The sequence below is a fragment of the Pseudopodoces humilis genome, chromosome 7 (genome assembly GCF_049639895.1).
Source record: "Pseudopodoces humilis isolate 2021_Gansu_Grassland_sample_001 chromosome 7, ASM4963989v1, whole genome shotgun sequence".
NCBI classification, from domain to species: domain Eukaryota; kingdom Metazoa; phylum Chordata; class Aves; order Passeriformes; family Paridae; genus Pseudopodoces; species Pseudopodoces humilis.
The window spans coordinates 50,426,269-50,498,357 of record NC_142206.1 but is presented as its reverse complement, the minus strand read 5'-3'; positions in this window follow the sequence as shown (position 1 = coordinate 50,498,357).

Below are 72,089 nucleotides of genomic sequence, written 5' to 3'. Positions count from 1 at the left end.
TTAAGCACATGCTGTGACTCTTGTGGATGGTCCTGTGCAGAGCCAGGAGCTGGAATCAACGATCCTTGTGAGTCCCTTCCAACTCAGCTGTTTCTGTGATTCTGTAAACCATAATTTGCTATGGGGAGAGGGAAAACCCTGAGCACTCCTGGGTGCTGACACCCTGGGTATCAGCAATGGCCTGGATTTTGCTACACAACGAGTGTGTGATCCTACACAGCAGATCACTGAAATACCTAAGCATGTAGCACCCATCAGACCCCAGGCAACTACTGAATACTGAAATACTGAAATTCGGGATTAGTCATATATTGTGAATGCAACACAACTCTTCTAGATGTACCATGACAACATCTAAGCCAAGAATTCACATAATGAGCTTTAATTTTTTATCCTTGAGTTTTTCACTCATTTAGTTACAAAATTCTTTCCATAAGGTAATCAATGTCAATCAGAATAAATATAATTTTATTTTTGCCTGGGTATGTTTGTCTGGAAGACTAGTTTGTCTGAAGACTGTTAAGCATTTGGAGATTTAGAAATTTACCCATTTTTTGTCCAATTTTTTTTTTTTATGATTGATTTTGATCTTTTGGTCTCCTAGTGATATTTTACCTTAGATAATTCCCTGCCACCAAATGGACTCACACAAGCTCATGATCTCCTACCATATTGCTGCTCCTACCTGTCCAATGCTTTTAGCAATCACTGCCACATTTAAAAGGCAGCTGTGGCAGGTCAGTGCTTTATGAATGTGACTGGTGAGTTTGATGCTAGACCTGAGGTTTCACAAGTGGTTCCCTGGGAAGAGGGGCATAAGGGTGACCCAGGCTGGCTGGAGGTTTGTCTGATTATTTCTTCTGGCACTGTGCTATGAGGACAAGCAGAGACAGACATGTCAAGGCAGAAGTAGGACTTGTTTACCATGGTCTTCATTCCACCTTCTGTGTTGTGTTTACTTGAGTAAAAAGAAGATGATGGGAGGAGATTGGGGCATAGATAGCTGTTGCTGCTGGGGGTGTGGCAAGCACCATAGCAGCCATGCAGAATTGTAGCTGCCATAGGGAGAGATCACTGGATATTCAGAGTGGAATACACAGAATGTGTTTTACATTGTAAAAAAAATAAATTTTTCAGAATCACTTTGTTTTGGAGCTAATTTTTGTTTGGGGTTAAGGCTAGATGGAGCCGTGGTGGTGAAGAGAAGATAAAATCTATTTGTGTTGTGGAAAAATCCAGGGGCTTCGCTGATTTTTATTATGAGAATAGATTTACTTCAGAAGTGCTTTAACTTGATTCTAAGAAAAAGATACTAACAACCATAACCTGTCCTCTAGGAAGGCTTACATTTAACTCCAAATGTCCTGCCAGTGACAGTTCTTGTACCACTTTTGCCTTGTGGAGATTCCCTGTAAACAGGCTATTATCAGATACTCTCTGGCAATTTCTTTCTGTTGCCAGAATGACTCAAAGACTTTCAATACAAACAAAAATCAAGTGACAGTCAAGGCTTAGAGTCACCTCTATATGGGTCACCAGGTTCTTCTCACTTCTCCCCCATGGAGAAACAGAAAGTCTGAGAATCAGGTCTTCCACTCCTTGTACGCACTCTTAATAGTATTTAAATAGCACATATACCTCACGTGCTTTATTTAGTACAATGGATTTTTATCAAAAGCTGTGAAGGAAAAGGCACCATTTTGAATGCATTTTAAGAAGAGAATGTCTCTCTCTGAGCTACTGCATGCCTGTCCCTTTTTGTTCCCAGAGCCATGCCCCTGGAGTGTGAATGCGAGTCTCACATGAGGTGAAGAAGTTATGGTGTGGAGTTGTGAGAATATGGCCTTTATCTGCATTCTGGGAATGGTTTTGTTCTCCACTCTCTGCTACGTGACGAGGAAGGACTAAAAAGCCTGGACACCCAGACAAAAAGAGGGCCATTTAGCCTTTTCTCTGAAGCCTAGGATCCTTGCTGAGGGATTATTTTAGGCGGGGCTGTGTTTGGGCTGAGGGGTCTGGTTTGTACTCAAAGCTAGGCAGCAGATGTCAGGCCTCAGAATTGCTCACAAAATGATGACCTTGCTGGGTCAAGGCCCATACAACCTGCTTCGCCTCAAGCTGCGCCAAACACAAGCAGCAGAAAGACTTTCCCCAGGCACGCCTGTCTGGGCGACCAGCTATTCCCAAGTCTCCCTGTAGACTGAATTCCTTGTGAAATTCTACAGCTCTGAGAAAAAAAACTCCTGACAGTTAACTTGCCTTTCTCTTTTTAAGTAATGAATAAGGCAGCGAAGGTTTTTCAGGGGGTAGAGGTCTAATGCATTATTATGCTTTTTTTGTTGTAACAATTTATATTGTCGGGAAAGTTTGTTTGGGGTTTCCATGTGTGACTAAAATGTGTTAGTACAGATAGTGTCAAATACAGAGATGATATGCTTGGAGAAACGAATGTGAAAAAGAGGGCTGTGTATGAAATGCAATTCATGGCAAATTCACATTGTGCATTGGATGTAAATATCTCTAGTGTGATGCTCTTTAGAGGGGGAAGAACATCTACTGTGATTAAGAACATCAAATTATATTTGCTATAGTTATTGTCTTATTGGGAAATATTCACAGTCAAGGGTTTAAAAATGTAATAAAAAGTGGATCAATATGTGTTTGAGGATTTCATCAATTGCATATTAACAGTACTAGTCCTTCTGACCTCTTTTCTTTGAGCTATTCCCTTGATCAGAGCAAAAACGATCTAATAAATTAAGGGTTTACTCATCCATGTGCTGATTTTTGTTTCATATTTCTATTTTCTTGCATACAAAATTGAAAAAAAAAAAGTATGATTCCTGAACATGGTTTGATTCTTACAACAATGGATGAATGTTGCATTTCTTACAAGCAAAAATTTCAACCAAATTTCTGCAGAAAGAAAATCAAAGAATTTTGAGTAATATCATAAGACATTTAACTCTTCAGTTTATACCAGTATAGATTGTCAAATCAACAATGACTGTCAGTTTTCCCGTTGAATTTATCCTTTCTGCACATGCTGAATTTCTGCAACTTTTGGATAAATTTTGTGTGTTTTTGGGTTTTTTTCTCTTTTGCCCATTTGTGCATAAAGGTCACTTGAACAGTAATTCCCTGGACATTGCAAAGTTGATCTGCCTTCTGTATTTGTGGTGACCTGCAAGTGTCCCTTGCTCTGGGCTCTGTATCCCAAGTGAGTCATCAGAATGATGTTCCTGAAAATAAGACATTTTGAAGCATAAGAAAGCACCAAACTGACTTTTAAAGACTTAATTAAAGTGAGGAAGAACAGATACGAAAGATATTTCTGTTGCTTTTTCAATTCCCCCCTGAAAAATCAGTCAGAATTCACTTTATGTGAATAAAATACTTGCTATAGAGTCATCTACAGTGATCTGATTTTTTATAGACAGAAGCACAGAGGCAGTCAGAGACAGATAGCATCTTTTGTGTTCCAACAGCTCATGTTCTGTAAAGAGAATAATTAGCCTGATGTAAAACTATACACATATAACCATGATAGTAGTGATTCAGTGGTGAATTGTACCTTAATTTTTTTGCTCATATTTGGACAGGTGAGTTAAATATTAATGAACTTATGAGTGTTCTGAGTTGCATAAGTACAAGGAGTGCTGCCCATTAATAATGACAACAAGAATTTTTCCTTTGATTTACATGGACCCAAGATTTCAGGACATTTTATTACACGTGTCTTTTCAGGATGGAATAAAACATTTCTAGATAGGGATACTGAACATTACATCTGTCAGAATAGCACACATAATTTTTCTTAATTTACTTGGGTGTGTATGTATGCGCAAATGTATATAAAAATGCATTTATTTATAACTCCTAACTAAAGGGTTTTTGAAATACGTCATCTTTGCCGTGTGTCTATGCTTTAAGATATAGTGTTTCTCAGGAAACGTGATGCTGAATTAATTCTCTGCAGTGTTTGCAAATGCTTAGCTGTCCTAAGCCACACTCACCTGTTCTTCACTTGATTGTGGACACTGTGTTACAAACCTGAAGGGACTTGCTGATTTCTCCTCATACTAAATCTATTATAGAGCAAATAAAATTATGAAGGGAAGCATTTGCTTAGGAAAACATTTTCTTGAAGAAGGTTTCTATACCGCATGAAATTTTGGAATATCTGCATTCTCTGTGTAATAACATTTTCTGCTTTTGTTGTTTAAGAGCACCTATCATAATACTCCAAGGGTTTTGTGTCAGTTCCTGCTCAGGGCTATTGATATGCAACTGCCCTTACCATGAAACTTTTTACCATGAAAAAAAGAGCTTGTGCAGATAATCAGGGGAAACTATTATATCTGTTAATTCAAAATTACAAAAGTCACAGGAAGTTCAATATAAAATTCTGATTTTTTGGTAATAAGAACTAGATTTGTATGGCTCTTCTCCTGGAAAAAAATGCAGTCTCTTTAAAGATTTTTTTATCCCTCTTTCTCTCTGAAGATGGATACCATAAAAAGAAATGAAAATTTTAAAAAGAGAAAAAAGAGTATATCTGTAGTAAAGCAAAATGGTTATTCCTCTTAATATTATCCAGTCTGAAGCATGAAAAGAGATATTCAAAAGGTCTAGAGCTAAATGATTTTCTAGGTCAATGCTGGAAACTAGTGGTTTTTAGAACTAGATGTACCCATTTTTTTGTTCGTATTTCACTCTCAGGTTGCTTTTCAGTGCTACTGTCAAATTGTCCTGAGAAAGACTTATCAAATTTAATTCATTCCACGTGTCATTATATACCTATTGAAGGTATACTGTATGGAAATTAAGGAAATATTCCCAGACTCTCTAGTCACATGTTTTGTGGATAGATTTATTCTAAAGAAGGTGTCAGTGAAATAAGAATGTTAAAGCAAATACAAACCAATTTACTTCAGGATATGAAAGACACTTTACTTTTCTTTTTTTTTTTTTTTCCCAGAGTTTATTGAGTAGACAGGAAAATAATGCATACCTTTATTTATCCTGACATTTCCTGACAGTTTTCAGTGCAAATCCTAATCTATATTAGAAATAATCATCCCTCTAACTATCTTGAAAGCTTGTAGCTGAAGGTCAGACTCATATGTGTTTATTCTGTTTTAATATCATCTGCTTCAACAAACAACCATATTGATTTCATGAAAATGCTCCATTAGATAAAGCAGAACTTCCCTACTATAAGAAGAAAGAAGGTAAAAAGCTATTCTTTTAAAAGTCCCAACAGACAGTCAAGATGAAAACCAGTGTGGAGTCCTGTAGCTGTGAGAATAGCACTATGCTGTTTGCCTTGAGTTAAATGAGTGCTAGACTTGTCCATTCTTGGGGAATATTACAAATACATTTTGGTACCAAGGTAATAGGAGGTGCTCAGCTTGAAAATAGATATTCTTTGTTCATGGGAACTGAAGAGCTAATCTTAGGGTTTTGTCATGTGAGTAGGAGCATTGTCATTTGAAATTAAATTAAGCTTTTGAACACTGAAGTTTTAATGCTTCTTTGATGCACGGATACAAGTGAAACTGTATTACACAAGTAAAAACTATCACCAAGTTATTTTAGTTGCATCTTCCTTCGGTCTGAATTCAGTATCTCAGAGCAGATCCAACATTAAGACTGCTATATAATATCTCAAGAGATGTATTAGAAGCAACTTGCCCTTTTTTGGTAGCATTTGGGAGATCAGCATTGCGTCAACCCTGAACATATTTAGTTTTGTATGTCATACTTTAAAAAAACTTTGAAAATGGTAGCTCCTAGATCTAGACTGATTACACGTATTCTGGGCGCTTAATGATATGCAACACATGGAGAGATACAGCATACAATTATAAAGATGTCATTCATGTAGGCACATGCCTGATTATACAATAGAAGTTGTGGTTTTGCATCTACTAACCTCAGAAACTGTGATATTCAGCAGATTGATTTTGTGCAACTCCTGATTATCTCTTCTTTAAATAAGTCTCTCTTTGCTCAGCAAGGCTTTAAGCTGATTGGCAGATTCTTCCATACCTGACAAACCTGAACTGTCCTTGCATCAAAGTCCCAGCTTTCTCCATGTGCATTCATGTTGGTCTCCTAATTTCCCATTGAACACCACATCAGATGCTTGCATGAAGACAAATGTCCACTTTAAGGAAAGGGATGACAATTTCCCAATTTTCTTTTCTGCTTTGTTTGTTTTGGTCATAGTGACTATGTCATGCATGAACAGTGCTCCCTGCCAGCTGGGGTCTTATGTTGAAACAGAATACAGATGTCCTAAGCTCCAGTCCCATTGAAAAAGGCAATTTTCTCTTGTGGTAGGTCTAACTGTACCTCAGTTATATCTGTTCAAGCCTTCAGAGCTGATTTTGGCCCTGTGTCTGTAACTGTACTTTCCTTCAGAAGACAGAACCACTGTGAGAAAGTTAGTCATCTAAGGGTGCCAAAATTTGCTGCTCCAGGAACGAATGCTGTCACAGAGGAACAGATAAAAATGAAAACAACTTGAAAAAATTCAATTAGATTAACAGAGACAAGTGAGTGCTTGCCCAGCCATCCCCGAGCAACAATTTATTCCTAGGGTGGTGTGAGAGACTCAAGCCAGCGGTCAGCAAGCTGACAAATCTGTCAGCTTTGCTGGGTGGCTGTCACTCAAACCAGGTGCCTGCTGTGTGTTGTGGCGCTCCTTGTATTAACACCCTGCTGAGATAATTCTTTTTTATCCTTTTTTTTTGCCACCAAGAGGGTCTGCCACCACACTGCTGTTTTTCATCTTGTTAATTGAGTCATTTATTTTGTTAAAAGGTGAAACTTTATCAGGGTTTATGTGCCAAATGTGAGAAGGCATATTTAATGATACATCAAATGTTAGAAGCATGCAGGTGCCTCTGTGTATGCTCTTTAAAATGCTGAGAAGCGAGGTAGTTCTTGCAAATTAAAATCACCTGATATTAACTAAAAATAGGCATTTTGTTCCCAGGCAACAATGCAAATACACTGTACATATGTGTATATGTGTTTGTTACTAAATATATAAAGCACATAGATATTTATATTTAATTTTCAATCAGCAGATTCATCCATATTTGAAAGCAGATAACTGCAGGGATAAACAATACAAGAGCAGAATTCAAAATTATGTAAAAAAAGTCAGGAATTTCTAGGGTGGCTGCTAAAAATAATATTTGAAAAAAACTTTCAAGCTTCTCCAAAGATTTTCCTATAACTGATTACCACCACTCTTCCTGGGGTAATTTGTTCATTTCCATTTTCTAGGTATTTCTGAAGCAGTTAGTTAGGGTTTTTTTGTAGCCTTGTTAGGAAGGCCATTTAGTTGTTTAATTAGAGTCTGGGCAAGCCTCCAACAAAATTGATGAGAATCTCTCCACTGCCCTCAATGGCTGTTGACTCATCCCTCCAGGTCTGCTTTTATGAGGAAATGAGTGGAGTCAAAGAAACCTCAGCTCTGCTGAAAGCAAAGAGGATCTGGCCCTCTATCCTCCTCAGACATCCAAAAAATCACCATGGGTTCCTCACCAGGTACTTGGATTTTACAAGATCAAAGCCATCCTCCCAAAATCAAAAGGACAGAATGTGTCCAGGAAAGGGCACTATTGAAATATCAGGAATGTTGGTGGTGCAACTACCAATTTCTATGGAGCAGCCAAATTGGTGGTAGATGCTACTGCAAACTGAGTTCTGGCTTCTTTATGACTTTTACCTCTTAGCAGAACTAGAGGAGCAATTCTAGCAGACTGTGACTTTCCCTTTAAAAGAGCTGTATCATTTGAAAAAAAGAAGTGTTGATTCAGTAATTTTTTTAAACGATCCAAATTACTTAATCCCACAAACAAGCAAAATTGCAGAAAATCTGTCTTCAGTAACTGGGTTTCTTTCCCCTGGAATCCACTGCTGAGTGCTGCCTGTCTGTTTGGGGTTAGCTATGACTCCCCCAGTTCCTGTCCCCCTCGTGATTGCCAATCTCTCATTAGTTTAGGAGGACTAATACCATCTGTGTCTCAATGACATACTCCCACATGGTTTACTTAGTCAGCAGCTACCAAGCTTGCCCTGCCTTCCAAGGCTGGGAGTAGGTGAGTGGATCTGAGATCAGACCCCTGAGATCAGGCTGGTGTTTCTGAACCCAACAAAATGTGTAGGTGGGGTGTGCAAGTAAGAGATGCCTCACTTTGATTAAGGCATCAGTCACTGTGCTCATTTATTGCTTGAAAATGTTCTAGTACAGGTGAGTAGTTTCATTCATGACACAGAATTAGTTTGAAAAAGATTATCGCCTCTTATGAATGTTTTCACCTGTCTCGCCTGATATCCTTGTTCTTTCCTCACTTCATCCCCCAGATACCAGAACGTGTATGATCATTTAGATAAATCATCAGTTTTGTTGCAATAGCCATCAACCATATTCACTATGAAGAAAAGCACTGTGTCATCTGCTTGTGTTTCTCCAAAATAGTTGAACCACAGTTCAACTTTTGAATGGCAACTTCTTTCTCAATAAACCCACTCTTGTGTGAGTTCACAGTCCTAGCTCCTCTGTGAGTGACAAAAATAAATGTTCACTGGTTTTATACCCAAACAAGCTCCAGGAGAATTAAACCAAAGTCAAGGAACGGATGTTACAGAACCAGGGCTTCTAACAGGTGCTAATTTTAAGGACGGCAAATCAATCAGTGACTTTGTTGATCTCTGCTACTTCTAGTAGGAAAGTTTCAAATACCAGACAAAAATTTTCCCAACTTCAGCACTCCACATTTGATTCCCTGAAGCTGATGTGCCAACAGCCCTCTGGCAATCTGGGATCACCAATCCACTTGCTGGAGAAGGCACATTTACAGACCTGCCTGTATTCCTACTTGTGAATATGATGGCATTAGGTGTCACTGTGGCTGGAAAAGTTGGGTTACTCTTGCTTCCCCAGTGTCCATTGCCTGTTCTTTCCAACAATTGGTTTGGTGGAATCTTTTATGGTGGGTCTGGGCAATTGAAGACATCTCTTTTTTGAGAGTTTTGAACAATATATGGCACCCAAATGTGGACAAAGTTCACATGAACTATACTATCTGCACTATTATATACTATTGGGGATTGTCAAGTCAGAATTTTTTAACTGTCATTGCAAACATTTTTAAATAAAAATAGTACAATCTCACACAAAAGGGACACAATGACACATCTTTTGCCTCGTGATGATCAGGATTATTTTTCTACTTGTCTGGATATGCTAATGAAATGGTTTTGTCTTCTCTTTACCAACGTTGCTCTTTATCTGGAGGAAAACTATAGATCAGGTTATTATTGTTCTGTAGAAACAGAGAACAAAATTAATATCCTGGTCCCCCAAAATCTACAATTTAGTAATAAGAAAGAAGCCATTGAAACAGTGGGAATGAGAAAAAGCAAGCCCAAAGAAGTGAGTAAAGAAAATAGCTTGTTGAGATTGGGAAATATAAGGAGACTAGTATTTGGTTTGATCATCACTGCACAGCTCAGCCTAGGTATGTAAGGAGAAAATTCCTGTTGAATATCTACCTTTTGGCGTATTTTGTAATTTGTACTTGTGTTGTCTTATAGTCCTGGGTGACATGACACTTCACAAATGTTAATTCTTACAGTTCTGAGATATTAGGTAGATAGAGTTGAATCTTATTTAGAGTTGAAGAAACCAAATTACAGAAAAAAACATGTGCATGAGATCAGTGACAAGGATTGCATCTCATTCCCACAAGCCCACACTTTTCGTCCTCTCTCTCTACTTACCAGTAACCCTGGCCTGTATTTTTCTAGTAGAAAAGCATACAACATCACCAGCCCCTTTCTTGAACTATCACTGTTTAGATACCATTTCCCATGAGGTCCCATCACTCTTTCCCTTGTTTATGATCCTCTTACATGCATCATCTGGGAGTCCATTTCCTCCCCAACATCACTCTTCCCAGTAGTCAGTCTGTCCCTCCACCCAAACCCGGGAACATTCAAAGAGAAGTGTTAGTAAAACTGAGATTTTTTTGAGCTTAGCAGAAACATGAACAGCTAAAAGGGAAGTTGCAATATGGGAACTAATGTTATTTGGAAACAAGTTATGAACACCTCCAAAACGCTATGTTTTTCTTTTCTATGAAGGGCAGAAACAGTTATCTAAAGGCTCATGTTCTGTCATGTTAATTTTTTAAAATTAGAGATGGTTGGGAAATCAGTTTCTCTCCTGCAATACCTTATAAAATACAAAAAAATACTGATTTTGCTTTAATTGAAATTTTTCAGCATTGAAATTTTTCCACTGTCTCAACTAAGAAATTATTTCTTGGTTTCTTGTAATTGAAAAGCAACTGGCAAATGAAAGCAAGGTGTCATTTTTTCTCCTTAGAAGTTTGCTCATTATGCAGTCATAAGCTGAAAATTTAAAAATCATCCCAGAAGTAATGACTAGAACTATTTTTATTTAGAGGAGTTCATTTTCTCTGTAAACTTCCTAAAAGCATGCTGTGAATAAAGTATATAAACTAGTGTTCAGCTTGGAAACATATTTTCAAAATAGAAATCTTTTGCCTTTTTTACTGTGTTTGACAATTTCCAAGTGAATATGATAAGGCAAAATTGGATTCAAATCTGTAGTTCATCGAGTAGTGACCAGCAGGAATGGCACTGATTTATATCCAAGATCCCTTCTCACAACCTTTTGCTTGTGATTAATACCCTGCTAAGGTTGGGTTGATTTCTTTTCTTCCATCCTGTCTGTATCAAGCTTACCATAGCTTACACACTGTAATAAGATAAAACCAGCTTAGGTAAGTAAAGCCATAATCTGACAAAAAGCTGGGCCTCGAGGCCTTTTTCTTAGATTTGGGTCATGATCATGGTCCCACTTACAACTGGCCCATCAAGCAAAAACTAATGATTGTAAAATTGCCATTAGTTACCAGGGTGGCCTCAGGCCATAAGATCTCAGCTAATTTTGAACTCTGCCGATAAATTCCTGAGCTTTGTGTCTAAAGATCAGCAGTTAGCTTTCTGTTAAAGGCAAACTTCACAGCACGGCCACTGACAGAGTAGTATTAATTTATCCTTGTCATCCAATATGTAAAGCTTGGATAACAATGAAGTATAAAGTAAAAAGGCAAACATTTGCACTAAAATAGTGACAAAGACCATTGTACCTACTCAAATTGCCATATTGACTAGTTATGAAGAAATGAACTTAATTTCCACTCTGGAGTCCTTTAAGCATATTTTCTACATTTGACCCTAGAGATGGAGGGACATACAACAGAACAAAGTCTTTCCCTGGATCTAGCTGCTTTAGTCAGGGAAGGAAAAAAAATTATATATATATATATAAATGCCAGTACCTTCACACAGCCAGAAAACACATCTTGCTACTGTTTTAAAATGGAAGAGCATTCAGAGCACATTAAAATCTAGTATATAGACATTTACTTAATAGACCTGGGATCATATAATAAGATGATATAACAAATCCTGTTTTCTAGTTGCAAGGAAGTGGTGTTGTTATCACTGCACATGTTACTTTTCTTTTATCTCAGCTAGGCATTTGATCTCCCCAGCTCTCTTTTCCCTCATCATTATAAAATCCAGTGGTCTCTTTCAGAAGGTCCACATTTGTACATGTTTTCACATGCAGAAGTGCTCCTCCAGGCTAGTGTTCATTGCTCAGTGCCATGCTATGCAGAAAGACTCAGCTAATTTGAAATGAGTTAACTGGGTTAACCTCTGTGACCACAGCACCACTATGACTAAATTACAACCAGTAGCATAGACTTGCTGCAAGAGCATCACACATCTGTAACAGCTGTCATCTCCTTCTGTAGGCCTTGGAAGGAAATTTGGTGTCTCAGACACTACATTAATATAATGGTGGGTAAATTATGATCACTTTTCTTGAGTAACATGTTTCATTTTCTTTCCTCCACTAATTGCTCCTTCTCCTCTTGATTCTTTCTCCCTTTTTCTGTATTACAATAATTCTTTGACATCACAATGAGGATCCAAGGACCCAAAAGCTGTATAAATAGACAATAAATAATCAAACAAGTCTTTTCCCAACGGACAGGAGAGAGGAAAAGTGCTCTCAGACAGGAAAAGTGCTCTCAGACAAAACTCTTACTTTGCATTGTACTGTAGTTCCTTATCTATAAAGAGTAAGCCCACAGTGTGTCTGGTTCAGGACTGGAGTTTGTCTCCTTGATGGTTACTAGCAAAATCCATTTATCAATAAAGTCTTTGTAGTGGACTTAGGCATTTGGTAAGGAATAAATTATGGTTCCTCTAGCATGGCTGACTAGCACCTTAACCAAAATCTCTGTTAGGCAAGGCAATGTTAAAACAACATTTTTTCAATGAGATGTCATGATGGTTTCTGCAGGTGCATTCTACAACAATAAAGCAGAAACATAAAGGTGCTAAGTATGCATTATAAGAGTTTTTTTATTTATTTACTCCTTTATATTTTTGGTGCAGTATTCTCAGGTATTGTATTTTTCCTGGGAAAAAACATGACAGATTTAAAAACCTTTTTTCATAGCAATAGTTTCTTCCTCCTTGTGATACTTTTTCCTTTATTTCTTTCCATACTCTTTACCTGAAGATAGAGAAACAAAAAATGGAAAGGGAAACAAAATGGAAGGGAAAGACAAAGAGAAATCCTCAATCCCCCAAAATAGTAATACTAATCTTAGGAAAATATTTCATTTTTCATTTTATATTCCTTCAATTTTTGAAAACATGATGGAAAAAAGAAATATAAAGCCTTTCCTTAAATTTGTTCTTTTTTTTAAGGCCCTTTTAATTTCTATAAACTTGTAACAAAACATTTATAACACTGTGTTTGCATATAGAATATTAAACAGATATGTTTTGTTCTGATCATAATTCCAGTGTTTGATTTAAAAGCACATTTTTAATTTGGGAATAAGTAGTGAGCTGTATAACTTCTCTGTTTCCAATAAAGCTACATCTAAAATGTTTGGGCAGAAACTTCAGGAAGTTCCAAGTACCATTTCCTGTTCCACTAACGATGAGGCTCTTCAGAATAATTTTGGAAATGCATAAAACATATCACAGCTTCTTCATCTGCTTTACTGTAACAGAGTTTCCAATATTTTGTATGAATTTCTTCCAAGGAATTTTGTGAAGTTCTAAGGTAGAGATACTACACAAACTCCTACACTGCTCCCTGCTTTGTGTAGGCAGTGGGTGCATTAAGTGAAAGCGGTATGGGGCACACTGTGATGAGTTTGTATTGACAGCCTAACGCCTCTTGGGGTTCATCTAAAATGGAAGGAGGAGGTGAGACCCTGAACTGTTTGGTGCCCACCCTTCCCTCTGCCTACACCCAGCGCACCGCTTGCATTGTGCTCCCGGCACCGAGGAGCACAGGTGACACAAACACAACTTCATATCCCTCTGCAAGCACAGCTGCAGCAGCCATCCTGTGAATCTGCTCACGTGTACAACTAACATTTTTTGATTAAATGTGTTCTTCTTTTAATAGAATTTGAACAGTTTCTGAAAGCTTCACAGATACCTCATGAACACCATGTCAGACACTGCCTTGGTCAATTTATTGTTCTTTTATGTGTCACCTTTGATCCTGTTTTCAAAACCATACATTTACATCAATGTATCTTCACAGTTAGGAAATGATAGATTAGATAAAACACAATGATGTTAATATATCACGTTTGCAAGGGTGACAGTTGCTGCCATTTATTCCTTATGGTAACTTTTACACAAAAATGCATTCTTTCCAAAAGACTTCAACTTTCCAGCAGCTTTTTCAATTAATTTTACATCCTGGTATTTTTTTCTGTATTAAGACTGGTCATGTTGAAATCTATGAGAATTGTGAATGGAGCCATGTGAGGCTATCAAAGAGAGAAATAAACAGAAATGCAGTTAGGGTATTATACAATTTAGTTTAAAAGTTTTTTTTTGCATTTAACAATTTTACTTAGCTACATATCTGCATTATATGCACACATACACACAAAAAGTGTATGTATTAAGGACAGACAGGGAAAAGGAAATATATATCATATAAATATTGTATATCTTTGTTTAGAAGCTACCCTCATTTAGTAGCTGCACCTTAACCATGCACCTTTACTATGCAAGCCGCAGGGGAAAGTAATTAAATTTAATAGCTGCTGCCCTCGTTTTGAAGTCGCCCTCAATATAAAGCTGCACAGGGAAGTAATTAAATTTAATAGAAGCTGTGGATTCTAAACAAAGATATACGGTATAAAGTCCACATAGTTCTTGGAAAGTTAATTTCCAGCAGTAGCAGGCCAGTCGCTTGAAATATTCATGGTTTTGTAATTGTTTGAATCAAACCTCCAGCTCCAAAGGAAGTTTCTCTGTATGTGAAATGATGGAACCATGAAGGATCTGAGCATGTACTTGGATACCACCATAACAAGAATAACAACAACAACAATAATAAAAGAATGATGAACAAAATAAGATTATAAAAGAAGCCCCCCAAAAGTCACCCGTTAATATTCAACTCTCATTTTCATCACTCACTGAAGCAATACCCCCTAGATCAGTGCATTAACTTGTTTATCTTTTACAATGAGGGAAAACTTCATAGCTTCATCATTCATTCCAGAGTGAGGGGAGAAAAAACAAAAGGCAGCCACCGAAATTTGCATGGTGCTCAATTATACATTAGTGAACATCACTTGGCAATCTGTTCATATCAATTTAATTGGATTTTAATACTGCCTCTGATCTTGTTTTCTAATTAACAGCAGTGCCTGGCAATAAAGCAGAACCATGCACCCAGCAACACCTTTGATCTCAACCATATGGAGCTCCTCCGTGCTCTTGAAAATTCTTTTTTTCCTTGCCTCCAATGCAGGCCAAGAGAAACTGGGGCCCCCAGATGGCCAAATTCCACTCATGAGTGCGACTTCATTGATTATTTTCCTTCCTGATTGATCCTGATTGAAAATAAATAAAACATGCACATGGAACTGGATGCAAATTGGTGTCACAAGCTTTTGGTTATGTTGATGGTTTCCTCTGCTCCTGCTTTAGATGACAAGTACTTAAGTAAACATTAATTGACTCAATGGTCTGTTCTTAGGAGCATAACTTTATCACAAGGACTTTTTGTTTCGTGTGTAGTTACTGTCCTACCACAGACACTTTTAAAACTGGGATTAAAGGAAGTTAACTATTCATTCTTTATCTTTCTGATAATATCATCATAGACAAACTATTTAGGCATGAGTTCAGCACACCAGTTTGATTTATATCCACTTTTTGTTCATTTGTTCTTGACAGCTGATTTTTTTTTCCTTTCTTTTTTCAGGACCACTAGGTAAAAGGCTCTGGGTATTCTTCCTTCACAGGTCTGGTTTCATGTACAGTATGCTCAAACAGAACAAATGTTGGCATGTCACTTTTCATATGCCCTCCACACGGATATTGTAACAGTTCTCTGAGATACAAGGAATTGACTTGGTGGATTTCTTCCTTGGGTTCAAAGTAGGAATAAAAAATGTTCTAGAATGTTAGTTTATGAAGTGGACTTCTATAAAAACATTTTAAAATGATGTAAAATTAAATAAATAAATAGATGCAAAGACGTGAGTAGCTAGAGGGAAAAACTACTGTATTCTTGTAACTTAAGTACTACATAATGATAGCACAAAGAACAACTTTGATTTCCAGCTTTGGGATAAATGCAGAGAGAAGAAAATAAGGCTTTTCTTCCTTCTCCTTTCCTTCTCCTTTCCCTTTCTGTTCTGAACATACCATCTTAGCCTGTGCTTTGATTTGGATATGACCCATAAGCAAGGTCAGGTCACTCTTCTCTTGAAGAAAAGATTTCCAGCAAACACCCTGATGAGCTTCTGCAGAAGCAGGTGTTGCTGACTTTGGAGGTGACACCTTTCCCTTTGTGTTAACAGGGAGCCACCATAATGTTAAGGACATTGGCTCCAGGGCAGTGGCTTTTCATCCGTAGTGCAAAACCCTGACCATTTGTGGTCATTACAGAACTAGCAGAGCTCTTCAGCCTCGCTTGTAAACCATGTGCTATTCATACAGTGTGTGAGCATTACACAGTGCCATCTCCTCTGGTTTCAGCTGGATGCTTTCCTTTGCCTGGCTCAGAGCTATCATGCAGCACTGTTTCTGTGGTGAAACCACTGCTGCACACCGACGTGTACCGGAGGAACTGCACTGAGCGATTCGTCTCCTCAGGTGCAGAAAGCACATCAGTGCTCCTGGTTTTGTGGAAGTAGTTTATCTTTTCTGTCTCAACTTCAACGTCCATCTGATTAAATGCCTTTACTTTCCAACTTTTACAATTTCATCAAATAAACTTGATGAGATGGTGTATGGTTTCCACTTCTGTGGAGGTATGGGAATATGTACTAGCCCAAGGTCAGAGCCAGCCAGTAAGTAAAACAGCCTGATGGTTGGGATAGAGACAATGAATCCACTTCACCTACATTCCATATGATCTATTTCCCACATGTACTGCATTTCACTTCTGCAAGTGAGAACTTCTGAGGGGAGAAATCACCCTGTCTGCTCTGAAAACAACTTCCTTTTACTGCATGAATAAAAGGTAATATGGAGACTGGGTTCCAGGGAGATGCTGGAAAGGTCCCCTGGTCTGATTGTGGTGAGCAGATCTTCAGGCAGATGAGAGGACTTTAAAGGTCAGAGAGTCTGTCCTACTGCACTGATTGTTTAAGCAGGGCTTATACTTCTACCAAACATGAATTCAGTCTGGATTTATCTTTTTCTTCATTTGCTTTCCAGAATTTCAAGCTACAAATATTTTTATTTTATCATGGAGATTAAAAAAATAACGAAATGAAGGAAATAAATTACTCAAAAGAAGATGGAGGTTGAATTTTTATTCTGTTTCTGATTTCCTGATAAATTAACACAGTTCTAGCTTCTGTGGAGTGCTGTGAAATACACTGATGAGGGAGCAGAGCTGATAAATGTGAGGGTTTCCTGTTGCACCCTGCTAGTAAACTGCTGCTGATTGGATGTGTTTCACCAAGATTACTGCTGTGGTCTTTTTGAGCACTGGGACTTAGCAACATTGTCAACATTAGTATGCTGGGACAGCATTTTGATCTTTGTTGCTGATTTCTTTGCTCTGATAACATGCTTGCTGCTGTCTTGTTTGCTTCCTGGATGGCCTGCTCCCAGTTTGGATGAAAATTGGGGTTATTTTTGTTGCTGTTGTTTTTTTTCTTTCTTTCTTTTTAATCTTTAGGTTGTATATTAAACTTATTTTTTTGACTAACCACTCTACTGCTTGTACTTCACCTTCAGAAGTTAGAAAAGGATTCAGGTGTGCCCCACTACATCCTTTATTTAAAATAAAGGGTGCTTTGCTAGATTAAGGGTTGAGGAACTAGGCCTTATTAAGAGAGCAGTTTGAGGCATTTATGTTTAACAAGCACCCCACACCCCTAGGATGAAGGTCTTTATAAATGATGTATATATTAATTTGTGATCACATTTGTAAATGTGTAAAAGGTTTGAAATATGTGGATGCAGTTATACATTATAGCTTGTATCTCTAGCATGAAGAGTAACTCTGACCATATTCTCAGATCCTACAATACAGAAAGGACTGCTCATTGAGAAGAGGTGGATAGAAATGTCTTGTAGAAACCTCTTCTCCGCTCTTATTTTTTTTCCTAAAGACAAATAGAAATAGGGGTTTACATGCATGTGATTCTTAAAGATGAGCTGTGGGAAATGTGGATTCCTGAATGTAACAGGATTTGGCTAGGGATGGTTGGGGCCTGCAGCTGCCCAGCACAGCATCACAGTGCTGGAGGACTCTTGCTGTCCAGAAATGGGCAGGAGATCATCCAAACCAGCACTGAGATTTCTCCACATGCATTGGACATAATCAGGAGATGAGTGTGAGTTGGATACTGGCTACTTTAACGCTCATGGCTTTAGGAAGACATAATCTTCAGACTGCTGTGACCATTTCCCTGTGGCTCATTACTCAGGTTTGCAAAGCTGACTCTTCTCCCCAAATAAATGTACATGTACTTTCCACCCTGCACTTATTTGAAAATGTTGCCTGTTGCTGAATGCACATAATAAGTAATTTAGTTTATTCATATCTCTGTGTATGTGTTCTTGTGAGTATAAGATATATTTTTAATATGATTTCTAAAAAATGAACTTAAGCTTTTTTTTTCTGTTATAAAACAATAATTGGTAGGATGACCAGAATTGCACTAGATAACAGGAGGAAGAGGTTATTCAGCTGCTTTAGTGACTTCAAACTTTTACTGATGTTGCTGCTTCTTATATTTACTGTTAGACATACCTCAGAGGTGTCTAGGATGGCAAGAGTGAGCCACATAGCTGAGTCTCACAGCACCAGAAATAGTCTAATTTGTCTTTTCCCATTCTCAAAATATGAACATACTAGCTATTTGTGCTCAGACCAAAATGATGAATTTGTACAACAACCAGTTGTGTACTGCTGACCAGTAATATTTGATATATTTGTTCTTGGTTATTTTAATTTTTAAATACAGTTTCCTGCATTTATTCTGAAATGATTCTTAAATCATATAGTATTTTGTGATGTTTTGTCTGGGCCAAATGTAATGATTTGCTTGTTATTATTTCACATATTCATTTAATTTGCTCTATTCATGTTAAAAATTAATGATTGATGGGTGGTTTCTTCCCCAAAGTCTCTTTCCCCTCTTGAATTTAAGCATGAAAGGCTTCCCTGGCAGTGAAACTTAAACATACATGCAGATGATGACATGGTAACATGGAATCCTGTGAATGTACCATTGTGAAATGGGCTATATTCTCCTTCAAGGCCCTGTCATCACACTAATGCCACTGTTGCAAAGAACAGCAGCTCTGGCAGCTGGCATTAAGCATGTGGGTTACTCTCTGCATTTGTGTCTTATTTTGCTGATCTAGGCTATGGCTCATGGGTAATACTGAGTTTTCAGTCTTCTTGCCTATTGATAATTGAGAAGACTCATGCATTATTGACAAAATTAAGAGAACCAACACCTTCAGAAGTGTACTGCCCTATTTCCTCACCTCTATACTTACTGGATAAGGTGACTCTGGAGGCTACGCAAAAGATGGAATTGTTAAATGTTGATCCTGCTCTGTTATGAAGGTTATCTCTATGGTGAGTTACAGCCTTACCTGATAAAAGATAAACTTAAGGGATCTGTAACTGCGACAAACATACCAAATTAGTGCAATGGCTTTAAGACTCTGTCCTCAGCTTCTGAAAGTCCTGGAATATAATTACCTTCAATCTGCTTGCCTTGTCTCAGACTTTCAGGTTGGTACTTTAAATCTACCATTCATGGCAGAGAATTCCTCTCCCACCTTCCTGCTGTTGTCCTCAGTTTTGCAGGATTTCTGGGCCTGACAGATTCACATGTGTCTTTGCAATTCTCACTCCTCCCCTCTTTTTTTTAATTTAAACTTGTATGAATTCATCAGAATAATACCTTCACTAGTCAGTAAATGTGAAGTTGTGAGTTTTCTCTCTCTTCCAGACACTGTATGCTGGTTTTAATATTTCAGAGATGTTTCTGTTCTCATTTCTCTGTGAAGGAGACTACAACGCGGGTAAGACTCAGTGTCTCTAAGAAACTTCCACCCCAAGACTGGAACTGAGCTTGTTTACCTCCAAGCAGTATGGGTGGTTTGGGCAGCTTCTGCAACGATGGCTGAGAAGGCTCTTTGTCTGGAAAATGGAATGAACCACTTCCACCTCACGTTGTCGTCTTCTTTCCAGGGCATGATGCAACTAGCCAGGCTTTGTAATACAGGTGTGTAGAATGACACACATACCCTGGAGACAGGATTTGTGTTCTTCTAAAACTAGAAGCATTTTTTTTTGTGTTTCTTTGGTTTTGTCCTATGATTTATTTCATTTCTTCTGTTCATCAATTGAGCCATTTGCCAAGGGAGAGGAATCATCATTCTGCAACATTTCCTCCTTCCAGCCAGGAAACACAGGGCTTCTTCAAAATGGTGCTTTGTTATCCTGTTCTGCTTCTTTTACTTTCTTTTCATCCTCAAAAGAGATGCAGTAGTCCATATGTGTCAGCAAATCCCCTGGACTTTCAGGTATTTCCTCAGGGGAATTGTTTTCCAGCTTAATGCATTAAAACCCTGGACATTCTCTTGCCTATCCCTCATGCACTTTTTCCCAAAATTAGACATGCCTTTCTGCAGGTGGAAATGGTTGCTTCTCAGCTGCTGCATGTGCAAAAAGACTCAGATAGGGAGCACTGATATTTCCATTTCCCATTTTCTGCTCTGCTCAGATTTGGACATCTTGTCTCAGTTTGTGCTATTTCTTCCTTCCTAATTTTTTTTTTCTTTTCTAACTGTCAGAGCAAGCCAGCCATGACCCTCTTAGGCTGGCCAGGAAAACCAAAGTTTTTGTGACTGTAATGCCAGTGTGAGTCCAGAAGGTGAATATCTAGAATGTATCTATTGCATATGTATTTTATGTTCAATGCATCTATTGTTACTTAACTGCCAAGCCTTATAGCAGCTCACAGAATCACAGAGCAGTCTGAGTTGAATGGGCCCCAGAATGATCATCAAGTCCAGCTCTTAAGTGAATTGCCCATATGGGTATCAAACCTGCAGCCTTGGTGTTAGCACCAGGATCTTACCAACTGAGCTAATCTTAGGGACAGTTCTTCATGTTTGCAGCACACACAGCTACTGGAGTGACATTCCGAGTTGATGGGTTAAGATTTCAGTGCTGTGTATAGAGTGAAATGGAAGATAATCTGCCTGTATAATTCCTCTGCATCATCCCTGGTTTGTAAAGAATAAAGGTAATGTGAATATCTTTTAACTTAAAATATGATAATGTACCATTTAGCTTCCTCTGCTGTCCAATGAAAGATGGGTCAAAATTTTGTCTGAGTGCTCAGACATGCGGTGTTGATAGGTAGGATACAAAAAAGTACAAATAAAAGCATGTACTAAAATGATATGTCTATAAGAAACAAAAGTTCTTTTAAAAATTGGATTACTTCTATAATACAGTGGCTGTGGTTATGCTATAATTAGAACATAATTACATTGTCTTTATAATTCTGGTTACTTGTAATTAACATTAATGCATATGAGGAAGTAAACTACATATCTGAATTGCTTATTAGTACCCTGTTAGGACTGGAGCCTACAAATATATGTGGAAGTTTACTCACCAAATATTTTTGTTGGCTGTCACTGAATGACTCATGTGACTAACGCTTTGAATGGGTGTTTGTAGGCAGCAACCCTTAGATTCTAACTAAAATTAACATGAAGTTAGCTGCACTAACCACTTCGGATTTACCTGCTGCAATTACCCTGAAGTTATACTTTGATTTTAAGAAAAAAATTATTTATGGTAGGCAGGAAAGAATGGGTTCTGCTAAAGTGTTAGTGCTCCAACTATGTGGAAAATAGTAACCACAATGCAAGTAAAGTGGAATTCCAACCAGTTCAAACTGTGCCATAGAATAGATTGAGTATTTTTTTGGTAGATACATTTGTTTGTAACCGAAATTTGGCCCAGAACTTCCCAGTTCCAGAAGCTAACTATTTTTAAAATAGCTACTAGCAATAGCAAGAGCTGTGCATCCTCCATACAAGGCAAGATGCAGCATTTTCAACCTTTCTGTAGGAAGTGGTAGGTAGCAGGGCCCCTTTCTATCCTGACATTCCTAAAGGGAATGTAAGTAGATGAGCGTATTTGTAATAAGATGTCTCGCACAGATAGCTGGAGCTCAGGAGGGAAAAAAAAATACTGGTCTTTAAAAACAACTCTACTTTTTTCTTTCTCCTTAAAATCTTAAATGTTACTGTACAGAGAAAGAAGAGGGCTTAATCTTGCATGACACATGGAGAAGGAGGAAGTTTGTGTAGAAGTATGTATCATCTGAGTTAAAAAAATTCACATCCAAATGCCATCCATTTCCAGCCTTTCTGTTCATCCCCAGTATATATATAATAACCTCATGATGAATGAATATCAGAAATAGGTTTTTATAGATTAGATGCATGATAGACTGCAGTGCTTCTGAGAGTCTATTGTGCCAATGACCATTGAACTAAAGAGAATTTACATGACCAACCATTAGAATCGATCCAGTCTGTATTATAGATAGTCCCTAAATACATATCAATGTGACAAATGGAAATAGCTGTACTGTACAGGCCAGTAAGTTGTGATTCAAGGAGAATATACTTATTGACACATAGACTGCTCAAAATGAACCTTGATTTAATGAACTAGGGGATTTTTGATGCTATTTGAAACACTATATTCTGCTAATTAGAGATCCCATTTAGTAAATTGCAAAGTTATTTTGTAGGCAGAAAAAGCTTCTAATGAGTAAAGTCCTGTCACAAATATGGCCAGTATTCTGGTTATATACACTGAATGGTCAGGCAGAAGTGAAGCTAAAGGAACCTTTTACAGCCATTTCCTCCTTACAGCATGAGAATTTATCAGCTGTGACATTAATTGTGTCTTTGTTCCCCCATGGAAAGACATTGAGAGTAGATGGTGTCAGTAGCGCAGAGCTACCGTGTGAAATTTCTGGTGCAAGTAGGACATAATCAGCATCCCAGGAGACTCCTGAGTTTTGTCTCCCAGTTTTCTCAGGGGAATTCCCTTTTTATTTTAAGGGTGGAGAATGAGGAGGGCAGGGGAATATTACAAACTTATTTACAGCAGCCCTATTTAGTGGACAGAGCAGAGGAATGGAGATTTTGGCACTGGTTATACACACTAAAGCAGGGTGCACTAGATGTCAAGAGTCCTCTTCTCTCTTAGGTTATTTTTATCTCAAGGCATTTATCACACAGATGTTATGCTACCAGAAGGTACTGATTATTGATATTGATTACAATTACTGTTATCTGTTATCAGTGACACAGAAATTTACACTAGATATAGTGGTAACTTCTTGGGTCCAGTGGGAGATATTTAGTCACTTAAATCTTAGAACATTTTAATGTTTCAGATGCCTTGGGTATCCAAGACACCTTCCTGGGACTAGCATGACCCTCATGAGACCTTTTCCTTCTTGAGTTGTAGCTGCAAGTCAGCAGGGAAACTGAGACATTTTAGCTGCTTTTTAGGCACCAGTCTTCGGCAAATCCCATCTTACATTTCAGGTTCCCCTACTGCTGTGCACATCCCTGAGGGGATGGCAAGAATTGCCAAAGCTACTTCCAAAGAACTTTTACTGTGAAGGAACAGCTGACCACCCTTCTTTCCCAGCAGTTCTTCAGTAATTACAGTCAGTGATCTTCATTCCTTTGTACTGAAAGAATCAAGGAGTTTCCTGCAATGCAAAACAGCATCCTGCTCAGTGACTATCCCAAGTGTTTGTCTCTGCATGAGAAGGAGAAGGTTGCAGTCAGGAGTTAAACCAAGATAGGTGAACCTTCAGGAAGGGAGAAATTTGAGGATCTCATTCTCCATTGTGTCATCATAATTTTTACAACTACAAAGGAAATATCAAATGGTGAATTCGCAATGAGTCTGGTATCATTTTGTCTCCAATATGCACAGGTGTAAAGCAAGACAGAAATGGTCCCAAAGTCTGAATTTTTAGCTTGCTTGATTTGTCACAGTTTTAATTGCCTTACACAAGCCACGTTTTGTTTGCTGAAAAGAGTTCTCAAGTTTAAAAGTACATTTAAAATTAAAAAAGTTTATATTTTTTTTAAGACAGAAAACAAAGATTATTTGTAAGTAGTGCTTTTTGTTTGTCCAAGTTTTCCACCATAACTGAATAGACAGGGTACTTCCTCTTGTTTCCTAAAACCAATAGGCTTTAGCATGCATTTCTTCCTGCAAAGAGTTAATTGAAGCAAATAAAGTTCTTACATTGTTAATAATCCTCCCAATTCGATCTTGTTCTTTTTCCCCCTCAAGCACTAAGAGGATAAGTGCGAGTGATAGCCAGATTTATAAATTATTTCTTGCGAGCTGAATGCTTTAAAAGGGAATATAAAAATCTGCTATGTGTCAGGCGATCCATGGAGGCATTAGCAAGCGTGGCTGATTCTCAGTCCCCTGAAAGCAGGAGTGATAATTTGTAAATCTAGGAACTGTACGTGGAGAATGGTAATTTGTCATTAGTAAGATTAACATGATCAAGGGAGTAGAATAGATTATTTACATATAAAATACAGAAGATCATTGATGCAGTAGTGATGAATAAATACATTTTGATAAAATTAAGTCAATATTTTTGGAAATCAATACAAAAGTTTTGGCTGTCATGTAACATTGCAGCTTATGTTTTATGCTGTATAAAATGTACTGTCTATTTGAGAACGGTTACACAGATGAAGTTTTTTGCCTGGGCTTTGTTTAATCTACCTGTAGAGCAATCCTTTTGAAACACTGGGCATTTAAACACAAATTAGCTTTCTTAGTTCCTTTAGAATGAAATACCACTTAAAATGTAGAATAGCTATGCACTCAAACACTATTTAAAGGGACATGACATTTTTAATATTGCAGTTTCATATTCCAGTTAATTTTTTTTTGTTCAAATAGATTTTCCTTCTTGCAGAGCAAAACTATCACAAATAATTTAATACATTTTGATCATGTTTTCAATGCAGAGTGAAATACAGTTGCTGATTCGGTTCATTTACTTACACAAACTGTTCTTGTGCTCACACAGTTGCTCAAAAATTCAACACTATCAGGTAAAAAAAATTGAATGAAGATAGGAAGCCATTATCCTGACCACTAAGTAATAGGGAATGAGATATCAATTGGCAAGTTGTTAACTCTGATTTTCAAATACACCATTTGCAATGACTTGTAACTACCTACAATAAGTGGATATAACCTCTTATATTTATTTTTTTTTTTAATTTTCTGAAAGCTTCAGCAAACTATGCTATCACAGTGTTTAAAGAATTGAAAGCAAATTACTTAAGGAATATTGCTCAGAGCAAACGCAATGGGAGGCAGTAAGTGACTTTTGTGGGTGACTGAGCACTGTGCAAAGCTATGAGGTTTGCTAATGTAGACACTGTTTATTTGCAGGAAGATTCCTTTGCCACAGATGTTCCAACAAAACCAGTTCTTGATCTTGCCGATGTGAATATGTGCAATGCTACACGTGTGTAGACCCAGGGAGTTCAGTGGGATTGCTCATGTGCATAAAATTACTTCTGTGACTGCATGTACAAGGCTCAGGGCATTGGAGAGATTTAATCATTAAAAGGTGAAACAGAGGCATTTTTGTTATACTTTGTTATACTGTGAAAAATCACAAGTCAGTCTTAGTTACAGAATTGCTTCTCTTACAGAACAGGATATCCAAAAAAATAAAACAAACCAGAAGACAACATTGTTTCATGGCAATATAAGCTTTGAACATTCTCTGCCGTAGGTTGCTCAGACTTCCATTGACATCATGAGGGGGCTGTGTTTAGATGAATAATTTTTTTGGCAAGGGCAAACAAATGAATAAATGCTCAAGGGAGAGAGCTAAGCTAAAAGAGGAGGAGGCCAGAAATTCAGGATTCATACACATAAAGTTACTATGACTTTACATATAACCACAGTACTTCACTCAGTTACATGGTTTTGGTTTTAATTAGAACAACCAATTTGCAAATGCAAGCCTGCAATAAGCACCCATTTGCTAACCCAAGTGTTGGCCACAGAGGGTTCAAAATGGCTACTTTTGAATGAATACAGAGAAATAAATTGAAAGGAAATGGATGGATGGATGGATGGATGGATGGATGGATGGATGGACATGAAAACATAAATAATACCAAGTATCTGAACAAACACCCATAGAACACAGTTTAGCTGAGAAGTATGAAAGAAAAAGAGGTAATTTTGTATTATAAACTTTCAGTTGGGGATGCTTGACCATATGGAAATTTCTTCAGTGCTTGCCCAAAATGAACCTTAAAGTCCTTAGTGATCAGATTGATAAGTAACTCAGTAAAGACTGCAGATATATCTGAGCTTCAGTTTTATGATTTTAAATAATATTGGATTGTAAAGGCTGCATATTTCCTTAGCAGGAAAAATTAATGCTCCTGTTATTTCCTTCCTAGAGAAAACCTTGATGAAGGCTGGAATTTTCAGAGAAAACAATATTTTTGAGAAAGATATTTGACATCTGAGGTCTGTATTTGTTGCCCCTAAGCTTAGACATTTATCCAGGAACAGAATTTAGAAGCGCTATTAACCCAATTTGACCATATAATCAACATAGTCAATGAGATCTCTCCATTAATTGTTTATACAATTAATCATAGGGCAACTGTTTGTACCAATTACATACCTAGTAGAGGGACCTAATATTGCTTGGATTAAAGTTGAGTTTTAAGTGCCTTTGAAATACACAAGCACAGTTTTCACCCTGAAATTAATGTTCTATAAAAATTCTAACAAGATCTATCGCTATCTAGTTTACAGAGGTAAGGATCTGTAGATACCCTTCAAGCTAAATATCTCAAATGAATAATTACCTTCCTAAACTAAAGAGTTAGTTTATTAAGATATTTATTGTGTGCTAAGATTATTAAAACAACATTTTGTAGGAGCTTAATAACTGTATAAGAATGATGAGTCACAAAAGGTATGGATCCTATGTCTTCTTGCTAAACCAGTAAATATTAATAATAATTTAATACATCCTTTAAAGCTTTACTTTATATTATTTGAATTTTTTCACTGGAGAAGCAAAGGAGTTAAAATAGTGCAATTTTCACTTTCAGACAATTTTTCAGCCAATCTCATTATTTAAAATTATGCCATCATACATGACAACTGGCCATGCCCTCCTAAGAGGAGTAAGAATTTCCAAACAAAAATTAGAGACAAAATAAAAGAGAAAAATGATAATTTCAAATATGAGTTTTGGGCATTAAAACTCTATACAAAGCAAGTGATAGCAACTGTTTCTTGACTAGCTCCATGGACTGTTATAAGCAACTTTATTCATTAATCACTTAAAAAAAGTTTTAAATTATGTCTTTAATATATCAATAAAGCAACCTATAAAATATTTCTCAATCAGATTTGAAATGGTTTTGTATCTGATGGTTAAAAAGCACAGTGTTTACTTTGGTAATATTGTACTAGTGGGTCCTAGGAGGCTTAATCTGAACTTTTTGGAATTGTTACTTCAGGAAGAGTTTCACGTGTTCAACTTTTACCTGAACAAGGAATGCAGAATTGTTCAAATTCTAGAAAATTATTTGAAAAGGATTCCATTTCCTCTGCCTCTTTTAACTGCAATGGAAAGAAAGAGGGAGCCCCTCAGCACCATGGAGGACACACTCCAAATGTACTTGGTGCAAAGCTACACTGGTCTACCGTGTCTTTTAGAAAACTGAGCCTGAGGCTCTGGGAAATCTCATGGTGAGGACTAGCCATGATGCTCTGCATTCTTGGGAGAGGTAAATGCTCTCTCTGCAGCAAGGCACATCTGTACCCTTCCCTTTGCTGTGCTTCCAGGATTCCTGGCTTTCCCTGTAGGCCCTGTGCTAGGACCCCATAGAGCCCTCACTGCGCAGTTATGCAAACATGGACTTTGTGAGTCTCAAGAACTCTGCAGGAAGTGAATTTGGCACACAGCAGACCATATGAAACCTTCCTCTGGCTTCAGAGGAAGACGGAATTTTGCTTTCTGTTTCGTGTTTAAACAGACTCAAAATCTCAAATCAAAACACTGTTGGACCTACTGAGTTCCACCTGGCTCATGTCAAATCCATGTAATACCCCAAGTTTTATATGGTTTAGGGAAAAAACTCATAAATCGAATCAGAATGACTTGAAAGGCTGAACTTCAGTGAACTTTAGGACAAACTGAAGCTGAGCTACAAGCTTCTATGAAATATGAAACCAAGCAGATTTTGCCTGGCTTCTTTTGAGGTTCATGAATTTTGAAAAGACCTATAGCATTGCCAGTATTTATCATGAAACTTGCCCTAACTGGTGTTTTCATTAAGGCCTCTTCTTGAAAGGAAGCAACCATGTGAAAATCTCATCTTTCATTTAAAAGAGAGCAGAAGTTTTCTATCCCTGTGGTTGTGGCAAGAATCTTGAATGTGTGCCCAAGGGCACCAACAGTTCAAAACCGAAGGTGACTCCAGAGACTCCAGCATTCACAGTATTTTTTTAAACTCACAGTTTTAGGATCTTAACTAATAGTTTTTGAGAATGAAATCTAACCCACACTCTGTGTCTCTACATTCTATCCAGAGGACATTAAGGGTTTTTATTCCTTCTCTTATTGTTATGGTGCTTTAGAAGACAACTTCAAAGCATTTAGGTATTGGCAAGTCTGGCTCCAGATCTGACAGCTGTGGCAATGTCTCTTTGCTGAAATCCTCCAACCCTGTGTACCTGAGTTTTGTGTAACCAGTGAGACAAAATCCAGAGAGATGCTTAAGTTCTAACTCAGTCCCATGTTTAGTAACCTAATTCCTTCCAACCCCCAAGTTTATTTTAACAGCATCATTTTCCTTTGAAGGCTGTAGGTAATTCACTCCTCTTTAACAATGTACAGATGGTTTCTGGAAAAGCCCCTTTGTTCCTTCAAATAAATAACACAAAAAGGCTTACTGATTATGCCCACGTAGGGTACTGTGTTGTGCTTTCCACTTATTGGTTGGTTCTGCCATTTATTTTGGCTTGTGCTTCTTTTGGATGCATTAAAAACTTTTCTTCCTCATGCTCAGAGAAAGAGTTTGTTTGATGTCAAAGCTGGGGAATTTCCTTGGTATCAGAGAGCCTTAAAATTTTATATTAAATACATTTCATGGACCAGAAGTCCATCTGAATAGACCACATATCTTTCCTGAATTTAGCTCAAAGACATTATAAGTGCTTCTGAAAATTCAATCTCATAGTAAATGTTTAAGACAACAAAAATGACAGTCACCAATACAGAATATTTTTGTATGCCATTAGCATAAAATATTTTGGTTGGGAATTTTAGTCATGCTTTCATGTTATTTATTTTGAGAGAAAAGATAATGCTTTAGCTGGGAATTAGCTTCCTTTTCTGAATTAAACTAGTCATCAGAAAGGCTAACAGAGCTAAAGGCCCAGTAACCTGATGTTCTGTTGTAAAATAGCAGTCCAATTTATTTAGGAACTGTGAAGCTCTGATAGGATTATGGAACAAGATCTCCTTGTGCTAACAAAGGTGGAAAAGTTGTAGTTTCAGATGTGGTATTTGCTAAAGGTAATAGCCGCTCTTTTTAATTTCATTTTGTATAAAATTTTATCTTTTCTGGAGGCTTATTTTAAGACCTTATTAGGACTGTCTGCAGTTCAGATGTAAAAATATCACGTGTTTGTCATGTAGCAATGACACTTCAGGTGCCCAGCAAAGGTATGCTTTGGTTCATGTGAAACTGATACTTCAACAGGCAACTAGTTTGTGAAGAAACCCCTCAAAGCCTAGAATGCAAATAGAATCTTGTAAATATATAAATACATTAATTGAGGCGTCTCCAGGCAAAATATAATTTCTCCTTCCATTTTTTCCTACTATATGACTATAGCTGGAAGTAGTTGGGCAGTCAAGCTGGAAATATGGACTTCAAATTACTAGGGTTTATAAAGAGTGACTTAGAGGGCAGTGATACACATTAATTTTCAGAGAAGTATTTCAAGTTCCATTAGTTTCAGTGAGAAAAGGAGATAATCTGCACTTTGGAAAATCAGGTCAATATAGTATCGTAAAAACTACTTCGCACATAACACCTCTTTATGTATTCAGAAGCTTCATAATACCACAAGTTCTTCATCAGAAATGGCAAGAGTGATCTTTTCTCTAAGTATTTACTTTCTTTCTATTTAATGTCTCTGAAAAAGCCTCAGGATGTTAAAACATACAAAGAAATAAATGTCTGTGTGGTATACACAGTTAAAATTGATCTCTTTATCTCTGTAAATCAGATATGGGGAGAAATATGAGAAAGATTGGGAAAATTATTAAATTACAAACCTTTTCATAGTCGAATATTTAATCATAAAGTGTGATATAGACTTAAATGAAAACAAAATTTGCTAGGGTGATTGGGTATATGCTTTAGGTAATATGCCTATAGTCTTTTTCCTTCAGAATACAACGTATGAGGTTGAAATACTGTATCGTGTGCAGATTAAAGACAAATTACATATAGATGAGGTTACATTTAATTACCTGAAATAGCTTTGTATGCTGAGTGGAAACCACAGTTTTCATCAACACCATATTAATTATTGCTGCCGAAAGCTGTAATTGACTACTGTGTTTTTCGGCTCATGAGTCAATGGTGACTAAATGTTTACTTTACTGCTCCTAATTACCTAAAATGCAGCACTTGTTTTTCCTTGGAAAATCTGTGGTCTAAGTTCTGCTCCTGTTTTCATGCATATAACCCCACAATCATTTACATGTATAGCTGAAAGCACAGTTGGCTTCAAAAATTTTGGCAAAAATGGTGAAGTGAGTGGCTGTAATTCTCTTAGCATTCAATATGGAAAAAAAGGAAATGCTGTGTCAATATTGTCCCACTTCTGGCTTCATTCTTCCATATGGCCTGTAGAAGACCTGAACTTGCATTTGGAATAGGGTGTCTACAGACCTCATTTGACCTCGTGCCATCTGAATTCAAGATCCCTGTGGTGAAAGCACAAGCACATCTTCTCAGTTGTACAAAGCAGGTAAGGGAATATGGTATACATGAAGGTGATTTGGATTACCATCAGGGTTCTCTGCAGCAGGAATTGCTTTGGAGACACAGAAACAGTAAAAAAGGACCAGACATGAAACCAGATGCCACAAACTCACAAGAATTAGACTCTTCTCCACCTTTACAGATCTCTCACAAGACCAAGCAGAAGCAGTGTGGTTCCTAGGAGAAGGTGTAGAGAAGTAAGAGGCATTTCTGCTACATGAAATTTGAGAAATTGTGGAATTAATTTCCTTGAAATTGCTTGGCATAATCTCTCCATTCACAATCACACTTCATCATGTGGAGAGGATAGAAACAATCCAGAAGATGGAGTAGAAAATAAGACAAAAGAAGTGGCCAACCTACTATGGAAAATTGAAGATTAGCTGTAGGGTAGCAGAAGAGAAGTAATTATCTTCTTCAAAAAAAAAGAAAAGAAAATAGGTGGGGAGAAAAAAGAAAGGAGAAAGTAGTTCAAACATCATGGAGATCACTGCCCCTCCCCCTCCAGTCTGTTTTTTACTGAGACTGACAATAACTACTGTCCTGATAGGAAATGTTCTCCAGTAGGAATGCCACCATCAGAGTCCAGGTTGCTTAGCTTCACATGATTTGGGGAAACACTGCTGACTTTCAGGAGCTTTGGTATTTCTCTCAAGGGAATGACAATTAATTTTTCTTGTATATTATTCCATTTTACAAGCTTTCCCAAAATGCTGGTAGGATTCTTTACACTTCTGGAACAAGTATTTCGAGTTTAGAGGGAACCAAACATAGATTTCAGCAAAATCCTATCCCTGTAACAGCCAATGAAAAGATTTTTACCACAGGGTCACTCAGATCATTGGGCAATCTGATGAATACTACTAGACCTGTCAATGTTACCAGTAGTCATCTGGGCTATGTGGACTAAGAGACCTGGGACAAATGGTCATTATGGACATATTTCTACTATTTCCTCTGTGTTGACTAGCAGTCTGTCAAAAATGTCCTGCATTGCCAAGAGAAGCCTACCTGTCCATTGCTAGCAAAGTGGTTGAGACATAGGTTTTGTACTCTTACTTGAGAACACATAGTTGAAAGGTGTAGCTGAATTGACAAAGACTTTTGGGTGCTCAAGGAAACTGCTTCACTGATGAACCACAATGACAAAAACTTGACAAACAACTCAGGCTTAAAGAAAACAAACTTGTTACATGAATTGAGTGTCATGAAACCTTTCTGGAGTTTAAAAAAATCACTTTTACTGGGCTTTTGGCAAATGTGTGTGTATCTGTGGTACACAAAAATAATTGTATAGCTCTATATACTCTTTTAAATTATTTTTAAGTGATTTTACCAGTCAGACTGCATTTTCAGTAATGAATGTTTTCCACTCTCTTGCAATCTTAAACCTCTGGCATAGATTTTATTCATATTATCAAGTTCTCATTCTCTGTACTCACTATTTTTAACATGCCTTGTATCATCAAGGTTTTTCTCACACTAATGGCAATGATCTTTCTTTTCTGGGATCTGTGTACAGCCACTATGCTCATTTTTTGTTGCAGAAACCAGTCTGTGTTCAGATTTTGTTCTTGCTTCAAATCTCTGTACATTTTCATAATGATCCTTAACATCCTTTTGACACTTCTCTCTTTGCCTTTTTGACTCTACACTTTGACAGTTATTCCACAGGAAAATAAAAGACCTTTATTTTGTAGTGGTGAATTTATGATACACCTGCACAGTCCCACCTTGGAGCTGGAATGTAATGTCAACAAAGCTCATCTGCCAGTACATGAATTCTCCATGAGGCTTCTTTTCATTGGAGGCTCTACTAGAGGAGAGATGGATACACACGGAGATGGTGTCCAAAATTTGCACACACAGACATACATATACAGAGACGTTTGTTGCTGTTGTCACCTCCAGGTGGGGACTACTGATTCACTGATTTTCAGTACTTGCAGAACTTTCCTTATTAACATACTGGGTTAGCTTGAGAAAAATGGAGACTTTGAAATTTATTTCTGTCTATATAGTTGCTGCCATCTTACACAGACACACACACACACACAATTCTATATTGGATCATGAGTTTTTTAGAAGTCTACACTAGAAGAAAAGAGCAGTTTCAAAATAAGACTATCACAGGAAAAAATATAGACATGAATTCAAACCAGGAGAAGACTGGGTGAAGAATACTGTGTGTTTAGGTGTCAAAACATTCCCTGAATCTTGAAGAAATATGCAGGAAATGCATCTCAAAATACCAGAAGGGTCTAAATGCCAGTTTCCTTAGCTTTCAGTTTCCTTTTCTAGTTGGCTCAATAGAAATTTAGATGGTTGTTTATGAGCATCCATATTTTGAAACAAGGCTCTGCTTTGTTTGGGAGGAGAAGCTGTATTGTATTAGATCAAGATTTTTAAACAGAATCACTGTGATGTGACTCTTCATCAGTTCACAATGAGATCAGCTGGCCTTCTCACCTTCCTTCAACTTCATTAGAATGGCAATATATGACTTACCACATGAAAGCTGCATTTTCTGCCAAGTAAATTAAATTCTTATAATAAGAAGCAGAGTGGTCCAGTGGTCGAAAAGCAGAGCTGGCAGCCAGCAACTCCTAAATTTTAATCCCAGTGCAACTTAGTGAATAACTTCAGGCAAGTTACTTAACCTCCTAGTTTCCACCTCATAAAACTGTAATAATAAAAGTATTTTTCTGAAGACCAATTAGTTAATGTTTGTTCTCCTTCTGAAAAGAAAAATGCAAAGTACCATGGAGGTACTAAAGCTAATTAATACTTAAATTCTAATCATATCAGAACCTCATCATGACTACCCCAGTAAAGTAAACTGGCAAGATCACCAAAAGTATAGAGCCAAAACATCCACCACTTTGGATTCATAGGATCTGTAAGGGACCTGTCATCCACTTTGACCCAAGGGTGACATGTGACAGGTTGAAAAGACAGCCCATGGATCCCCTTGGGGTTTGCCATTGTCTGACAGCTCCAGCTCTGCTCCCATCCCCTTGTACAAGCTGCTACACCATGGTGTGAGCATTTTGAGAGCAAAAGGGTGCTGCTTTGAGTCAAACATCCAGATGGCACTGAAGTGCGAGGCTGCTGTTTAGATCTCACATTTTGTTTAGGTTGGATCGCTGTTTGAGGAGGATGAAAAGCAAAAGCTATTCTTTCCAAGCCTCCAAACGCAACTGATGCCCACTTAAATAGTTCCAGATCTGCTTTGTATAGACAGAAACATAGGAGTAATTCAAGTGTTTTGAGAGAAATATCCACTTCTTCCCAAGCCTCCTCTCTGCTGGAGACCCGCCATCACAAACATGGAAGACATGAAGCTCTGAAGATCCATAATTTATGGAAGAGCATGGAATACCAGTCAGATCAAACATCTGGTGGAGTGGCTGTTGTCAAGCCCTCAAATGTTTAACTGATTGCACTTGTCAAAGAGCTGTAGGGTAGATCTGAGGGGAGAGTTTGGCCCTTAGTGTTGCTGGTTTTCATCCCACAATTTTGAGAGTGTTCTTTGTGTCTTGTTTACTGCAGAATATGATTAGATTTTAATTTAACAGGCAAGGGATGTGTCTTTCATGTGGCAAGTCAGAAGGGCCTTGGAGCTTTATAGTGGGGATGGGGGGGATGGGGCTGGCGCTCATTGCAAAGCAGTGGAGAGTCCTGCTATATTGCTCATCTTAAGATGCTGTTTATAAATAGGTCCCACTTGTCTGGGGCATAATGATTTCAATCATTTGTGCTGTATAAATAAACAGGGCATTGTCAGCTTACTTGTTCAGGAATTGTCCCTGGCTTTAGTTTTGGCCACAGACTCCCAGAGGCCTGCAATCAATCTAAGCTGGAGGATTGAAAGAAACAGTCCGTTTGTGATCCGAAGCCACCAGGGGAGAAGTGAGGGCCAGTGGGTCTGGAAGGGGAAGCAGAAGAGAGGGAAGGAAGGATCTTCCATGGGGTCCTGGGGAAGGACAGCGTGGCAGAGCCTCTGGCCAGCCTGCCACAAGCACGAGGCTGTCCAAGGCTGATGGGATGCCAATTGGGCTCTCCATGGTCTGGTGGAACACAAGCAGTCTGCAGGGAAGGAGACTGTTCCCAACCAATGTGATGTGAGGCACTAGGGGAAAGCAAGGACTGTGGCATGGCCTGTCTGGGGGACACTGAGTGTGCCAGCCAAGAGGTAGATTGGAAAGGGCAGCACTGACTCACTGCAGGCTGGGCCTACCCATCCTGTCCTCCTCTTGCTTCCATGGGTTCCTCCATGTGCAGGAACTACTCAGTCAAGCTATCCTCTCAGTCCCTCTGCAGCCCAGTTTTTGTCATTTCTTGCTTCAGACCTGCAGACCTCCATTAGAAATAAGGCTTGACTTAAGAAACACAGAAATTAAAAAAATCAGAGTTTTCCTTGATGACAGTAAATACTTTGCAGGTTTCTGCTGATGAACAATGTGCTTTTATTTTCTTACACAGCACTAAAGATGTGCCGTTCATTTAGTAGCCCCGTCAGCAAATCCTGCCCCTCATGTGTAATCATTGCATATTTGGGGAGGAGCTGCAGTTGTCCCACCTTCAGAGTTGCTTAAGAGGAGACAAACATGAGGTTCTCCTGAATTTACCAGTTCTTTCCTAAATTTTGGGGTTTTTGTATCTCCAGTCATTGGGTCTCAGTTTCCCACAGCCTTTGGTATTTGCCTGTTTGCACCTTGACTGTCATCTTCCTGTCTTATTTAAACATCCTCTGCAGCGTGATGGGGAAGGAATGCAGAGGACCCAGTAGGGCATGGAACTCCAGTCCTCACACATCATTCCCTCCTCTTTCCTCAAAGTCCTACATGGGCTTTCTGGGTTGATTCCACAGCCCACCCAAAATCAGTGGGATGAACCTACAAATTAAGAAAAGTGGAAAAATAATTTTTTGAGAAAATAAGTAAAAATTGTTCCAAGACCAGCCAGGAAACTGAAATTGATGCCATCTGGTCTATATAGTTATCATGTCTAGCAGACAGAGTTTAATAGCTGATTAAGAATTCATTAGAAAACATTTTTTCATCTTCCTGATATAAAAATAAAAATCCTCACAACTAAATGAAGTTTTCTTAGTCATTTCCCCAAATTGTTTTCAGTATCACTAAGTACCTGGAAACTTGAAGAAAAGCACATAGTAATTAGAAAAAAAACCTTTCTTTTTAAATGTTTTAGCTATGTCAACCTTCAATTTACCTTCTAAATTCTGTGTATTTTATATTGAGAAAAAGATCTTTCTTTTTTCCCCTTTTAATTCAGTTCAGAAAATATTAAATGCCATGCATTTCCCTTTGAATTCCTGTCCTGCCAAGGTTGAACCTCTAAATACTTCATTTATGTATTGGTATGTCCTAAGATTTGCTTTTGTCCTGAATATGGTTGATTGGAAGGATAATGAATTATTACTAAAAGGTTGTAATTTGTAAATTTTTGTTTTAAATTATCAAAATTAAAGGAATAGTTCCTTTTTTATGTGCATAAAAAAATTATTGCACTTTCCATTTAACAATCTAGTTTTCATTTTCATTATCAGAATCATAAAAATGATTGAAGTGATGGTTTCTTTTTTACCATGCAAACTGTTTCATGCCAGAAGTTCTGAGAAATTAGATTTGCTTCTTCTATTTGCAGGTATAAAAGGAATCATGTCTGCTTACTTTATTTTGGGTTTTTTTTCTGTTTTTTTGAACTACATTTTATTCTATTTTTCAAATGTTTCCTCTGCTGTTTACAAGTGAGGAAGAAAATCACTACAATTATTTTTAGTGAAACAAATAGAGGGAATGAAGAAGTTCAGATGAAAAGTTGTATTTATAAAGGCAGAATAGAAAAGCAATTCACATTAATTCAAAGCAGAGTCTCTTTATTGGATTATAGGCTGATTGTGTTTACAAATACAGTGCCAAGAGGGTTTTAATTTTGGGGCAATTTCATTGTTCATAGATATATATCTATATATAGATATATATCTATGAAATTATGTGGTTATGTGTTTTAAATGAGATACAGCTCCTTACTGCTTAATGTAATATAGGCTTCCACTTTATGACAGAGCGCAAAAGCAGAGCAATTTCAGAACAACTTAGTTGAAATATCATCATAAATGAAAGATGTAAACAATGTTATGTTTATAGACACAGCTTAAATTCGAGTTCATTGGAACTTGGTGATATCTTTATTTAACAAGGATGGACTTTATTGTGAAAGTACAATCAAGCCATAATACTACTCCTTTGATTTCAGCCTTTCAGCATTTACTACAGCAAGGTAAACATGAGAGTTTATATCCTCAAGAAGACCAGAGCTTCACCTAATTCAATATTCTTTCTCAAAGAGGAGTCAATAGTACATGTCCAGAGGAAAATATAAAGAAACTAGTAAATATAGAAATAATTTTTTTCCCAGTCTATACCTTTTTACGTGATTTTTTTTTTTCTCAGTCTACCCTGCATCATGAATGACTGTTTTAATACCGTTACATGTGGGTATTATATATATTAAAATGTGGGGCTTTAATTTAATATAAGGAATGGTATCTTCAACCTTCAAGCTTCAGTGTTGCAATAGAGATGTCTGACTTGGCTTTAAAGAAACCTGTGGTTGTTGGAAAAGTCTATAGCACTGTTTCTCCCCACCTAGTATTTGGTGGGTTTTATCCAGACTTGTAAAAACATGCTTCTTTTGTTTAAATGACCATGTTTACCTTGAGCCAAGTTGCTCTGGATAAGCAAGTAGATTTCAGAGAAGTGTATCCTTAGAGGAGTCAGATCATCTATAGGGAACATTAAAAGCAATGATGCCTTGTAACTTAGCAAATTTTATCAAATGGTAAGAGAATAAACATGTATGAATAATCCTGGCCTGCAGGAGAAATTAATTTGTTGAGAATTTTACAGAGCATCCAAAGGCATTTAATGTGTTCATGGACTAGAGTAAAAACCTTGCATGTAAACATATTATTGGGATTGCTAAAACCATATGTGGACAAACCTATTCTCCAAACAAAGTTGAACTGAAATCTTGAGTCTGAATGCCTGGAATCCTATGATGGGGAAAAAATATCAAATCCACACCTTTGGGTTTGTTTTTCATGTGTATATCCATTACTCTCATTAGTTCAAGTTTCACTGTTGATAAATTAAAAAAAAAAAATTCTACATAGGCTATGATAAAATGGAATTGATATTATAGGATAAAATGTTATATGTAAAATGATGTTATATAGAGCTCTTTTTTTTTGGCTGTGCTATGGTCTTTGCTTATGTTTCCTATTATTTTTTATATAATACTACTAATAATATTGTTATAAATAAGAATAATAATAGTAATGGTTGACACAAATGTAAAGTTTCATTGACAAGGTAAGTTAAAAAATTATTGCAATTACTCTGAGTCTGTTTTCTACTTTTTTTGAATACTAAATTTGAAAAGTGTTTATGCAGTTTCAGCACCTTTCCTACTTCCTTCAAATCTAACTTGGGCACTTTTTGACCTAATAATCTGGTCATGCATGACATCACAATCTGTTGCCATGGAAAGGACTATACTATCAAACAAGTAAGGTGGCCAAAGGTTCCCTTACAACCTTTGAAGAGAGATAGAGATTTCATAGGAAAAATCCATTAATACTTAAATATAGTGCAATGGGAAATATCATACTATCTTCACCCAAATCAATGACATAATTTTAAAAGGAACCACTCAAGCTGACCGAGCTCTTATCTCCTCTCGGAATCCTCCAGTTTGAGAGGTAATTTAAGTCTTATAAAGATGTTTATATATATAAAAAAACCACAAACTGTGCATGCTATGGTATCCACTGCAATCCACAGAGTCTTTCTCTTTGCATTCAGATTGAAATGTGAGAATTTGATACTTTTGCAACAATCTACCATAGATTTCCTGAGTGATCTAAGTGCTCTGTAAAATGGTAATCTTGCTGATAGCAAAGACTAAAATAAGTCAGTGCTTGAGCATTATTTGTAGTGCACAGAGCTGGGTTTGGGCTTCCAGCACTGCACCCCTTCAGAGGAAGATGTGGGACCAAAAATAGGTCAGTTCAGCGTTGAAGAAAAAGAAAGAACTGAGGCACCAAGAGGAGTCACACAAGGTCAGATTCACTGTTCCTTCTGCTGCCAAGGGATCACATGTCTTGGGGCAATGATTTGTGCCTCTGGGAGAGCTCCCACCTGCCCTCCTCACCTGTGTACCACGAACCTTGAGGCAGCTGCAGGAGTGTGTCTGGTTTTCTGGGGCTGTGGTATAAACAAAATAGGTAGCAGAGCCATGGTTGGATTTCCTTTCTGGAAATTTGCTGTCCAAGTTAGTTGCTTGTTTTGGTTATGCCTAGAGCTGATCCTGTCTGCATAGCAATTACCCTTTATTATGCCTTTGAAATTAGGCAATGGTAGGATATAGCAGAAGTAGCACTGCTTTAATGGTTGGAAAGCTTTTATGGACCATAGGTGTGGCTGTTTGTTTGTGTTTATGTTCCTAATTTGTAGTTTGCAACCTCACTGAGGTACTAGACCTCAATGAGCACTGAGCCATAAAGAAAGGTTTTCTTTTCCATTTGTTGAAGTTCTATAGAAAAAAAAAGAAAAAAAAGGTGAAAATTCTTTAAAGAGAAAAAATACTTTATCTTCTTTGATTTTATCACACTCAAAATGGTTATCTTTGAACACTATCAAACAACATGCATCAGGCCTGCAAGAGGCTGACAGGATTTTCTTCAGGCTTTCAAATAATTCTTCCTCATGGAGCATAAGAATGAGAAGATTTCAGCATCAAAGACTCAAAAAAATTAGGGCTGTCTGAAGGCAGAGTATTTTTTTCTGAAATTTCTTTTTTTTTTCCAGCAGCATTAAAGAAGCTCAGTTTATCAAGTTTTAGACAGTCTGTTAGGCAACTGCCCCTTACATATTAAATTAGTAATCACCTATATTTTCTTTATGTATTCATTTGTGCAGTTGGTGTAACTAGACCCTGCCTGCTGTTGGCAAGGATGAAAAATACATCACTGCTTCTATCTCCAAGGTAAATTATTCTTCAGGGAAGTGAGCCTCTGGGGAATATTTTCTTAGGAGACCCATGAACAATGAGAGATTTTCCACAGGGAATGCCTACAGGGTAAAGTGTACTTCAAAGGGAGAGATCCAAGATGAAATGAGACTCTTCAAAGGCCAGCTCCACTTCCCCTCTCAACAAGACAAATGACTTCAAAGGGGAACCCACCAAGGTTGTAAATAACTTTTCCCCATAATACAAAAACTTTATTGAAGGCAAGTTCTCTCAGTAATGTGATATTTTTAAAGAAATCACCCAAAGCCAGGTGAGGTCTAAATGCATCCAATGACCATCAGTATAAAACATTTCTATTCTTCAAGTAAATGTATGACCATCTAGAGATCTTGGGGAATTGAAACGTGCACCGTTCGTTTCCTTCACACTTATATAAAGTTATAGTAGGATTTAAAGCTTACAGGTCTGATGGCCTAAGGAACCATGAAAATCTAACAACAGCTTTAGGGACCCTAGGGACCATTTCTATCCAGTGCAGTTTTTCAAGTTAGCAACAGTTCCAAAGGTCAGTGAGGGACTATAAACCTATTTTTACATAGGACATTGCATTTCACAGGAGCTGTCTAACTGAAGTGTCTCAGATTCAAAACTATATTAAAGAAGTATCAATTAAAGGTAAATTTTCTTCTTTGATCTTTCACTAGATTGATATCTTATGGCACAGCAGTGTCTTCAGGTATGCCTTTGTATAGAAAATGAATTTAAAAGGCCATCAGAATCACAACATGATTGAATAATTCTCATTGGAAAGTCTCTAGTCCTGCTCAAGAGAGGGCCATTGAATTCAGACCAGGTTTCTCAGGACTTTGTCCATCTCATTCATGAAAATCTCGAGGGATGGAGCTGTGTTTCGATCTCTTTGTTGACTCTTTCATTCTGCCTGCCCTGCTGTGAAGAATCTGGCTCTACCTTCCAACAGCCTTCACAGTGGGATTAGTTCCCTCTTACATCATTGTTTCTCCAGGCTACACAGCAGCCCTGGTAGAAGAAGAAGAAAAGGGAAAACAGCAGCAACGGAGACCCAAAATAACCCTTGTCATTAGCATTACAGACAGTCCTAAATGAAGAAAACAGCTACTGAACTTCGTGCCAGTGAGACAAATGGTTGAGGAGGTCCAGCTAAAGAACCTCTCAGGGTAAAATCCAGTTAAATGTCCTAATAAACCTGAAAATAATCCTCTGATCAAGCCACGGAAAGACAAATAAAATTCTACTAATGTTTGTCTACCCTCTACAGATCTACTGTACAAGAAGTTAATGCTGACTTCACCAGATATATCATGAAGAAACAATCCCCTATTACTCACTACCCACAGCCACACACATATATGCACTCTAATGGAAAGGAGCCATACACAGTGGCACCAGACTATTGATATTTCTACCCTATTGTTTAAGTAATGTACAGCATTTAATATGTCAAATGGCATGACCGTTAAAAAAACAACTAATTACTAGGTGCTCTTCTTACAAATCAATGATGTCATTTAGAATTGGCCTGGACAAAACAATGAGTGTTGTATACATTAAGAGGCAATGCTGCACTTAATGCTGGAGGTCTGGAAGTCTCAGAGGCTCTCCTTCTGTGGGCCTTTCTGAGGAAAAGAAATAATTATGATTGCATCATGTGCATGTGTGATCACTACATCAGTACATTTAGAACATGCAGGCAAAACTCATGCAAAGGCAGGAGATAAAGGTCTCCAATACAGCAAGTTCTTTTGGATTTTATGAAAACTGACAGCTGTACAGAGTAGAAAGAAGTTGCTAACATTCTAGAGGAAATTTTTTCCCCCCTGAGGAAAGAGCCACTTTGTGAATTAAGCACTGGCTGAGCTCAGAGAGTCCACTCTGGATCTCCAGATCTAGCTACAGATTTGGAGACGTGTTCTGTGGCTCACATGAAGGAAATTGTTAATTGATTGACTCCAGTCTGCATACTCATTCAGCTGAAAAAGTTCTGGCTGGAAAGACAATGCATTGTGATGCAGTAAATATCTGTCACAAATATTTGAATCCAAATATTGTCTGTTTTTACAAAAGCTCATCAGTTCTCTGACACAATTAGCTTTTAATCCTTTGTGTGGCTCTTTATGAAACCATCCATAAAAATATCATTCCAGAGCCAAACTTGAAGTCCCTTCCTCCCTTCCCTAAGTAGGAGGCTTGACTTTTGGAAGGAAAATCTTCAGTGCAGTTTAATCATGAAGTTCTCCAAGTCTTGCTCTTAAATGCAACTGAACTGTCAAACTGAAGTTTTCCCAAAAATTGTGCCCAACAAACTTGATCACACAAACAGCTGAAGTGGAGCAATGTTATGACTGAGTATAAAATAGTTCTTGTGAAGGGCTCCAGGCTGATTTTATTGAGGTGTGTATGGTGTGTGCCCAGTCCCAGATGACAGCCCACCATGCAAAACTTTGCAGGGCAGACATGGCTATGTGTGCCTTTTTTGGTACAATTTAATCAGAGAGGGTGTAAATATTAATATAAGTAAATATTAATCAGAAATAAGGAGACAGAACATAAAAACACCCATTAGAAATATGGCTGTACTTTAGTCATGTACCCCCTGCTGGATTTTGCTGTGTCTCTGGAACAGAGTGTGGTGCCCATGAAAAGGCAATAATGGCTTCATTCATCAAATCCAAAATCTGATCCATGGGTTTTGGATTTGGCCATTGGTGATTTCAGGCACCAGCTGTGAGGTGCGGGTCTGAAGTGACACAGGGTCCCCAGGCAGGTGCAAAGCAGAGCAGCTTTATTCTAAAAAGCCTTTTTAAGCCATTTGCTGGTTATCAGTTACATACTTTTAAATCATAACAAACATAATTCAACCAGCCACCGTACACCATGATGTGAACACACAATGGTTATGTTACATGGTTTTCTAACACAGCTGAGTCTCTTTTCCATAATTCTTTTCTTACTTAGCCAAAGAAATAGTCCTGAACCATGATTTTACAAGGCCTCTTTTTTATAAAGCCTTACTTATCAGTAACAGGTCATAGTTCAAAAGGAAAATTTCACTTTTAATAATTGTGAGTTCACCTAGCACACCTTGGAATGATAAGTAAGCAATAACCTTAGCTGCTCTTTCTGAGGTTCACCAATCAATAAATTCTGTGCATGTATAAATATATGTTTCATTTAAATATCATGCTGTCAAACCTTTGAGAAAATCTTACTGGAATTATGAAGAAAGGATTGTTTTTAAATTTTTTTTGTGGAGCACAAGATTTTATTTAGATAACCAGTTTAAAACTGCTTTTTTTTTCAGCACGGCTGGAATGACTATCATGAATCTTAATTTAGAAAGCACTTAGCACTTACTGTTGTAATGAAACTAAATAATCATAAGTACCAGAATTGATAATAATGGGTCAAGATACCTGAATTAGAATATGAGTAGCTTTATTGCTTATGGATTTCACTAAAATTGCATCTGCTGTTTATGGACATTACATGAAACTAGTGTTAATAAACAGAATGCTGAAACCTGAAAGCTTCACCTGAATTTTCTTCATGGCATGCATTCTAAAAATTGAAAAATATTCACAGTAATAATAAGTAATAAATCTAAGAGGAAATTTTCACTATTGTATTTTTATCATTACTCTCTCTCCTCTGAAATTTTATACCCAAAAGGTATCTAACTAATCATCAGGTATTATTTTTCACTTTCAGACACTTATGAAAGACAGAAAAAGAAATGAAATGAACTCAAAAATGGAAATAACTACTGTTGCATCACCAGCAGTGAATTAGCATTACAATTTATCCAGCAAGTAGAAAACTGCGAAGTTACCTCCAAAAAACTTGTGGGTTTGCTGCAAAGGCCTCTGGCAAATAAACCTTATTTTATGTAGTTTACTGCAATGCTGACCACATCCGGTAGTCTTCATCTACTTGTGCACCTGAAAGCTGCTGCAGCGTGCCAGCGCCAGCGTAGAGCACACACGGTTCATCCTCCCTGGGGCTCCTCTGGGCAATCCACACTCTGTGGCTGGCATGCAGCACTCAGCTGGTCAGTTCATAGCCTGACTGATGGAGGCAGGACCCGGGGTTGTGTGAAGGCCTGACAGCATCCCTGTCTGAAATCCCTGATTTTCCTTTCTGATTAAAGCCCTGCAGAGAGTTTCAAAAAGAGGTTTTGCTATATGTTACTGGAATACAGAACACTTTTTCAGTGTTACAGAGAATTTAGGCTGAGTGGGTTCTGAGCTAGTGACAATCTGGGTACCAAGAAAAGAGAAGAATTTATGCTATGTAATGCATTTTCTGCTAGAATCTAATTTTTTTTTTTTTCTTACAGCAGCAGAGTGACTGTCATGTGACTAAACAGAGGTCATACACATCACATACATACTGTTTCAAAATTATGTTTATTCCCTGCTGGTGTTCACTTCTTTTTCCTCGAAATAAATCCCTTGAAAAATCAAACCTCTAAACTGGTTTTAAAAATAAGTGTAGATATTAACTAATAAATTTATTTATTTATTTTAAATTTTTTACCTTGTTTCTTCTGACTTTTGCATAATAAGTGGGTCATATTTTCAAGTTTTCAAAATAATGAAAACATATTCTCACCTAGTGTCTCTATTAAACTCAATAAATTCCCAAGGAAAACATATAAAAATATGTTATTGTAGAACTTGTGATATGATAGTAGAACTTGTGATTGCTTGAGTGTGTGGGGGAAGCAAAAGGAGATTCAGAAAGCTTGTGAGAACTGTTGAGCACTTCACAGTTTTAGTGTGCACACTACTTGTTTGGTACTGAAACACTACAAGATGACCTTTACCACATGCAGGGGGAACATAAGAAAAGTATTTGTTTCTGAGAATTCATGTTGGGTCTAACTGTAAGGAAAAAAATGCATACCCGTGGTATTTAAAATGAGAAGCAGATTTTAGTGACAAGTAATATTTAATGATTCCTAAGATGCACTAACATAACGCTTTCTTAACTAAGAAAACTGTACCTATCACTGAGGTGCAGGTGAACCTATGTGAGCATGGCAGCCTCTGAGTAACAAATTCCTGCATTAAGTTCAGGAAGGTGTGATGGATACACCCTGATTAAATAATAGCATCTTTGTTCACTCATTTCCCATTCTAATTTGGCTGCAAGGCTGGGTGGGGTGAGAAAGCTATAAAATGCAAACCAGCAATGAAGAATCTCCAATGCCCTGCTGTGGTCAGGATGGAGGAACCACAGTTCGTGGACACATTGCCAGCCCCCTCAGAGAAACATCTTGCCCATCTCAGCATGAAGGTAGAAACCACCACGAACTGAAAAGCAGCCAAACATTTTGCAGTGCTTTGGCTCCTCCTTGGATTCTCCTCTCCACTTACAGGCCAAGCCCTATCCTATTTAGTTTCCAAAACCTCACATTATCAAAGCCCGAGGCTGTAGGGCTGCAGTGGATCCTGGGAAGCTTGTTTCAGCAAATCTTAAGTCAAAAGCTGACCACATCTTGGACAGGACAGAGCATTGCCTGGCTAGCAGATGTAGTCCATGAATGCTGGCTGAGGTTTTGGTATAGCCATGTGTAACATCTAACATGTTCCTGTTTTATGTTTCACAGACTGTCTGTGGAAATGGAATATTTTACGTGAAAGGTTTTGCTATTTTTCTTTCTTTGTGTGTGTCTGAAAAATGTTTAGATCAATTTGAGTGCTCATAAGAGTTGTTTTGTCTGTTGTAGAAGCAGCAAGAGAGATGAGAATTCCTAAATTCTTGTATCTAACTGGGATTTTTCTACCAGGTAGACCAGGTGACACCGTATTTTACCTATACGGCTGAATTAAATGGAAGACGTTTGGTTTTTGCATAGATGTACATATAAATATACCAAAATTTATTCTGGCAAATCTGGATCAACTGACCTGTATATACAAGTAAAAAATATATCTCCTTCCACTTTTTATTCTTCTGTCTAATAATTTGCTTTAGTATAGCTTTCATTATTTTGCAAAATTTATGTTTCAACAAAGCATTTTCACAGATGCTTGACTTGAAGGATGTAGGACCTGGTCATTAAATCAAAGCTGTAGCATTCATATATTTCACTAAACTGGTGGATGAAGGAGATTGGAGCAGGTCTGGCTCAGTTCTACAATTTTTTTTTTCCAGAGATTAGTGTGGAGATGGTGATCAAAGTGAAGCAGTGTAAGTTTTTATTTATATAAAAAAAATCCAGACCTAAACTACAGGAGGTCTTAAGTGAAATAATATCCAATTGTGCTAATATCCAATGCACAGAATTATGTAAGATCCCAATCACTGACAAGACTTACAGTGATTCATGGATTCTGGGTTAAATATGTGGTAGTAATAGTGACCAGATATCCTCAAGAGATCAAAACAAGACAAAAGTTTACTGGCAAACTTTAGAAAAACTGGGAAACTTTGGCAAAAGGTTTAGTACAACATCCAATCAACATAAAACACTTCTCACAGCACTAACTTGGACCATTTAACTTAGCAAATTTTAAACCCATTTGATCTTAAATTACTCAAAATATTCCAAGAAGAGGGAATTAGAAGAACAGAATAGATATAGAAAAACACACATATAGTTCTCAGCTCTTGATTCCAGCAGTGCTCAGACAGAAACTCCAAGGGGAGGCAGGGTTAAGAGGGGCACTGACCTCCTGCTCAGTCCTAAATACTCCTCAGCCTTCATGGGCCCTCCTCCCAGGTTGGACTTCCAGTCTTTGGCCACTCAGGAGCTGGGTTAGGAACTCCAGGGATGGAGTGTGAGGCATTTCCTGAGGTTTGCCAATGACTGGCAGCTCTGCCAGGCTGGGATATTGGCTCTAGGGGGGTGTGAGGCAGTTCACTGGCTTTACAGGGCAAGGTGTGACCTCAACACCCTCCCAAAAGTATCCTAAAATGTCGCAAGACATTAATCCTTCCAGGCTTTGACAACTTATTTTTACAAGGCTGTGTATAAATTGTGCTGTGTAAAACCAGCACAAAGGCATACCTTTGTGTGTGAGAGAGACTGGTTCTATTCTTACAAGCAGGAAAAAAGGAAGGGTATTGCTCTCAGTAATATCATACAATCTATTGTAACCAAAGTCAGGATGGTAAACATTCAAAAATGTCCTGCCTCATAGTTTGTCAAACAATTCCTTGTGGTTTTTGAACACATTGCCTTGAAATCCAACAAAAGCACGATTTTCAGGGCACTACTGTACTTATATGGGGTAACTCTAGATGAATTCCTTTGAGAACTAAATAGATCAGAGAAAATACAGTTTGCCCAAAAATTATATTTACACTTCTGTGCTGGGATAGACCATGTTTTTCATAGAATAGTATTGTGGCCCCACATAAAAGTCATGAAGGACTTGATGTTAGGAGAGGTTAGGAGAGGTCAGAAGGGATGCACAGTACTGTAACTGACTGCTAAGGGGGCAGAGGATAGCAAAGTTTATTAAGGTACTGGAGCATCTTATGAGGAATGGCTGAAGGAGCTGGGCCTGTTCAGCCTCAACTTGGGTGAGAGGGGACCTCATCAATATTCTGTATTTATTTATTTATTATACCTATATAATTCTATAAGTACTTGAAGGGAAGGTGCCAAGAAGACAGAGCCAGACTCTTGGTGGTTCCAGGCAATAGGACAAGAAGTAACAGGCAGAAGCTTCAGCTGGACATTCCACCTGAATATGAGGAAGAACAACTTTCCTGTGCAAAGATCATGCTCTGGAACAGAATGTTCGGAGATATTGTGGAGTCTCCCCCACTGGAGATATTCCAGAACTGTCTGGATGCAATCCTGTGCCATGTGTTTGAACAGGGAGGTTGGACCAGATGACCCAATGTGGTCCCTTCCAACCTGACACATTCTGTGATTATGTGAAGCAATAAATATGAAAGTTCAAAATTATTCATTTTTTAATAGTTTCATTTGAAGCATTCTGGCCCTGATTCTGGTATGATAGACACTGGTGTATCAGTTTGTGAGAGTAAATCTCTTGGCTACAGATACTAATTGAAATGAATTCTTGAAGAAATCTTTTGACTGCAATTTTGTTTGGTTGTATATATATATATATATATATATATATATATATATATGTCTATACGACAGGCTGAAAACCTTTCTTAAAAATACAGAAAAGAGAGAATTAGAAACATAGACAAGGACAGAGAAATAAATCAGAAAAGGTACAGGAAAACTGTATGTGAGAAAGGAGGAAAAATGAACTAACTGTGGCATGTAAAACAAAACAAAACAAAAAAGATCAGAATGAACCAGAGTCAATGGAAAAGGGAATAAGTCTGGATAGATAGCAGGAAGCCTGAGGGAGGCCTGAAGAAAGAAAACTACAAGGAAAGGATATCATAAAAAAAAGGAAAGAGGAGCAGTGTAGGACTAGAGATGATGAAACTCATGAACCCACCAAAGAGAAAATTTTTATTTTGGTTTTTGAGTTTGGGTTTGGGTATTTTCATTAACTCTACTTAACAGAGGCAAAATGTTTTTAATGCATGGGTACGACTTTTTAAACACTTGTTTTTCTCTGAAAACCTGTGAGTTCCTTTAGACAGGAAGAATATACTGCTTAAGAGGCAGAATACTGTTTAAGAGGCATGTAACAATTTAAATTAATTTAGCCAGTTTAATAAGGTATTACCAACTGATTTTGTTACAAATAAATATTTAAAGAACAATTTTTATATACAGTCAAAGCTTAGGAAAAACATCATTTCAATATGCCAAAATTCCTTTCATTTCTCTGTCTCTTGTTTCCCCCCTTGCCCTTCCATCAGTGGCTAGCTGTTAAAGATAAAATGGTTGTAATCATTATTATAATAGATCCCTCCACATGATCATTCTTAGTGGGCCCAATCCTCTGCTTTTCTTATTGCATTGCAATATCCTACTATGGGAATGGAAGAGATGATACAAAGGATTATGAGTCCTGGGTATGAAAAGGGAAGACCTGAGTGAAAGTTACTCTTTCCACACAAGTGCTTAATAAACATTCAGGTTTCACACATGGGCTGATAGGGGAACAAAAAAGCCACATGAATTGAGCCTCTTTAGCGCAATATTTTCTATTGCAATTTTACTGGAAACACAAGTTAATTAAAACACACACAAAATAGCCTGCTTTTGAGTTCTAACTATGAGACAAGGCCATACTGTATGCATACAAACTGCAAGAAATAATTTATAGGACAAATTCCCCACAAGACCATTCAGGGGAAAAAAAAGAAAAAAACTAAAAGAAAGAGAGAGAAAAAAAGACCTGGCTCTTGACACTAAAGGCTTAACATCAAATGCGGCCAGAAATCCATTTTCACAGTTTTATTGCCCATTCTGGACGCTTCATTTCAAAGGGAAAGAATTTGAATTCAGACACATAAAATTCCCTTTGTTCTCTTGCCCTCCAGCCTTTGGTGCCAGTGTGGACGGTCCTATAGGGAGAGGTTGAGATCAAAAAAAATTTGCAGCTTAGATACCTGGCCCCAAATGATGCCCCTTGGCATTCTTAATTAAATCAGCTTTGCAATACATTGACAATGCACTGTCAATTGTAATCATTTATATTAGCAAACTGAGTATTTTTAACACTTTGGAAGTAAGAGAAGTTCAGTAGACCTGGGGGAAAAAAAAAGATGCTATAGAATTATATCACATGATGATCAAATATAGTGCGTTGGATTGTAGGTCACATAACATCTTAACATTGAATAAAGTTGGTGTGAATTTGCATATCTTTCCCCATCTGATAAGGCACTCCCACTTAGGTTAATCTATGTTGTTTTGCTCTGAGATTCAAAACAGAGCTTGAATGCACTGTAAGGGGGTGGGAGAAGGGGACATTGCAGCCTTGTGATGGAGGGAACCTTTGTTATAGAGAAAGGGCCTGATCCTGATCCTCCACTGCACTGGAGGGAGGTATTCCTATTGATCTCTGTAGGCTTTGGACCAGTACCTGCAGAGATTATTTTCACTGAGAGTTCTGAGGAACTTTTGATATTAAAATAGGCATAGGCATATTTATAAAAGGAAGATATCTCCTTTGCTAGCGAATAGCATCCCTTCTTGTACTGATGAATAAGGTACTTTCTGCTTTCTACAGTGTTATTTCTTTATGTTTTAGCCTCATGTTTCTTCCTATTCCACTTAATTTGGAATAGATACAGATCAGCTCTCAGGTTTCAGAGTATAAATTGATCACTTGGAGAGGTCAGGAAGGCATTTTTTCCTGTCGACATACAGCGCTGCACAAGAGATTAGAGGTCTGAGTAACAATGCCTGCATTTCCACTTTCTGTGGAGTTTATAGCTACTTTTTTCTTTCTTCTTTTTGGAACCCACTGACTATGATATTCATTTTGCTATAGTGGATTATACATGACTTTTGCTTCAAACATTCATGTAAGTTAATTCTGATTTTCCTGTATGAAATACAGCTCTACCATTGGATGTTAGTACTGGATATCAGTGGATTTGCATTTTAGCAATTCAGTGTTTGGTGGCTGTTAATGGACATTTCTCCACCAAACCTGCAGACACAGAAAACTTTAAATTCCTTATTGGACTTATTTATAGAAACACTGTTGCTGTAGCAGTTAAACAGAAGCTTTTTGCTAACCTTGAAAAAACATTATTTACCATAAACTATCCATGGAGTAAGGAAGTTTAATTTTTTATGAGATTAAAAAAAGTTGTTTTGAGACATACTGATCAACTACTAGAAATTTCACCATAATTTGAGCACTTTTGCAAGCCTTACATCTTTGAATTTCAAACCCACTTGGGAGATTTTGATATTTCTTTCAGCTGAACTATTCCCAAGTTCTTAAGCATTAAGAACCTCACAGATATTCTAAAAATTCATTTGTCCAGAAAGAGGAGGTAAGTAATCTTAAAATATAAGAAAGAATATGAAAAAAAATATTCTGAACTGACCTGAATTGTGGAAGAACCAGGGCCTGAAACTTGAGAACTGGCCTTCAGAATGACCTTCCATAGGTCCCTCAGAAAGTATCCTTGTGAACTGAGATCAAGAGTTTTCAAGTAAGGAGTCATTCGCCAAGTATTATACAGAAAAGAAAGTGGCATCTCATTTGGTGAGGTCCCTTTTGAAGCATGTCTTGAATGTCAGATTGAACTGAGCTGGAAGTGAACAGGGGGAGATTTTAAATTCAGATATTCTGCAGTATTTTATGTCACCATGGTGGCAAGCAGGTGGAATGTGCTGGCATTTTCAAGAGATTCCAAATAAATACAAAATTCACCTCATTACAGTAGTTGATCACTAGTAGAAATCTCTTGACATGATTTAAATGTTACTAAATATCAAATACAGATCAGTGCTGTTATTGCTGTGATCACAAAAACATTCTGAAATTTTTTCCCTTCATGTTTTCTTTTCTGCTTCCATTTTTTTCTTAAACTGCTTTTACCTTTCACTTCTCTTTCTTTATGCTACACTTTTTCTTCTACCGAAGAAAGTATATATTCAATGCAGGATATATTATGTCTTGCTTACAGAGAAGCAAGTTTCCTCTAAACATGCTTTGTGAGGGCAGTCATTGAACTCTGCAGAGTATTCCTCTTCTGTTCTTTTGCCAGACTCAAATCCCTGAACAATACCAAGCTTGAATGTTGGGCTGTCCGCTCATTTTAGTATCAGTGGACATTGCCAGGATTTCCATTTTGCTTTTAGAAATTCTTTCTGGGTCTTATATAGTTCTTATTTCCCTATTCTAGAGTTTCTTCAACCAGACTACCTTTCTTCCAAATCAGCAGTGTTTGCCAATAGGGAACTTCTGTACAGCTCTGGGAACTTGCTGAAGTGAGAACTAGTCTCCTTTTATATTTAAACAATAACTTTCCAGCTACAAGAAAACTGAGGAGCCCAATAAGTGCCTTGTAGTCCAAATAGTCATTAACTTTGTGGCACATATCAAAGTGGAGGAGACGGAAACTCCTTGATGGCAACTCCTCAGTGGCATCTATTCTGACACTGTCTCTTTCCCCAGATTGCACAAGGCAAAAATCAAACAGTTTTCCATTAATTTCTTGATACATTTTGAAATAAAATTGAAAATATTATTGAATTTATAATTCATTATTTGTAAATAATTTTTATGCTTCTTTTTACACAATCTGTGAAGGATTAATGATTGTTGACATAGTTAAGTCCAGTGAATAAGAAATACATGTAACTTCTAAATGTCAAGAAATCATGGTGCTGTAATGAATTCAAAAGTATTGTACTCTGGCATCATGCTAAATTCTCTTAATTTGGGCATATGTTTGCAGCTGGGAAAATTACATTTTTGATGAACCCATTTAAAGACAGATTTTTGTATACAATTTCATTGTAGGACAAAAAAATCTAACGTCTTAAAATATTTTTACATTTATGATTCAGTATTTGCAAATCCTTGGATTTCAGGTAAAAATATTGAGATTTTTGCTGACCCTATTCGAAAAAAACCATACAAACAAAACCCCACAAAAACCAGAGTGAAATAAAACCCCCAGAAACAAATCATAAAATATCTGCCATCATCCACTATGCATTAGAAGCAAAATTTTTACTGAAGTCTATACAAGAAAAAATACTAAAATACATCCTGGAACAGGACAGCTAACTTTATTTTAATTTTTTTTACTTTCCTGTTCCAAGTGGATATCTGTGAAGATTTATTTCTTTTGTAGATCCAGTGGTAATTTGGAATGATTAATTTCTCAGAGACAACTCTCTGCAGCCTTAGTGAAAATGTATGCCTGAAGCTAATTTTCTTCAACAGTCTGGCTTTTCCTTTTCCAGTTATATTGGCTTCTGAATAGTCCAGTCCTTTGTTTTCCTGGGAACCCAACAGGAATATTGCTTTTCAGGGAAGACACAGGGTCTTATTTGTCAGGGGTATCCCTGAAAATTATTTCATCAAGGGATTCCTGTGAATATGATTGTAGATGGGTGAAAGATCTCACTTAAGCTCTTTCTATCATAATTGTAATGGAATTTTAATGCACAATTTTATGAAATAATTTGGAAAGAGAACTAAAAAGCTCAGATCTACAGGGCAGAATGAACTGGACTTGTCATCTATATCTGACCTGCTCTTAGGAATTTCCAACTATCTCTTTGGATAACAAAATTTACAGTTAATATTTTCCGGCTCAATATTTTTTGCCATATACTAAACAGGTGGCAAACAGGTGATTCCATTCTGCTTTGTAATGTCCTTTTCTGACTCTCCACTGTTTTTTACTGCCCTGTCCCACAGTCTCTTCAATGACTTTACATTTTTCTTCAAGTTGAGCAGACAGCTGGACACAATATTCCATTTTTGGTTATTACCTGTGTGCCTTTTACATGACACTTTTTTGTAAGTGTTGTTTGCATTTTGCCACAACATGCCATACTTTACTCCAGGTGAGCATTCCTAAACCTGACTTTACCCTTGTCCTTGTTCTAGCCTATTTTTCAAGGCCATTATTTCATCCAAGTTTGAAGTTTAATCCAACATATCTGAAGTGTGGTTTAGCTGTGTGTCATCTGTTCATTCATTGCAAATACACTTTATTCCATCTTCAAGTCATAAAGGAAATACAAATTAGTGCCAAACATATGACAGACACCACAGAACATTCAATGAACCCATTCAGGATGAGAATAAATCACTGAATATATCTACTTTAGTTAAGTTTCACTAATATTTTATTTTCCTGTTTTTCATCACATGCTATAAGTAAAACTTATTTTGTTGGTAAAACTTTGGTGTTTTAAGTTGTAATTAAGAATTCAGATGCAGAAAAAGGGACATGGGTCAATTCATACCAGCAAAAATCAGTTTGTTTTAAACTTAATATTGGTCCACCTTATGCCAAGGACAAAAATCATACAAATTTCATTTAAATGAAAGTTGGACTTTATTATGACAGCTGATCTACATTTAATTATGTTGGTTGAAACTTAGAAGCATATTCAGCTTGTTCGTTTACATGAACTCCTTTTCTCTTGCCCTAACCCTCATCCCCCTTGTTTTCCCTTACTAGCCTAGAGTGGAATGAGTAAATCTCTTAGCACAGTAACTGAATAATTGAAAAGTGGCATAAAAAAGAGCACAGCTTATGACTTAAGCTGTATTTGTTTTGGAAGATAAATGAGGTCTGGATCTCTGTTTCTGTTCCAAATAAATGTAATAAAAACCTGAACTCTACCTATGAATGAAATCCCCTATTTAATATCATTAGTACCTGAACTACTTCATGGGTCCTCACTGTTTAGTATTTTCAGTATATACATTTTATCTCAATTCAGGTTTATGTTCCTTTTCGCTCTTTATACTTATTTTTTTAAATAGAGCATCAGACAGTGCTGACAACTCAGCACTGCGAGAGAACTCCACATTGTTCATATAGTTTCACAAATAAGACTGCAGTGAGCTCTGTTAAAAACAACATTTACCATGGCATGGTGCAAATATCTCATAGTGGAAAACAGACCAAGCAAGGAAGTACTGTGGTAAAATCAATAGCCTGGAACACTATTATGCTTTCTAATGGCACCCACTATTTGAGCAGGGCACATGTACACATATTTCCACATTTCTTATGTCCTATTCATGACTACAGGAATCAAATTACAGTTAGGTCTGCAACAAAGGCTTAGATTTATATCCTAGACTCCAGGCTCCTCTGAAGCAAAACTTGTCTGTGGTCTGGAATCCAACCTCAAATCCACTGAATTTGGGGTAGATTTTCCCTGTGACTCCACCAGCTCTTAGACAGGTCTGAAGGGAACAGCATCCAGCTCAAAGTGGGTAGCTCAAATACTGCTGGCTCTGGGTCCTGCATGCTGCTCCTCCTTGGGAGAGAGGCAGAGAGACAGAGACAGGGGTCCTGGCCGTGGCCAGGCACTGGGAGCAGAGGGGAACAAGGTCCCAGGGATGACTAGTGGAGGTGTGAAAACCCCCATCCCAGAGGATGTGGATCCCCACTCCTGGGATGATGTTCCTCATTCCTGTTGAAGCAGGGAGTGTTTCAGCCAGGAGGAGGAACACTGAACCCATTAAACATCCCCCTGAGCTGCAGTCTGTGTGGACATGCAGGTCTGGTCATACCCTGCCTTTGGTGACTCATGGCAAACCTCCACACCCTCCAGGCAGTGGGTGTCAGAGGGATGGATCTCTGTCCTGGAACGCTGTCTGTGGCAATCAGGAGTGCAATCACAGTTGGGATGTCAGCCTCTGTTAATCCTTCAGAGCCATTCTCCTTGGGACTGCACAGAGGATGCTAATAGTGATGAGCTGAAACTACAAAGTTGCTAGTTTATCAGATTTTGAAGGGGGAAAAAAAGGTATATGAGAGCATATACACATTCTAAGAATTAAATTTGCTCTAATTTGCACTTGAACATAAAGCTGGATACATCTCTTCTGTAATATTCTGTAAATACTGTATTTTGGGGGATTTTTCTACACACATAAATCTTTAGTCCCTAAGAAGTGTAAAATCGTTCTATATGTTTAGTAAAAGTCCCGTTGTACAAAACAAATTAACTTTTGCCTGTTGGAAGGGAAAGTGACTGAAACCAATCTCATATGTTTTACCACTTCCTTGGCATTATGATTTCTAAGAACTGATCCTGGAATATGGCACATGAAATAAAAAAATGTTTTGTGAACAGCCTTTATCTGTATTTTATATGGAATATTCTTTTATATATATTATTCTTTGATTTTGTGGCTAATAATAAATAATATGAAATACCTGTATATTTATAAATAGTTCGTCTTTATGTGCATGTGAAAGCAAACACACTGTGATTGGACAAAAATAATGAAACTTTGTATAGTTTAAATCTTTAGCATGTGTCAAAAAATTTAGCAAGTGGGCAGCTAATGACTCAAATTACAATTAACCCTGTTTTTGAATTCAAGAATAGTACAGATTCATTATTATAGAGACAATTTGTATATATATATACTTTATATATATATATTTGTTGCATGCTTAAATGCATTTTAGAATCAATATTTTTAACAACTGGTCATTGGTGAGGAGAGGGGGAAACTAATAGGTAAAAAGGATCCCAATGGCTAAAATTTTCCCTCACTTAGATTTTTGTCCTTTTCATATTATATTATGTGTAAGCTTGACTGAAGTACTTCAAACAAGACTCAGAAGCACCCCCCCACATTGTATACATTCTGTGTTTAAATAATTGAATGCTGGTAGAAAAGTGTGGTTTTGATGAGTTTGCAGTTTTGCATTGAAATCAAATATATTGTAAGCACAGGGAAACATATCTCGGTGCCCTAAGAAGGTCTGGTGTCATGGTCAACATTTGAAATTTGCATAAGAGGTTATTCAAAAGAGAGGCAGGAGACTTCCCTATTGTATTAGCACGGTAATGCAATTCTTTGTGGCTATTATCCTGACCCACATCAGCTCTGTTATGCACAGGGTCTGATTTTTTATGAGCTATAGGCTTTTATGCTGAGAGATTTTATTAACCTAATTAAAAGTTTTATAAAAGTAAATTATATTTATGTTTGTGTGTCCTATTTGCAATCATTAGGGAACCCAGACCAGCTCCAGTGACTTCAGAGAGGGCTGGTCAGGTCCCATCTGTGTAAATCTTGTGAGTTGTCATAGAGTCATTGCATTTGATTTACATGTGAAACCTGCGGACTGAGCACAAATGCTAACCAGACAGCTGATAAATAACACAATACCAAAGCAACACTTTTGCATTTCTTTAACTCCTTTCTTACAGGGACCTCCAAACGTTTTTCAGATCTTCATGAATAACCCTCCCCAGTAAAAAGATCTTGTTACAATTATATCTACAACACCAGAATACTAATGTATTTTAGACCTTATAATGTTAGTTTGGTGCCTGGTAACATCAGTAATGGACTGAGGCTCATCACACAAGTTTTTTTAAACACAAACCTGTCCCAAACATTTCACATTTGCACTGATTGATAGAGGTAGTCCTTTAAACTCACCACCTCTCTGCTGAGACATGTCTGTGTAGGTCTGATGCATGTGAAAACCAAATATGCTCGTTACCCAGGAAGTGGCTTAAATCCACTGTGGGTTTGGTTTCAGGCGACCAGTTTCATTTCTTCTTTGCAACAGTCTAGAAGCATGTATACACTCAGTTATCAAGTCTGAGCTGAGGGCTGTGCCCCAGCTGCTTGTGGCTGACTTGCTCATACCCTAAATCTTGTACCGCTTCGGGTGACGAGCCTTAAAATGAGGTAGCAATTCCAGCTTTACAACCATAAACAAAGAGAGGTTGTACAGCAAAATGACTGGATCAGATGTCAAATCCAAAAATAAAGGTTCATTTCCCACTGTGTTGTCATAAGTGCTAGGAGACCTGCAGCATGACCCGAAAGCAATTTAACATGGATATTTGGGAAAAAAGTCTCAAGTTATACAGAAATGGGTCAAAGTTTTCATGTAAAAGTCACCTGACTCAGCTGCTCCTCGTCTGTGTAGGAGCCTGATCCACTGATCCACTGTCCAGTAATGCCATGGGGAAGTTTTGCAAGATCTTCCTCCAGAGATCCATTGGGATGAAGTAAGATTTCTCTCTGGGAACAAGAAGGGAATAATGTGGTTAGTGATGGCATAGAGGAGAGAAACCACAGAGGCTGCAACAACCTGCTGCTTGCTGTAATGCAAACAGCAAACAGGCACACGGATTTACACAACCGATAGCCCTGGTCCTTCTGTCACTGTGCCTCTTGATGCACCTCTGACAGTCTCTAGAAAAACCTGTCAGTATGACCTGTCTGTCTTCCTTACATCCTTCACTTTGGCTTGTTTAGCCCTACTGAACTCAATTAAGACTTCAGTGGCTGCTGGATCAGACCTTGGATTCTCCATAAAACAGTGTTATGCACCCAGGTTAAGCAGCTTCTATGGGGGAAGAAACAGATGCCAGGAGTGTAACAGAAAGGAGCTTTTGAAGAAAAAGTTGTGAAACAGACCTATTAGCAACCACTACTTACAGGGCTGAAAGCCACCTTGATGGTGGGGGGACAGGGACAGCACATAGGGTGACATCAACCATGTGCTGTACTGGTTGTTGTTCATGGCTGGGCAAGGAAAACACATGCCAAATTTCTGTCTGTTTTTCAACATGTGATGTGTATCTTGATATAGTTGCTGTTGATTATTTGGAAATATTTACTTTACAAGACCTAATTGTTGCTGTAGCTGTTCTAGGAGCAGGGTTTTGATGGTCTCTTTGACAAAAAAAGTAACCTCTAGATAGTGTTACAATAAATAAAGTTAAACCAATATGTATTTATTATTGTTATTATTAATAATAATACTTATTATTAAAGCAGTATTTAATTACTGAAAAGTGAACCAATCAGATTTAGGTTTTTTGGAATTGGAGTTGGTCATTCAGCTTTAATTTTAACCCACGTATGAATATGGTTTATATTAATATTCATTATGCAATTGCCTTTTTGTTTTCCTGTAAGATCCAGGGTTTATTCTGAAGAGAGCATGGGTGGTGCTCATTGAAAAAGTTGCTGTTTCATAGGTTGTTCTATTTCCATTATTTTATCTGTGAAATTTTAATTTACTTTGATTAATAGAATGGATTATGGCTGCATTTACCTTACAAAAACTTGCCAGTTTTACCTGAAAATGCTTTTTTCATTTTGTTAAGGTATTTCTTGAATGTTTCTGTAATTAGGATGTGTGCAGGATGAGTAATTCTGCAAATCCCATAGAGGTGCTCCATAAGCACTGAGAATTGTCAAAAGCTAGTAACACCCATTAGGGTGCTGTCAACACCATATTAATCAATCAAGACCAAATTTTGCCAGGTTTTATTTCCATCACTGTTGGATCAAATGAAGCTTGAGTCATCATTAAAGAGAACTTTTTACAGTCTTCTGTTACTTTGAGCTATGATGTGAAGTTAAGAGGTTTTTATCCCAAGTCTTAGGCTCCGCAGGTTTACATCCCAGAATCTTATTGCTCTGGCTCTACAAGTGTGTGTCCCCTGCATGATGAGAGAAATGCAGAGATACTGCCTGGTAGCAAAAGGATGCCTGTGTTACAACAGCCAGGGTAAAGTCTGATGGAATTAAATGCTGAGTAACAGGATATGTCAGCTTAGTGGAGTTGTGTGCTAACCTGATTGCTCTGCCTGTGATCCTGACTCAACTCACTTGAGTGTCCCCCCACCACGTTGCCTGGTGGTAAATAACATGTATCATATAAATAACATATATAATATATTTATATATAACACATAAATAACAATGTGACCATGTCCATGCCGGGAAGGAAGGCAGGGCTGTGACATGGTGCAATGGAAATACGTGGCAGAGTTGTTCTCCAGGAGGTTCTTTCATCATGGTTATAGACCATGGTAGACTGTGGTACCTTTTAACAATACAGCTTCTTCTGGTTTTGTTGCTAACTGAAGCGGGAGATGACTTTCAGAGTGAAAACAGAGCCATTCTCTCAGGCAAGAGAAAGAAAGGGAGAATACTGACTGCATGTGGAAAGGAAAAACTTATAAGTGTAGTCCAATACCTTAGGGAAATACCTTTGATGCGAGAGATGCTGCATTTTGCAGATGATTTCCCTTCCCCTGCTTTATCATACAAGGTGACATCCTAGACTGCACTTTCCGGGTTTCAGATTTTTGGGCAGCTATGAACAATTATGTACCCTTTTATTTTCTGCTGGAATGGAAAAAAGGGTGAAAACCAAGTTGGAGGATACCTAAAGATGAGTCAGGAATGTTCTGTGTTTTGCTGGCAACCTGTGGAAGAATGGGAGCAATTACTGAACCAGAGTTTCACCTTCTGACGTTAAAATAAAATTAATTATAAACCTCCTCTGGTGCATAAAGCTGGAGTCAGTGTGACTTAAGGTCACTCAGGTTTTTCACCCACCGGGAAATTTCAGCCCTGCCACCAAAATAGGCCTTATGGAATAGAGATATGTTAAAAAGAAATTTAAAAATCAAGATTTTTAGGAATTTTGAAATTTTCCTTGCAAATTCCATAGAGTTGTACCTCATTTTTATGTGGAAAAATGGAAAACTTGAAAAGACAGAATAGGAACATGGTCATTTAAAAAGAAATAAATAAAAATCTACTGTACATAAATGGTTGAATTTTTTGTGAGAATTGGTGACAAACACATTCACCAAGAGCTGCTGGTACTTAACCATCAGGTCATTCTGATTCATGGGTAATTTATATTCCTCTCACAGTGCTTTTCAATAGACAGCTAACTATGATCTATATTATAGTTAATTCTAACAAGCCAGATTTCAAAAGGTTTATCCATGAACTTCAGCAATCTTTGTGCACAAAACACCCACATAGGCTATTTGTCTTGGACTTGAGTGTTTGGCAAAAAGCCTGACATAAGCCTTGAGCATGAGAGCTTAGTGAAAAATGCTGTCATTCCTGGGGTGGGGGCTGATGTCCAGGGCTGACCCCACCCTCTGTACTTAGCTCTGAGCTCCTTGCAACAGCAGAGAAACCACAACTTTTGTCATCTGGCAAACGTGTTGCTTGAAAAAGAGAATCACTTCAGTAAAATACTTCAACAATTATAGTACATTTTAATTAGATGTGTATCACATAATAGAAGCTCAATTTTTATTAGTATATAAAGTTTCCAAAAGAAACTCAAACCAAAATCCCAACCCAACGCCATTCACTGTCAGACTTTCAGGGGAGACCCTTGATATTAGTGGTTTGTCTTCCTACCTCTGTGGAGTATCAGTGAGTTTTGGCTGTGGGAGCATACTGTGATTTGGTCATAAGTGAGCTGAGTGGCAGCTAGATGATAGGCAAAAATAGGCAAAAATTAGCACCTCACTGCATTCCACTGTCACATCAGAATAAAAGAGAAAGGATTTAGACTGTCAAAGAGGAGCAAGATGGCAAAACAGGCAACCTGAAATAGCAGAACTTTTTGCCAGTTGAGGGATGGGACAATATTAACACACAGATACAGTGCAGGAAACATATAAAGCAGAGGGAAATGCCAAGCCTGGTGAGCTGTACCTGCTTCAGACAGTTATCTGATGAGTCTGCTTTTTTTCTTGTATTTTGGCAAGACTTACTTAGCTTGTCTTGCCAGTAAATTCTCATCTAATTGAGTTGACAAGCATGGACATTTTAAAATGAAAGTTTCCAATCTGCCACAAATTCGCCTGGTTATATTTTATTGTAGTGCAGTGTCTGCCACATGAGTTAATATATTGAGTCACTTAGAGCTGCTGAAGAAGAAAGCTGATAAAATATCTTTTCACTGACAGAGAGTAGACCTGTGATCTTTTTAGGTCATTCTTTCTGGTACTGTGCTGGCTTTAAACCCCTTGTGTTTGGTTTGGCGTGAATGTCTCCTTTCATTATTATTCTCATCCCTAATTCTCTCCTCAGCTTTAGGCAGTGAGCTCTTGGCTGCGATTTCCTGCCTTCCATTGCAGTGTCTCATTTGCTGATCATGAAGGACCAGGACTGTGTGTTCAAAGAGGTCAATCCTACCAATTTTGAGAAGTACTGATAGTTGCTGGTCAGCCTCAACTCCCATTAAAATTAACAACAGTGAAGGCTTCTCAGTGCTTCTGCAGTTTGCAAGATGAAACTATGTTGGTAATTAAAATTAAACATTATTAGGAATTATGACGTATCTTGAAACACCTCTATCTTTCCCACCCTCTTACCCCTTGTTGTTGAGACATTTGCAAAAAGCCTAATATTCTACGATTTCTATTATGTGTGAAATTGTAAATTTACCTTTTATACTTCTATTTCCCTATTTCTGAGGTGTGTGCTTTCAAAATGTGTGCCTATGTGAATATTAGTTATTAAGACTCCTTTTGGAGGCATTAGAGTCTATTATGCCAGGGAATATAAAACACCAAGCAATCTTTTGTATGGAAGGCACATCAAAAACCACACAATAAGCTGAGTTGGAAGGGAGGAAAAGGACCATTGAGGCCAGCTCCTGGCCCTGCACAGAACAACCCCGAGTCACACCCTGTGCCTGAGAGCATTGTCCAAACAATGACAGGCTTGAACTCTGTCAGGCTTGGGGCTGTCACCACTGCCCTGGGGAGCCTGTTCCAGTGCCAACCACCCTCTGGGTGAATAACCTTCTTCTAGTATCCAACCTAAACCTCCCCTGAAAAAAACTTCAGGTCATTCCCTCAGGTTCTGTCACTGGTCACCACAGTTCCTGCCTCTCCTCTCCTCCCAATGAGGAAGTTATAACTGCAGTGAGGTCTCCCCTCAGCCTTCTTCAGGCTGAACAAAGAGACCTCAGCTGCTCCTTGCATGGCTTCCCCTCAAGGCTCTTTATCTTCTTTGCTGTCCTTTGGAAGCTCTGCAACAGCTTTAAGTCCTTCTTATATTGTGGCACCCAAAACTGCCCACAGCAGTGGAGGTAAGGCTGTCCCAGTGCAGAGCAGAGTGGCACAATCCCCACCCTTGCCCATCTGGCAATGCTGTGCCTGATGCCCCCAGGACAGGTTTGGCCCTCCTGGCTGCCAGGGCACTGCTGGCTCATGCTCAGTTTGCTATCGACCAGGACTCCCAGGTCCTGTTCCTTGGCACTGCTCTCCAGCACCTCATTCCTCACTTTGTCCATACATCCAGGGTTGCCCATCCCATGCACAGAACCCATCTCTTCCCCTTGTTGAACTTCATGTGGTTGGTGATTACCCAGTCCTGCAATTCGTCTCTCTGCAGGGCCTCCCTGCCTTCAAGGGAGACAACAACTCCTTCCAATTCTGTATCATCTGTGAACTTGCTTAGTATCCCACCCAGAACTGTATCCAGTGTTCGATATTCTGAAGATTTCTGATGTGCTGGGAAATTATATTTGTGTATTTTGTATGTTAGCACACACATGCATGGGAGTGTGTTTTGCCAGAAAGTGTGCATACTCAGTGCATTAATACTTGCAAATAGAGTTGCTGTATATACAGTTTTAGAACAGTTTGCCAAGTTTTACTCAACTGAACCATGATTTTTAAATGACAAATATTTGCTTGGAGGCTGACTATGTCTATGCCAAGATTCAATCCTAATTGCCACTGCAATATCTGAGTTAGGGAGCCATGAAAAATGAAATATATACTGAAAAGTAAGAAGGAAAAAAGTTAGCTTTTGCAGTTTTGCCAGGTGAGTACTTAAATAGTTGATTCTAAGCTTGCTACAGTAATTTACAATTACAATTACCTGCTACAATCTGTATATTGGATGATGCTGTTTAGGAAAGAGTTTTATCTGATTGCAAGGAGCACTTAAAAAAGGCACTTTTACATATCACACCATTTGGAGTTGTGACTGTCAGGATCTGAGCCAAAGCCCACTGAAGGAAAGGGAAGGAGACCTGTTAACTTTAAGAACTTTGAATTGGACCTGAATGACAGCATTAGATAGATCTTTTTGCTCGTCTTAAAAGTAATGCAGACTCACCTTTTAAGTTTTGAAGGTTAAATTCTATCCGGATTATCATGAGCTAAGAGCTAAGGATCTTTCGTCTGCCATGAGCTGTATGATATTAAACCTGTTCATAACATTAATTCCTCATTGAAAATTCTTCTGTTCTTCAGTGGTCACAGCAAGCTGAGTTAGAAATAGAGTCCACAGTCTTTCAGATTCTTTGCCTGCATACATATATTGTAGAAAAGTTCACTTTTTGTCGCAGTCACACCTATGCTTGGATAAAACAACCCTGTAATTGTATTGCAGTAACCCTAGTCTTTTACCCCATATGGCTCTTATCAGAATTTTTTCCACAATAGCAAAAATACAGAATGAGTCTCACTTGATTATACCATTGCACCACAATTATCTCCTTGCAGTACAGAAGGCACTGCCAATCACCCCTCTTGGTAGCAACATTTAAAGGTTAGGTTTGGAGCACTTAGAAACCAGGGACTGCATGTCCTCTGCCTGCCATAGCACCTGCAGTGAATTGATCATACTTGATTACAATACATGAAATCCCAGCCTGCAATACAGCAGTTACATTGCAAAGCTTGTATGTAATCAGGGGAAAAATCCAAGTGTCTTGCTGTGTCACAGTAGGGTTGGAAGGTAGAACAGAAAATATGGGTTGTCTGGAGGTACAGAGAGAAGCTCAGAGGTCATGCTAAGGAGGGAAGTGTCTTTTTCTGTGTCTGTCCCAGCAGAAATCCCTAGACAAGCCAACAGCTTGAACCTATGCAATATCTTCCAAAAAGAGAGTCCAAGGAAAAGCATGATGTGAGGCAGCAATATACCACACCTGCAAAGGAAACCTGTGGTGATATGATGAGAATGACGACCATGGTTGTAGAACATCAAATATATACACTATGAGACAGTTCTGTGCTACAGTGGGGAGTTTAGTCCTGCACAAAAAACAGTGAGAAATTAACTGCTGCAACAGATTACCTTAAACCTTTTTAAAGACACTGGCAACATCTGCTTGCACAACAAAACCTCAGAAATCCTTACTACCATTTAAACTCCAGGTTTATTCCTCTCCTTGACACCCCTCATATTAGCAGGGATGGCTCATTAGATTCATAGCATGTCCACAGCCTGGCTGTGAAGCACTTGTGCAGCAGGTGCTATGTGTCCTAGATGTTGGAGTAATTGCTCAAGCACTGCAAAGGTGAGCCAGACATACCATAGGGAATGTGGTCCTGAATGCCATGAGATACAGCTCTTATTGGGCTGACCAATGTTAGAAACTGCTGAGAGTCTCAGTCTTCAGAAAGCTCAGACGGAGTTTCCTCAAATATGCTCCTGGAGATAAGCCACAACTCAATTCAGCTTCAGGCCAATGAGTGCCTACCTGCATCACCTGATACTATATTTCCACTCTTCTCCCTCTTAGGGTCCTTTTCTTGTACCTTGCCCAGGAAACTACACAGCTTAGATAAAACAACTGTTTCTCTAGTTGAAAAATTGTGGTAATAATAAAATCTCTCATATGATTTTTATTATTTTCTTCAAATATGTGCCAGAATCTTACTGTATGAAGAATCTGTGCAAAGACTTTGGTGATAATCAGTATTTTTTCTATTCTAAACAAGATCCTTCATAGTCATAGTGGTTACACAATGAACATAAAATGCATACGTTTTAGACTGTTTAATTCTTGTCTTTTGCAGTTTTTCTCACTGACTTTCCCGGTATGATGAAACTCATGTGTGATGAAACTCTAGAAAAATACCTGTCAGAATAAATAAAATTAAATGTGAATGTAAGCCATATTAATTAAAAAAAAAAAACAAACTAAGTTGTTTATGCAAACATATGTACAATATTGTTAATTTCAGTTTGCCGTTATTTAGAAGTTAATCCTTGACTATATATCAAAATGCACACAGTCATACAAAACCTAGTCCAGTATGTTGCAGGATGAATCCTTCATTATTTTGGGCATTGTGGTTCATAGGAACTGAATCTGCTAAACATCTCTCAAGACAAGCCCCTTGTTTTCCAACTTCTGTCCCACACAACCTGTAGCCTGGTAAAAGATGCCAGAATTACAAAACAGAGGAATGTATGTAAAGCTGGAACCACTAACTGAGAGTCCTGTATCACCTGCGACCCAGCTTTGTATCTTGTTAAAGGTCAAAGGGCAGAAGATCTGAAGGCCTTTCTGCAGAGTTGCTGGTTGACATAGAAAGAGCTTAGGTGTGGTTAATAAAGTTTGCTGTGAACCTGCACTTTCTGAGAACCTTACATAAATGCTGTAAATCTACTTCATCTTTTCAAAAGCTTTGTCAGTGTCAGACTGCACAGGCGAGTGCCAAAATATGTAACCAGTTTTACAAATGAATAAGGTTAACAGGTATCTCCCTGCAGAGCAACAATTTCTCTTTTATAAACCCCACCTGAACTGGCGAGTGCTGCATGGACATACCGTTTTCAGCCTGCAGCCAACATTTAAGCAATAATCCAAAGTGACAGTTTTATGACAGATCTGAGTAACTCAGGATCTTTTTCTTCTTTCTTAAGTGAGACCCATATACAGGCAATTTACAGATGCTGAACAAAGGGAGAACTTTCCTCAAAGAGCAGTGAGGTATAAAGAAATGACCAATCCTTCAAAACGTTAAAGAGATTTAAATCAGAATGCCATTTCCAGGTTAACACTTCTGATCTTTAAAGTACCAGCATAATAAATGTGTTAATGACAATTGACAAAGTTACCCTTCCTGGGCAGCTAATGACGTCTTAACTCACAGAGCTAGTATCTCTCTACATTTCAGTCTGCAATCCTTTGCAGAGTGCAGTTAAAGGGATACATGTGTTGTTCTATGTTGGGGTCAAGCTCTCCTACTATTAAATACAAAACCAATTTTTAAAGCAATGATATGGCTGACATACAAGCCCATAAAACCATAAGAATTCCTGGTTAAATCTACAACTGGCCCCCTGCTCAACTCTGTTGTGTCTGAGCATTTCAGTCCGTGGGGACCTATAAAAGAAACTCTTCACAGTAGATGATATTACATGATCCATGTGGTCATTTGTAAACGCTGTAGTACATAAAATTCACCAAGGAATTCTGAGGTTTTTGTATTAGTATCTTGTTTGGTTTGGTTTTCTCAGTTGCACAGTAATGGATCTCCATAGATTGGATTTTTATTAGATTACTATGCTGTCCTTTTAAGGAGGTGTTCCTCTCTAGAGACTGTGGCAAAACACATTATAGAAGATAATCTAGCATCTTCAGGGATCCAACTGGAAAAGAAGGACAAAGTCCTCATTTAATTCTACATCCTTAGAGCACTTTAGCTAGGTCTTTGTCAGCTAAACTAAGGATTCCCAATTGTGGCAACAATCTCACTTATGGACTTCTCTAGAATTCTTAAGCAAAACAAAGAGTAAAAAGAGCATGGTGTTTGCAGCAATTTATCTGCAAGGCTATGAATAAAGCTGTTTGCAAGCGCTCACTTATACATTTCCCTGTGGAATTTTTTTTCCCTAAATGGAAATCAGTGTCTCCTTTCCTGGAAAAAAAAAAAAAAAAAAAAATTAGAATCAATACATTTAAGAGCTCTAGGTCTCAAACTAACATTTGAAGTGTTTTGGAAGTTGTACCTTTTGTTTTCCTTTTGACCAAATGTAGTTTTTTTTCACTAGAGAAGAAACTACAGCAAGTACTAGGTTGTACAGGTTAACAGGTGTTACTGTAGAGTTGCACTGCTCCCACTAAAGCCAGTGCCCTGAAGCATGTCCACAGGAGCATTTCAGGTATGAAAACACTGCTTAAGCAACCATGCTTGCAGAGCTGAGAGAAAGTGGTTTTCTTCAGCTACACACCAACAGAGAATTGCCCTTCCTTCTACCTATTAACTTGTTTATTCAGATGGAGCCAAAGGCCTGTACACTCCTTGCTTCATGCTGGCGGCTTTTCTTTCTGTGCCTACAGCCAAAGTTCAGCAGTCCTACAGAGGCAATACAGTTTTGCTTTTTAACTGTTCCTTTCATTTCTGTGATCACAAACATTTTAATTATGCTATAGCAATGCCTGTATTTAAGCATGTAATAGGTATATAATGTTCTCTAGAACAAAACATTTGAAGTCATATAATGGCATTGCACAGTATGTAGCTCTCACGTTGTTGCTCAGATTTGCCATCTAGAAGGTTTTTGTTCCCTGCTCTCTCTGATTCACCCTTTGTGGCACAACAGTAAAGAGGCTTTGAATACAGTGTGGGGAATAGACAGCCTGGCAGACAAGCAAGGGTCTTTTCCTCCTCAAATACATTTCAGCTTGACACAAATGTGAGCTTTGTATTAGCCCTGTAAAGGTTTCACAGGCGCTGGTTGCAGGTGCAGGAGGAACATGCCCCAGGACAGAGAAGAGGGCTGAGCAGAGCCCTGTGCTGGCAGGGGGCTGCATATGGGGACATACCACAGAGCTGAGCTTCACCACAGCTCTCCCCCATCCCAGCACTGCTTTGTAAACCCTTCCCTGTCACCACACATGCTGACAGGCAATAGCTGATGGTGCAAAATCCAGAGATAGCTTTGCTCTGCTTTCACAACCCTCAGAGGAAAAGACATAAGTAGCATGGAAAAGACTTTACCAGTCAATTACTATTGTTAGTGTTGGGATGTATCAGATGATGTATTTTAAATTTCACAGCAAATTTGTTGTGTCTGGTTATGATTGCTTAGATGGATACCAAGTTTTTGTGCACAGCCACATAGGAAAACTGTGAGGTATTGGAACTTTTTTTCATTCAACAGTTCAGTGGGAAGAGGTATAGTAGAAGCTCACATCTCAGTTTGCTAACTGTTTCAATTAACTCTTTGTACACTGCAGCAAATGAAACAATTAAGATAAGGGAAGTGAATCTCTGTGAAATTCTGCTGAAGATTCTTTTGGTGTGCTTTTTTAGGTTTTAAAGTGTTACAGTAATTTTTGCTGTGCATTTTTGAAAAACACATCTTTTAAATTAAACATAGGATAATTTTAAGGTAGTGAGCAATACTAGAACGATATTATGCTTTGATTATTTAATAAAAGTGTTTGAGGGTTTTTTGTTTTTATTGCTGAAGTTAGCCAAATTTTCTAAGTGTTTTATTTAACATAAATATGAGAAAAAATATTTTGTAATTTTTTTTTTCATTTGGCAATGGAGAGCACTCACTGTCTTCTGTAGCATCTCATGACTGGTGAACTTTTCAAACCCTGCTCCTGTGTGTAAATCCTACTGATGTTATCAAGTGCTTGTAGAATGGAGTTCTAGGAGCAAGGTAATTAAGAAAAACAATATGATCAGCTGTTGGCAAATATCTTCCCTGAATGATGTCCCCTAAAAGAAGCTGATATTATTTAATCATGACCTTAAATTAGTTGTGATGCTGCCTCTCTGAAAATGGGAAATGGAAACAAGAGGCAGATCACTAGAAATACTTGAGAGGGTTTGGTGACTGCATTTGGCTCAAAAACACTGTCTTTTGCAACTTGGTCTGAGCAATAAAATTATAAATATAGGTTAAAAATGATATAAATATAATTATAATTATATAAATATAGGTTAAATTCTTCATATATTCAGTATAAAGATTTAACTCAGTCCATACCATAGTTTCTTTGCAGCTCATTATTTAGTAGATAAGAAGACTTGGTATCAGTGTTAAAATCTGAGATTTTTGTTTTTTGCAAAAGGACATTTTTCACAAAGAAGGATCATATTTATTAAAAACGCACTACTAAATGGATTTTAAAATAAAATGTTCCATCTTGTCTTTTGTATTTTTAAAAAGACAAAAATAGAGTTTCAGTGTTAGTTGTAAATGTGGCAAATCCTATCCTGCAATGATATCAAATCTGTACATTTCATAAAGGCTACTTAGGGACAAGATAGTTTCAGATCTAAGAAACATGGAAAAAATGACTCATTGTTAATAGGGTGAGCTCTTTGCATTTGGATTAGGGTTAACTGACAGTATCCAGTCACCTTTTATTCTCACGTATTCCACCCAAGGAATGCTTTGTGCTGGTCTGAAAAAGAGGGAATTAGGTGTTCCATTTATACTATTGATCTTAATAACCTCATCTCATAAATACCTACTTTATGACATCAATAAAAAGAGAATAGCAGCAACTCCTAACAATAGAAATTGTAACTTTGTAATTCAAGTATTTCATTGAGCATCTCAAAGAGTCTCCATAGTGGTGCAGTAGTGATATTTTATTACCAGTTTTTAAATATGTGCACAGAGAGACCATTTTTTTTTTCAGCAAGAGAAGATTCTAATTAATTGAGCGCACTATAGCTTCTAGATCCCACAGTTATCAGAGTTCTTCTCTTTCATCTCTTATCCTCCTCCTGTTCTTCATCTCACACATTAAAAGGAGCATATCCCTTTAAGGGCGTTGGTGGGTGTAAGACTAATTTTTCACTGGGATGATTCAGATGAAATGAGAGATCATTTTACACGGCAATCTTACCTCCCTGCTACCCTGCATTAGCTGCAGATGGAAGTTATCTGCTCTGAGGGGGTGGAACAAAGGGTGCTCCAGAGAGATAGACTTATTCTCACCTTCCAGGGACCCCTTTCTGCAGTTGGGCCAGACCAGGACTGTCCCTGGAGCTTTCATCCACCAAAAAGCCACCAGCAGGAGGAAGTGCACTGCTGGTCTCCCTCAAAAGGCCTGATACTTTTAGCTTCCACCTAAGGCAGAAGAAGGAAACTAGCAATCATAAGTCATCCTAAGAGGAACCAGAGCCTTTGCTACAACCAGCACCTGGAGCAGAAGGTTGCAGGCTCATTATGCAGCCAGTGTCCACATCCACCTGAGAAGGGACAACTTTTTTAGCACATCTGGTGGAACAGCAGCCTCAGATCAGACCCAGATGTTCCACAGATTACAATGCAGATAGGACATTGCCAACTACCTGAGGAATAAATGTGAAAAACTGCCTCTTGTTCTTTAAAATTTAAATTATCTTTAAAATACTTTAAAAAGTATTTTTCTTACTTTGCACATTGATTTATCTTTATCTTTATCTTTATTTTTATATATAACATTCTTGTAGCACATTCTTTCTCATGAATCCCAATGGTGACCTCCCTAAAGACTGGGTATTTTTTGTATCCATTCAGAAAGTTAAGTATTTTTTATGTGTCCCATTGGCCTCATTGGTCCCCACAGAGATCCTCACTTGATAGAAAGAAGAATAGAATAGTTGCAGTTGGAAAGGACCCACAAGGGTCATTTAGTCCAACTTCTTGACCACTTCAGGGCTGACCAAAAGTTAAATCATCTTATTAAGGGCATTGTACAAATGCCTCTTAAAATTGGAGACATTAAATATTTGAACATTTGAGGATTATCCAAAAGCCCAGGAGTGTCTAATCCCTTTTGCAGTATTTTATCCATTAGAACTTCTCTTATTTCACAGGGCAATTTATCTCAAAGTTCTTTTTCTTGTGAAGAGCTAAGGAGAGAAGGCAAGTCTTTGAGACCTGGAAATATTATCCTTTTAAAATATTTTTCTTTTGTTCAAAATGACAGAACAATGGTGTGGCCCAGAGGGGAAAAATAAAGCCAAGTGCTCAGTACTGAACTGCTTTATCCAATGTAAGTAATTTCTCCCAGACTAGGAAGCTGTTGTTTCAACTGCGTTTGGACTTTGGAACAGCCCTTTGTACTGGTAACTTTAAAGTGTAAGACCCCTAAATTTGAGTCTTTGCTTCTCTAAATTCTACTACTATGACTTGTCAGCAATTAATCCAGACATTTTAATCAATACAAATAGCTACAAGTTTTTGTCTGTTTTGAGAATATTATAATTATTAGCAATTGGACTAAAAATATTTTATTTCCAGTTCTTTATAAGAAGTTGCTGTCATTTTTATTTCTGCAGCTCTATGAAACCACTGAGTGCATGAGATGTAATGATGTTATCATACAGCAATGTCACCCTGTTTTTCCTACAGCAGTGATTTAAACATATTTTAAGGAGGTAATCTGGTACCTGGATATGTATGTCAAAATTTGATTAAACATATTTCTAACTCAAAAACCTTGCCTGGTATATTAACAACTCTCCAACAGGAAATTCAAGAGAACCTAGCACTGAGTTTTCAAGTACTCAGCACCTTCAATGACTGCCAGATTTTAATAATAATCAGAATTCCTAATGAAGCACAGATTTTCAGAAGGGCTTGGTTCCTGTTTGTGTCCCAAAATAAACTCAATGTGTTGTAGATGGAGCTCTCGGAAAGTCTGTCCATGGTTTTGGGTGCTACTTGTTTGCAAGCTGCCTCCCAAGCACTCTTAAAATTGGTGCTGGATGGTTTTAATAGGCCAGAAGAGGTTTGTGAGCTGGATAGCTCTTTAGATTTGCAAATAAATACAAATGGAGATAATTTGTTTTTAACCTGCAGAATGCTTAATGAATCAAATCATTTCCTTTCAGGCATGATAGCAGGACTCAAGGATATAATCATTTGGTGTTTTATGGTCTCCAATTCTCCAGTCAGGAGTCTGTCACAGGCCCGGTATTGAACAATAAACTACTTCCTATTTTACCTTCCTGTAAAAGACAAAAATCCATCAGTGCACTCACAAGGAGAGATCCCTTTGGGATGAACGTTGGCTTTAACAAATATTTCTATTTGCAAATG